The sequence below is a fragment of the Rhinopithecus roxellana genome, chromosome 19 (assembly GCF_007565055.1).
Source record: "Rhinopithecus roxellana isolate Shanxi Qingling chromosome 19, ASM756505v1, whole genome shotgun sequence".
Taxonomy (NCBI): Eukaryota; Metazoa; Chordata; class Mammalia; order Primates; family Cercopithecidae; genus Rhinopithecus; species Rhinopithecus roxellana.
The window spans coordinates 27,400,317-27,472,092 of record NC_044567.1 but is presented as its reverse complement, the minus strand read 5'-3'; the positions used below and the strand labels follow the sequence as shown (position 1 = coordinate 27,472,092).

General features: G+C 43.9%; 1 protein-coding gene across 1 annotated transcript; it reads left to right on the top strand.

Annotated features, from left to right (window-relative positions):
• Positions 1-17,540: 17,540 nt before the first annotated feature.
• SCPEP1 (serine carboxypeptidase 1) lies at positions 17,541-47,268 on the top strand. Its single transcript, XM_010380646.2, has 13 exons — positions 17,541-17,671; positions 20,527-20,675; positions 25,836-25,925; positions 27,821-27,976; positions 28,342-28,416; positions 31,494-31,566; positions 35,356-35,393; positions 35,878-36,006; positions 37,329-37,422; positions 38,759-38,872; positions 41,540-41,677; positions 42,701-42,864; positions 47,044-47,268. Exons 1-13 carry the CDS (start codon positions 17,596-17,598, stop codon positions 47,104-47,106), a joined length of 1,359 nt encoding a protein of 452 aa, XP_010378948.1. The 5' UTR covers positions 17,541-17,595; the 3' UTR covers positions 47,107-47,268.
• The last annotated feature ends 24,508 nt before the right edge of the window (positions 47,269-71,776 follow it).

Here is a 71,776-nt window from a genome sequence, read left to right as displayed (position 1 = left end):
GCAAACAAAAGAACAATCCTGGAAAAATTGATATAGACCACATTACTTTGAAGTTCATACATCAGTAGGCAGATATGAAAGTGGCTTACGTATGTAAATAGGTTACTGTTATTCTGAAGTTTAAGTTGTCTATCTTCAGTTCACAGGGCTTTAAGAAAGCGTAGCTTAGTTTTCAGTGACTCCAAATTAGGAAAAAAGGGAAAAAAAGAAGGAAAATATTTTAGAACATTATTTTGATGACTTCTGAACAAGAAAAATTAGAATTCGGTCCAAACTGTAGAAAATAATAAACATTGAAAAACATTACATAAGACTAGAATCTAACAACAGGTGTACTATAGTTTTGAAACATAATTTTTCTCTCCCCAGTTTCGTATTTTTGCTGAAGACAAATTATGGTAGGACTGGTTTGCTTTATTATACTTGGCCTAATTATTTATAAACAGTGTAGCAAGAATAATTATTTTTTACATAGGCTTTTAAATTGGCTTTGATGGAACTTTGTTCCATAGAAGGAATCTCAGATAAGCCTTTTTTTTTCCCCCCTGAGACAGAGTCTTGCTCTATGGTCCAGCAGGAGTGCAGTGGCATGAACTCAGCTCACTGCAACCTCCACCTCCTGAGTTCAAGCAATTCTCCTGTCTCAGCTTCCTGAGTAGCTGGGATTACAGGCACACGCCACCATGCCAGCTAATTTTTGTATTTTTAGTACAGATGGGGTTTCACCATGTTGGCCAGGCTGGTCTCGAACTCCTGACCTTGTGAACCACCCACCTTGGCCTTTCAAAGTGCTGAGATTGCAGGAATGAGCCACTGTGCCTGGCCCTAAATTGTTAAAAGCTATTAATAACTCAAAAGAAAAATTTTAAGATTCAGAAAAATAGCACAACGGATTAGCAATGTTTAAAGTAAAAGTTGAAAAGATAACTTTAGGCCAGGTGTGGTGTAACAATGTGGACTGACATTATCAGTCACCTGACTGATAATGTACACTAAATTGTATCAGAATTATAGGAGCTTCCCATAATTTTGGAACACATACCAATAACATATTTATACAAATACAATGCAAAGAAAACCAAACACCATTTCTTATTTGACAATGCTTCCTGTATAATTTTTATACCAAACAAGCCAAAATATGTCATTTTAGACTTATGGAATGGAACATCTTAAAGGATTAATTAGGTCAGAAACAGATATAATTTATAATTTGATTTTGGAAAGTTTGTCAAATATCAAAGGTTTAAAACACTTGATATCACAAAATAGGATCCCAGGTCATTGTAAAATAAGTCATTAATTTAACCAAGCTGATAACTGAAGGATTTTTTTTTTTAACAAGATGAAAATCTTCATTGTTTGAGAGAGGAGACTTAGTTTTCCAAACAGTAAGCCCTAGTAAAGACAGCATGAAGCCAATTAAATTTGTTTTTCAAAATCTTATAAACAATCTATAAAATTATTATCTTGACCATAAGATATAAGTTCCATAAGCTTTTATAACCTTTATAACCTTTATTGAGGATTCAATTAGTGCTTCAAGAAAACCTTGTTAATCTGACACAGAGGCTTGTACACTTGTTTGCATCAGTGTGTCTTTGATATTAATGATAACTTATAGAGAAACTGAACTTATTTTATCTCTCAAAATAGGCCCTTGCAATCTCACATACAATCTCACCTCTTTCACGATTGTCACTGGTACTTGAAAGAGTTAAATAGCTTTAATTTCTAGCCCTTTGTCTCAGGAATGCAATTTATTTTGATTGGCATCTTCTACCGGGCCTGAACATGAGGCATTAATTGCTGTCAGTGTTTAAGATTTAGCAGGACTTGGTGTCCTTTTTCAGACCAAGGAGTCAAAGTCCTGTAACTCAATGTCACAAAGTCTTTAAAAGCACATACAGGGAGATAAATGGATGTAATAATCTTAATTTTTTTTTTTTTTTTTGAGACGGAGTCTCGCTCTGTCGCCCAGGCTGGAGTGCAGTGGCCAGATCTCAGCTCACTGCAAGCTCCGCCTCCCGGGTTCATGCCATTCTCCTGCCTCAGCCTCCCGAGTAGCTGGGACTACAGGCGCCCGCCACCTCGCCCGGCTAGTTTTTTTGTATTTTTAGTAGAGACGGGGTTTCACCGTGTTAGCCAGGATGGTCTCGATCTCCTGACCTCGTGATCCGCCCGTCTCGGCCTCCCAAAGTGCTGGGATTACAGGCTTGAGCCACCGCGCCCGGCCATAATCTTAATTAAAATTTTTTATCCCAATTTTTTTCTAAGCAAACCAAAACTTAATAATAATATGACAACTTGATCATATAAAAGGTTTTATATATATATCTTCTTATTGTTTCTTACACCAACCGTTCATGACATGCTTGGACTTTCTGGTTTTTCCTGAACATTCCTCCTTTTTAAACAACCAGTTATTTTATTTTAGGGCTGAATTGACCATGCAAGATTCTTTCTTATATAAAATTATTTCTCTTTAAGCTTTCTTACAAAACAAAACAAAACAAAACAAAAAAAAAACTCTTTTTTTCTTATAACTTTTTTTTTTTTTTGAGACCTAGTCTCACTCTGTCACCCAGGCTGGAGCGAAGTGGCATGATCTCAGCTCACTGCAACCTTCTCCCAGGTTCAAGCAATTCTCCTACCTCAGACTCCGGAGTAGCTGCGATTACAGGCACTTGCCACCACCCCTGGCTAATTTTGTATTTTTAGTGGAGATGGGGTTTCACCATGTTGGCCAGGCTGGTCTTGAACTCCTGACCTCATGATCTGCCCACCTTGCCTCCCAAAGTGCTGGAATTACAGGCATGAGCCACCACGCCCGGCCCACAAAAGGACAATTTTTTTTAAGACAGAAAGCAAGCACAGAAACCAAATACATGTTTTTTTTTCTGTTTTTTCCCCATTTTTTTTTCTTTTTTTTTTTTGCAACTGCAAGGAATTTTAGCCAAATTAGAGAGGCCTTGTTACCCACAATTTGGAATTCTCACTTGGATTGGACCAAGTCAGGTGGAGTTGGTCAAATCCTGTGGGGGAAAGACTGGAACAAACAACAACAACAACAACAAAAAAAACCCAACAATATGATCACTGAGTGCTCTAATGGTAAGGAGAAACTAAGACCAGCTGGTTGTTAATCTTAACTTTAGCCAAAACAAACCCCAATTCAGTTACTTACCTAGGGATGGGTCTCAGGCTAAAGACTGCTCTCTACCATTCTAGAAGCAGGAAAAAAACCTCACCTTCCCTGTTGCAAGACAGCTCAAACTCCATAAAGGAGTTACCTGCCTTCCATTGTCATGGAAGCAGGAAAAAACTTACCTTCCTTGTGTTGGACGCAAGTAAAACTACAAAAAAAAAAAAAAAAAAAGAGTAGTTGTACAGCAAAATATACTTTAGATCTCAACCAAATTTTGGGAGATTAGGGATTCTCTGGAGGGGGTGCTCTTAGACCTCAGCAAATTGTCCTATTGGTTTGAGCCATAAAGGTAGCTCATGCTGGTACCAAGCACTGATAGGAGATTTGTCAAAGGTCAGGGCAACTCCACTCAGAATTTTTCCGTGGTTATCAAAATGTGAACCCTGAAAATTTCGAGACAGATCTCAGTTAATCTGGAAAGTTTATTTTGCCAAGGTTAATGATGGGTGCCTGTGACACAGCCTCAGGCAGTCCTGATGACATGAGTCCAAGGTGGTTGGGGCACAGCTTCATTTTACGCATTTAAGGAGACATGAGGCATTAATTAATATATGTAAGAAGTACATTGGTTCTGTACAGAAGGGTGGGGAAAACTTGAAGCAGGGAGGGGGCTTCCAGGTCACAGGTAGGCGAAAGACAAATGGTTGCATTCTTTTGAGTTTCTGATAAGCCTTTCCAAAGGAGACAATCAGAATATGCATCTATCTCGAGAGGGGTGACTTCAAATAGAATGGGAGGCAGATTTGCCCCGAGCAGTTCCCAACTTGAATTTTCCCTTTAACTTAGTGATTTTGGGGGTCCAAAGTATTTTCCTTTCACAATAGACATTTCTTGCCTTATTCCCAAGCTTAGGGGGAAAGCATTCAGTCTTTCACCATTAAGTATAATGTTAGCTGTAGGTTTTTGCAAATTCTCTTTTTTTGTTTGTTTGTTTGTTTGTTTGTTATTAGGGTTGGGGTTTCACTATGTTGCCCAGGCTGGTCTCAAACTCTTGGGCTCAAGCCATCCTCCTGCCTCAGCCTCCTAAAGTACTAGTGTGGCAGGCCACGTCTCACTAATGCAGGCCTCCCTAACAACTGTTTCAGTACTGATTGAGTGGTTAAGTATTAAAAGCCAGTGCCCTTACACAAAGGCTGGGATATAACAAAAACCCACTAAGAGTTTTGTGTAGGCATTTCCTGGGCCTTAAAGCATGACAAAATAATGAAGGAATTCTTAACAGGACCCATTTAGGATTAAACAAGTTTTATCGTGGGTTTGAAGAATCTCTCCAGGCCTTCACAAGCAAGTTTACTGGAGGTCTGAAGGAACTCCCCAAACCTCCATGATTTAGCAGGAGACAAGAGAAGGGTAATCACCCCAGCACCTAGACCCATTTAGATTAAGCAAATTTACTGAGGCTCCAGAGGAAGGTCCTCAGGACTCAGACCTTAATTATAGATTAAAAGTAGTTAATCACTTTTGTCTTTAGATGAATGCACACTTAACATGTAGACATATAGCTTAGAAGGTATATAAGCTCTGGAAAGCTTTGAAATTTGGAATTGGTCTGGTGATAATTTCCAGGCCTTCTCCCTGTAATCAGTTGCAGAAAAAAAAACTCTCTTTCTCCCCAGTTCCTCTGGATCTCGTTATTGGGCCATGAGAAATAGCAGCCTGACCCTCACTCTGGTCTGGGAACAAAATTTGGCAAGCCAGGCAGTAGAGACAGGGATGGTGCTGTGTTCAGCGGCTAGCAGCTTGCAACGAGACAATCTTCAGAAGGATCCCAGCAGCTTCCAGTGAGATTTCCCAGGGACCCTCTTGAAGGCTGTTTCATGCACAAAATTGCACGTCCCTTTCACTACTGGGGAAGAATGGAGATCAGGATTGGATGCACTCAAAGGGTGAGTTAATCGTGAGCCTATTGTTTTCCTATCTGGACTTGTTAAGCCATTTGTCTGGTACTACCAAGGGAAGCAATAGGGCTCATGCGTATACCCACTTTGAATTTTGGTTGACCAGGTTTTGAATTGGTTTTGAGCCTGTTTTCCTGAGTGCACTCCCCCTTGTGTTGCCCAAAATTTGTCTCCACTTATTGGTGTATCTGTCTTATTCCCTTTGATATCATGTAAACACGAAAATGGGAGGATTGGGTCCATTCCTGCATCCCCAGAGGCCTCTGGAAAGGAAAAAATTTTTTACGAGCTCAATGATTAAAAGTCAGCTTAATTAAAAGCTAGCATTCAAGATGTGTATATGTATATTTGCATATTGTATTTAAAAGGCCTTCATGGGCTAGGCATGGCGGCTCATGTCTATAATCCCAACACTTTGGGAGGCCAAGGCAGGCAAATCACAGGGTCAGGAGTTCGAGACCAGCCTGGTCAACATGGTGAAACCCCATCTCTACTAAAAATACAAAAAATTAGCTGGGCATGGTGTCGGGCGCCTGTAATCCCAGCTACTCAGGAGGCTGAGGCAGGAGAATCGCTTGAACCCAGGAGGCAGAAGATGCAGTGAGCCAAGATTGCGTGACTACACTCCAGCCCAGGTGACAGTGTGAGACTTTGTCTCAAAAAATAAATAAATACAAATAATAGGACTTCATGTTTTTGTTTTTATTTTTGTTTATTTCTCTCCTAGGACCTTGTCTTTTTTAGCAAAAGTTTTTCTTCTCAGTTGACTGAATTCTGTTTTCTTCATTAATAGCTATTGCAACAGAAGCTACTCTAGGGTTTTTAAGAAAGAATAATTTAGACACTTAGAAATGTCTTTGTTTCAACAGGTGCTGGAGAGGATGTGGAGAAATAGGAACACTTTTACACTGTTGGTGGGATTGTAAACTGGTTCAACCATTGTGGAAAACAGTATGGCGATTCCTCAAGGATCTAGAACTAGAAATACCATAAGACCCAGCCATCCCATTACTGGGTATATACCTAAAGGATTATAAATCATGCTGCTATAAAGACACATGTACATGTATGTTTATTGCGGCACTATTCACAATAGCAAAGACTTGGAATCAACTCAAATGTCCATCAGTGACAGACTGGATTAAGAAATGTGGCACATATACACCATGGAATATTATGCAGCCATAAAAAAGGATGAGTTCATGTCCTTTGTAGGGACATGGATGCAGCTGGAAACCATCATTCTCAGCAAACTATCGCAAGAACAGAAAACCAAACACCTCATGTTCTCACTCATAGGTGGGAATTGAACAATGAGATCACTTGGACTCTGGAAGGGGAGCATCACACACCAGGGCCTATTATGGGGAGGGGGGAGGGGGAGGAGGGAGGGATGGCATTGGGAGTTATACCTGATGTAAATGATGAGTTGATGGGTGCTGACAAGTTGATGGGTGCACCACACCAACATGGCACAAGTGTACATATGTAACAAAACTGCACATTGTGCACATGTACCCTAGAACATAAAGTATAATAAAAAAAAAATTGAAAAAAAAAGAAATGTCTTTGTTTGAAAAAATATTTTTTAAGTGCATGGTAAAAGCTGGTCACATGGTCTAGCCTCATCACAAGTCTCCCTTTTTGAAAACCCAAGATTCAGTGTGGGCTCTGCCCAGAGCTCAAAGATCCTATTAAAAGATAAGGAAAAACGAGGTCTTATGAATCTGTAAAAATGTGCTTCTGTTGGCACGCCTAATACATCTAGGTATTTGTGTCTTGTGTATACTATGTTTCACTACTGAAAATATATAAAGGAGTTCTAATTAATTGGCTCAAAGAAAAATAAAAGCACTTAAATGTTTTAATAGAACAAAGGAAAGACTAGTCAAATGCTTTTTCAAGTTTATGTGACTTAAGTAACATCTTTAATAAATAAGCTAGCTTTAAAAATTATTGGTAAAGTAATATTAGAAATGTCTTAGGAGTTACCAGTGTACATTTTTGTTTGCATTTATTGATCAAGCAATTTCATACTTATCTCTGCTAAAAACTAGAAAGTGTCAAAATTTGGCATAGAGGCTACAAAACTATGACTCAGCCCAATACAGAATGATCTTTGCTTGTATAATTTTTTTTTTTTTTTTTTTTTTTGAGACAGAGTCTCGCTCTGTCACCCAGGTTGGAGTGCAGTGGCTGGATCTCAGCTCATTGCAAGCTCCGCCTCCCAGGTTTACGCCATTCTCCTGCCTCAGCCTCCCAAGTAGCTGGGACTACAGGCGCCCGCCAACTCGCCCGGCTAGTTTTTTGTATTTTTTAGTAGAGACGGGGTTTCGCCGTGTTAGCTAGGTTGGTCTCCATCTCCTGACCTCGCGATCCACCCGTCTCGGCCTCCCAAAGTGCTGGGATTACAGGCTTGAGCCACCGCGCCCGGCCTGCTTGTATAATTTTTAATAAATGAAACATTAATATTGGTTTAATGAAGATAGCTACATCTCGAATTATTTAGTTAAATACCCAAACTTCTCATCTTGTGTTAGGCAGCCTAGTCCACAGACATGAAGAAAGTTTGTTCTGTGAAAGGACTGTTATCATCTTTGTTTCAAAACTAAACTATAAACTAAGTTAATGAACAAGAATAGCTTGGAGGTTAGAAGCAAGATGGAGGCAGTTAGGTCAGATCATTTTCACTGCCTCAGTTATAATTTTGCAATGGCAGTTTCGTAACTTTCAATGAAGACTATCACAGTTTTCATAAATAATCTAGGTAAATGATTAAAATAAATAATGAGATAAATGTAACGGGATAAATACTCATAAACAAACTTGTCATAATTTAGAATCTAAAGTTATATTAAATTAAACAACAGACATTTTATTATTTGGGTATTTTCCAATAAAAATATATTGTAGAAAAACATTCTAAAAATTATGTCCTTTGTAAAGAGTAACTCATTTTTGTCTAATTCAAAGCTTATTTAAAGGTTATATATAAAATAAGGTATTAAAGAAAAGATAATTTATATAAGAAAGGATCTTGTATGGTAAATTCTTGCTGTAAAGTAAAATAACTGGTTGTTTAAAGAAAGGGCTGTTCGGCCGGGCGCGGTGGCTCAAGCCTGTAATCCCAGCACTTTGGGAGGCCGAGACGGGCGGATCATGAGGTCAGGAGATCGAGACCATCCTGGCTAATACGGTGAAACCCCGTCTCTACTAAAAAATACAAAAAACTAGCCGGGCGACAAGGCGGGCGCCTGTAGTCCCAGCTACTCGGGAGGCTGAGACAGGAGAATGGCGTGAACCCGGGAGGCGGAGCTTGCAGTGAGCTGAGAGCCGGCCACTGCACTCCAGCCTGGGCAGCAGAGCAAGACTCCGTCTCAAAAAAAAAAAAAAAAAAAAAAGAAAGGGCTGTTCAGGACAAGTCAGAAAGTTGAGTCATGTCAGAGATTGCCTGTGTAAGTCATGAAAGAATTTATGGAAGGGAATTTACACAAGAAAGGTTGTACAATTTAAAGGTAATTAGGTCTCCTAAATGCTTTATTTAAAAAATTGCCTCTACGACTCTTAGCTGTAAAACTTGCCTGCTTTACAGCTAGGTAAGGCCTAGGACACATGGAGTTAGATGCTGGAATAAGTCAGACTTCCCTGCACTTCTGTCTAGGTTCTAGGCTCCACACTTAGTACATAATTAAAATCCCAAACTTAGCAAGGTTTCCACAAAAGTAAAGGTTGCCAAGAGTAAGAGTGTAACATGTATTTGAGACTATTGAAGAAACAGTTTACATGCAAAGTGTGTAAGGTAAGTAAAATATACCTTTGGTAAAAAGATTATAAGGAGGCATGAGAATGTGGATTTTTGCCTAAATTTGAAGGTTAAAGGATTGTTTTAAGTTGAACAAAGTAAAGATGAAGGTTTAAGCAAGTTGTGTAAGGTTGATTGTAAAGGAAATTCTTTGTGTAAACATATTGGCTAAAGTTAAAGAGGTATCATCCAGTGTTTTTTGTCAATTGAGCATTAAAATAAAAGCACAATGGGTTTCTCTTAGAGCACTAACCTGCTCTTTAACAAAAATTGTAAAGGGTTTTTTTTTTGTTTTTTTTTTTTTTGAGATGGAGTCTCACTCTGTTGACTAGACTGGAGTGCAATGGCGCGATCTTGGCTCACTGCAAGCTCCGCCTCCCAGGTTCATGCCATTCTCCTGCCTCAGCCTCCTGAGTAGCTGGGACTACAGGCGCTCACCACCATGCTCTGCTAATTTTTTCTATTTTTAGTAAAGGGTTATAGAAGGTCTATAAAAATATTACTTTATGGTCAAACATTAAAATTGGGTAAATATGTCTATAAGGTTTTACTAAGAATTGGGTTTAACATTAATAGTACACTAATGTAAAGGTGTAATTGGCTATTTGGTATAAAAATTATACAGGAAGAATTGTCAAATACGAAATGGCATTTGGCTTTCTTTGGGCTATATTTGTACAAATATGTTATTGGCATGTGTTCCAAAGTTATGGGAGACTCCTATAATCCTAATATATCTTAGCATACATTATCGATAATAATTACAATTGTTAAGTTATTGTGTACCACAGAGGTAACAGATTTCCTTGTCAATTGTATCTTTAACTATGGCTACCCTAAAACTTTTTGTCATCCATAAACAATTGTTCTCTTGTTTTGGTCCTCTTTAGAAGGTGGTTTTATAATCAGCTATAAAGCTCTAACAGGTGCTCTTGAATGCAGGTTTCTGATAACTTTGGAGATTTTGACATCAGAACTGAGGGAAAATGTTCAGGACTTTTTTTTCTTTTTTTTTTTTTTGAGACAGAGTCTTGCTCTGTCACCCAGACTGGAGTGCAGTGGTGTGATCTCATCTCACTGCAATCTCCACCTCCCAGGTTCAAGCAATTCTCCTGCATTGGCCTCCCGAGTAGCTGTGACTACAGGTGTGCACCACCACACCCAACTATTTTTTGTATTTTTAGTTGAGATGGAGTTTCACCATGGTAGCCAGGCTGGTCTCAAACTCCTGACCTCAGGCAATCTGCTCACCTCGGCCTCCCAAAGTGCTGGGATTACAGGCATGAGCCACCACGCCAGGCCTCAGGACTCTTGAAGAGCTAAAATGCTCATTAATATCAAGCAGGACAGGAATTAACTGCATTAACTGAACTAATAGAAGACTGAAATGATCTTTTGCCTTTTCGCTTAAAATATTGCTAATTCTTTGTTTTGTGTTTCAGAGTCAAGGAAACTTTTCTTTTGAGCTATCGACAGCTTTTGACAATTTAGTATATTCCTGTGAACACAATTTGGAGCATATTTGTTTCTCTCTACCTGTTTTTCTCCAAAATTTGAAAACTATTTGTAACTATTCTTAATCTATGGCAATATAGTTATTTGGATAAGCGCAATAAGAATCTGTTTTCTTTTGTAACAGGACACAATTGGATAAACTGGTCATTTTACCAAGGCTTTGACTGGAATGGTGTACTTTCCTTTAAGAAATCAAACTTGACTTATGGAGCCAATAAAGCCCTTGGAAAACTGGCCTCATATTTTGTGTACACAGTCCTTGTACAGGATTTCTGATCTGTGGTAAGTAAAGAATGTCGCTTTTTGACAGGCCAGGAACCCCAACTTGTCTTGGAACCTCAAGAGGAGAGAAATTCACCCAACACATAGGTATTTGATGGTACAAATCCATGACTGGGCTTGGCTTTAAAATCTTATCTGAGATTCCTGCTGTGGAACAAAGTTCCATCAAAGCCAGTTTAAAAGGTCTATGTGAGAAATAATTATTCTTGCTGCAGTTTACACAAATAATCTGGCTGGCTGGGCGCGGTGGCTCACACCAGTAATCCCAGCACTTTGGGAGGCCAAGGTGGGCAGATCACGAGGTCAGGAGATCAAGACCATCCTTCCCAACATGGTGAAACTCCATCTATACTAAAAATACAAAAATTAGCTGGGTGTGGTGGTGCGTGCCTGTAATCCCAGCTACTCAGGAGACTGAGGCACGAGAATTGCTTGAACCCGAGAGGTGGAAGTTGCAGTGAGCCAAGATCGTGCCACTGCACTACAGCATGGTGACAGAGTGAGGCTGTGTCTCAAACAAACAGACAAACAAATAATCTGGCCAAGTATAATAAAGCAAATTGGTCCTATCATGATTTGTCTTTAGTAAAAATGGGAAACTGGAGAGAGAAAAATTATGTTTCAAAAACTATAGTATACTTGTTGTTAAATTCTAGTCTTGCCTGATGTTTTTCAGTTTTTATTACTTTCTACAGTTTGGATTAAATTCTAATTTTTCTGGCTACAGGTCTCCAAAATAATGTTTTCAATTTTTTCCTCTTTCATTTCCTTTATCCCCATTCTTTCAATTGGAAATCACTGAAACTTAAACTGTGCTTTCTTAAAGCCCTGTGAACTGAAGACTAAATAACTTAAATTTCAGAAGAAAACAGCAGCAACCTATTTTTATGTTGCTATTGCATACTATTATGCTGTTGCAACCTATTTACATGTGTTGCTGTTGTATACTAGTATGTTTCAACAGGCGCTGCCTCTAAGCCCCGAAACAGAGAGTGCTACCAAGAACAAATCGACCTCTTCCACTCCAGTGCTGCATTCGGTGCCCCATAACGACAGCCGTCTCTCAGCAGGAAGTAGCCAGAAAGGTTATGATGCCCCCTCTTCCTACAATTCTTGTGATAAATAAACATACAAGCATGATAGAAATCACGTGCAAATTGCAAGTGGGGATTGTGGCAGGCAGATCTCACTAAAGCAGGCCTCCATAACAACTGTTTCAGTACTGACTGAGTGGTTAAGTTAAATATTAAAAGCCAGTGGCCCTTATACAAAGGCTGGGATATAACAAAAGCCCACCAAGAGTTTTGTGTAGGCCTTTCCTGGGCCTTAAAGCATGACAAAATAATGAAGGAATTCTTAACAGGATTCGTTTAGGATTAAACAAGTTTTATCATTGAGTCTGAAGAAGCTCTCCAGGCCTCCACGAACAAATTTACTGGAGGTCTGAAGGAACTCCCTAAACCTCCGTGATTTAGCAGGAGACAAGATAAGGGTAATTACCCCAGCACCTGGACCCATTTAGATTAAGTAAATTTACTGAGGCTCCAGAGGAAGGTCTTCAGGACTCAGACCTTAATTATAGATTAAAAGTAGTTAATCACTTATGTCTTTAGACGAATGCACACTTACACATAGACATATAGCTTAGAAGGTATATAAACTCTGGAAAATGTTGTAATTTGGAGTTGGTCTGGCAATGACTTCCAGGCTTTCCCCCTGTAACTGGTTGCAGAAATAAAAACTCTCTTTCTCCCCAGTTTATCTGCATCTCATTATTGGGACACAAGAAATAGCAGCCCAACCGTCAGTTTCATCCGGGAACATTAGGATTACCGGTGTGAGCCACTGTGGTTTGCCTGCAAATGCTCTTTATCAAGTTGGGGAAGGTCCCCTCAATTCCCATTTTCAGAATTTTTTAAGTAAGAAATTTAAAAACTGTGTGTTAAACTTGTGATGTTAAATTTTGTCAAGTATTTTTTCTGCATTGATTTATATGATTATATGATTTTTCTTCTTTTTCCTTTGAATGTGGTTGATCATTTTGATTGTTTTTCAAATATTGAACCATCTATGTTTCCTTACAATAAATTCTATTTAGTTATGGTAAATTAATTCTTTTTATGCAGTGCTGAATTCTATTTGCTAATATTTTATTAAGAATGTTTACACCTACATCAAGTAGAGTTTTATGGATGGAAATTAAAAGAAAAGAATTTTGGGGCTGAACATGGTGGGGCCCTGCTGTAACTGCCCAACAGGTTCACCTTGCCCACTGCCTAGACCAGAACCGATTTATCAAGGCAGGGGAATTGCAATACAGAAAGAGTAATTCATGCAGAGCTGGCTGGGCAGGAGACAGGAGTTTTATTATTAATCAAATCAGTCTCCCTGTGCATTCAAGGACCAGAGATTTTAAGGATGATTTGGTGGGTGGAGTGCCAGTGAGTCGGGAGTGCTGATTGGTCAAGTCAAAGATGAAATCATAGGGAATCTAAGCTATCCTCCTGTGCTGAGTCAGTTCCTGGGTGGGGCCACTAGAACCGATGAGCCAATTTATCGATCTGGGTGATGCCAGCTGACCCATCCAGCGCAGGGTCTGCAGAATATCTCAAGCACTGATCTTAGGTTTAACTATAGTGATGTTATCCCCAGGATCTATTTGGGAAGGCTCAGAATTTTGCAGCCTCCAGCTGCATTACTCCTAAACCATAATTTCTAACCTTGGGGCTAATTTGTTAGTCCTGCAAAGGCAGTCTAGTCTTCAGGTGAGAAGGGGGTTTGTTTTGGGAAAGTGCTGTTAGTTAGCATTATTAACTAGTTCCCTTAACCACAAACATCTTGTAACTAAGAGTGCCCGACCCCCTGGGAATATAACCCAGCAGATTTGGCTTTTTGCGGCCTTTATTCAAGACGGAGTCACTCTGGTTAGGTTGCCTGACACAAGTGCACAGAGACTGACACGCTCAAAGGCAAGATGATGTGAAGACACGTGAGAAGATAGTCACGTAACGCCAAGGTTTACCACAAGCATCTGCACCAAGAATTCGATGCATGGGCCTTTACGAGCTCCCAACCAATTTCCATTAGCCTCCCAAACCCTTCTCAGAATAAACATATAATTTTAAAAACAGTTTTGAGGTTCAGTACCCAGTATCTTTCTTCCAGTCCTACTGCCTCCCTTATAGCCCTATTTTATATATATATATATATATATATACTTTTTTTTTTTTTTTGAGGTGGAGTCTCACTCTGTCGCCCAGGCTGGAGTGCAGTGGCTTGATCTCTGCTCACTGCAACATCCACCTCCCGGGTTTAAGCAGTTCTCCTGCCTCAGCCTCCCGAATAGCTGGGAATACAGGCACACGCCACCACAACCGGCTAATTTTTTGTATTTTAGTAGAGACGGGGTTTCACCATGTTGCCCAGGCTAGTCTGGAACTCCTGAGCTGAGGCAATCCACTCTCATTGGCCTTCCAAAGTGCTGGGATTACAGGCGTGAGCCACTGCACCCAGCCAAGTCCTATTATAGTTCTTAGTTGCCCCAAGAGGACAGGTTTACATTGTAGAAATGCAATACATTTCAAATTGAACCACAAGCATAACTTTTAAAAAATGTTCTGTAGCTGACAGCCTTTGCATAAATTGTATCAGTGAGAACGTTATGTCAGTGGGAGAGATCTGATCTCGCCAACTCTCATCTTGCCTTTAGCCTTCAAGCTGCCTTTGATTATTCCTGGACCTCTGGGCCAAGCTAACTTTGGGAGGCATTTAGGTTATAGGTTAGATGATAATAGCCCTTCCCCAAACTTTACGCTAAATGACCACCAGGCTAAGAAAATAGAGGAGGCTGAATTCTGCTAAGGATTGTCAGCCACTATTCCTGAGGTCACAAAATATGCAACTTCTCCAATTACTCCTGCAGACACCATCACTATTGTAGAACCTAAGGTTGGCCTTTTGAGGTATCTTTTCAGGTTTTTTTGCATGTCTGACACCTGGCTCCACCTGGACCTACCAACTGCTCCTGCAGCCCTACCTGGAAGCAAATCAACACAAGAAGACAGCTTCAACTCCCTGTGATTTCATCTCCAACCCAACCAATCAGCAGCAAGCCCCCATTGCCTAGCCACGCCTGCCCCTACCCCTAAACTATCTTTGAAAAATCCTAGCCCCCAAATCCTCAGAGACTGATTTGAGTAATTATAAAACTCCAGTCTCCCTTTCAGCCAGCTCTGCATGAATTAAACTGTTTCCCCACTGCAATTCTCCTGCCTTCATAAATTGGCCGACTTTCTCTGGGCAGCAGGCAAAAAGAACCCACTGGGGGATTACATAGCCACTCCTCATCAGAGAAATTTCCACTGGCTCTTCTTCCAGCCTCAGCTCTGTTTGGCTAATCTTTCTCTATATATAGCCTTCACTTCTTTTCATCTTTCTCTCTTCTTTCCTCTCCTAGGAGCAAAACAACATTTCTCCTGGGCCGCAGTTTGGCAATTATCTTGTGTTGCCTTTGCTGCAGCTCCTATGCCACCAGTTCCCAACTCCAACTTCCATGAACCAAGGAGGTATTTTTCTTAAACAAAGACCACTCCAATCCTGAAGATTGGAATTTCGCCACTACCTGTAAGGATAACAAGCTTTAATCCGGTTTCTACATGTGGTTTTTGTTTGTTTTGTTCCTGTGATTATAAACCGTAATGAAAAAAGAAAATGTTACTGTAATACTTGCTTTATCATGTATTATCCATGTAGGCAACCTTCTTTCTATCCTATCCATCAATCCATCTTATATTCTGGATACCTTTTTTTTTTTTAAGAGACATGGTCCCGCTATTTTGTCCAGGCTGGTCTCAAACTTCTAGGCTCAATCAATCATCCCACCTTGGTCTTCCAAAGAGCTGGGATTACAGGCATGGGTCACTGCGCCAGCATCTGGATACATTTCAGAGAAAATTGTATACATTGGTAGGCCTCCCCCTAAACACTTCAATATGAATATCATCAACTAGAGGTGACATTTTATTTATATTTTTTCCTTTTGAAGTCATATTAGCATATTATAAGATGCACAATTTTTTTGTGCGTGCGTGAGATGGGGTCTTACTCTGTCACCCAGGCTGGAGTGCAGTGGCACCAACTCGGCTCACTGCAACCTCCACCTCCTGGGTTCAAGCGATTTTCATGCCTCAGCCTCCTGAGTAGCTGAAACCACAGGCAAGTGCCACCACGCCCAGCTAATTTTTGTATTTTTGTGGAAACGGGGTTTCGCTATGTTGCCCAGGCTGGTCTCAAACTTCCGACCTCAAGTAATCTGCCCGCCTCAGCCTCCCAAAGTGCTGGGATTATAGGTGTGAGCCACCGCGCCTTGGCTGTAGTGTTATTTTTGTGGCAAAAAATTGAAACCCTAAAATTCTAACTGCAGTGGGGCGGTAAGTGTATTTCAAGCCCTGTGATACAGACCAACTTGGAAGCTTCAGACAGGAAAAGCTTAGGATAGTGTTTGCTACATAGTTATTTATTTTTAACTAAGCATGTAACTTTTATGTATCTTCCAAATGGCATGGAACACCGCTCACTGCAGCCTGGAACTCTTAGGCTCAAGTGATCCTCCCACCTCACTCAGCCTTCTGAGTAGCTCGGATAGCAGGCGCGTGTCACCACACCAGCTAATTTTTGTTATTTTTTGTAGAGAGGGGGGTCTCAATATGTTGCCCAGCCATTATGGATTTTATGCATTCGGGAGCATCCCGTGCTTAAAGCATGACAGAACCCTGCGTCATATTTTTCTCTGCCGCAGCTTTCAGCGCAGGGGCACCTCACCGGCTGGGCGGGGTCAGGGCTCTGTCCAGACAACGGCTGCAGAGTAAAAAGCACTTCTATTTATGGCAGGGCAAGGGCGAGGGGAGGGAGAAAGGAGCAGGAAAAGAGAAGTGGCCACATTTTTGTTTTTTGCTTTGTTACATGTACTTTTGAAACAGTATTTAGAAGTAGCCTCTCCTACAGCCCCTGCTGTAGCTTGTCTCCTAGCTCTGTGAGGTGAGTTATTCAGTACCCTCTAACATAAAAATGACCTTCAGACGGACAGACAGACAGACACACACACACACACACACACACACACACACACACACACACACACACAGAGGAAAACATATCTATCATTCACTTTTTCTTCCTTTCCCGTCCCGAGACCCTCGATTCTCTCTTTAAAATGACTGTTGTGAAGATAATGTAACAATACAAAGTAATGCTAATGACAAATTATCAAAAAAGAAAAAACCGAAATAAAAATCTTTATTAGTGTTTTAAAAATGATGTAAAAGACTATGGGAAAACAAATGCCAACAATATTTATGTCTAACTTTTTTGTTCATATTTCCAAAATGTTTATAACATAATTTTAAAGGAAAAATAATTTTAAAAATACGTATCTGAAAATGAAACCCCGCTGTTTGCAACGACCAGCTGGCTTAATCTGACTTTTCGCAGATGTAGCAGTGTTGGAAAACATCAGTCCTTTTGCTGAGGGAAGGAAGAGATGGGAGGGGTAGAAAGGGCGGTGGTTATTGCCTTCAGTATTTCGATCCGGTCACACAACCTAAATCCAACATCTGCATCAAATGTCTCCTTTCCGAAATACTCTCCCTAAAATGACAGAGAACCTGGCCAGGTGGACAGAACGGCCCCTGCGCATTTACAGGTGTCCTGGTGGGCTTGCCGGGAAGAGGGCGTGCGGGTCTCAGGAAGCGGCAGCGTCCGCCCAGGCCCCTCCCCCGGCCCATTCAGGCCCCGCCCCCGACCCACGCGGCCCGGCCCCGCCCCGTCCGCCTCCGTCACGTGATGGGGCGCCGGGTCCAGCCTGTTGCTGATGCTGCCGTGCGGTACTCGTCATGGAGCTGGCACTGCGGCGCTCTCCAGTCCCAGGGTGGTTGCTGCTGCTTCCGCTGCTGCTGGGCCTGAGCGCAGGTAGGTTCAAGCAAGAGGCGAACCAGCTGCCGTGCTTCTTTTTTCCCCAGGCGTGAGAGTTTGTTAGTGGGGTTGTGCTTTTGAAAACACATCTCTTTTCCCCGGTTCTTACCTTGTGTAATTACATTGCTTTTAAATCTCACTCTTTTTTTTTTTTCCTTAACAAATTCAAAGTGCTTTTTCTATCCTTTTCTGGCTCTGGGTGGTCTGAGTGCTTCCGTTCTCTCCTACGCCTAGATAGAAGCTGTGTGCAGAAATGTATAATTTGAGGAAACTGCTCGTCAATGAGGTTTCCCTGATTCAAAGGCCGCGATTGGCTGCTAAATGAGGATATAAGGTCTTTCTAGTTTGAGCTGAAATCTGCGGTCAAAAGTACCCTTAAATCCTACCACGAATGGGACGTTTCATTGAGATAAGGCCCTTTCTTCTCTTGATCAAAACAAACAAGATAACATCTTCCCCCACAGCGATCTTTTTTGGCAAAAAACAGATTTGTGTTTAATAAAATAGGATGACTTGCAAATTGATTTTCACTCTTCATTCAGCAAAACCTCTCCTAGTCTGAAGCAAGAACTGAGAACTGGAACTGGCCACAAGTTTGCCTTGTGACCTTAGGCAAGTTGTTGAACAGTTTTGTTTTCCCTTTTGTAAAATGGGGATCATCTGGCCCTTTGGCCAGTGTGTCTGGGAGATTTTGTAAAATTAGTTGCTCTGCCAGTTTTACCAGTAGTCACTGCCAGGCAACGGAGAAGTGCCTGGGGTTAGGTCAAAAGGGACCTGTGCCTTATCTGTCATTCTCAAGGGAGCCCAGCCTTATCTGTTACTGTCAAGGACAAGATAATCGTGTGTTACTTGTATACAGAACCTTATAGCTAAGTCTGTAATGTTTTAGCCATCTGTTTCGCTCCTTAGGACACTTTCTGGTTTTCTTAATCTCCATTCTTGTTTTGTTTTGAGTCAGGGCCTCACTATGTTCCAGGCTGGTCTGGAACTGCCTGACTCAAGTGATCTTTCTACCTCAGCATCCCAAGTAGCCAGGACTACAGACACAGGCCACCACCCTGGCTCTTTCTTATTACAAGACGTGGTCTCATTGTCTTCCTCCCTACTCCTGTCTCTTGGCTGTTTGGACCAGTGCTTTTTTACTTACCAATGAGCTTTGAAATTTGAGAAGGGAGGAAGTAGAAGGCAGAAAACTCCAGTCACCCAGGGGATCCCTCCCGTCATCTTTTAACATCAGCCTCCCTACATTTTTTTTTTCCCCAGAGTGGTTTTTGAGAAACAAACAAAAAAAAAGATACTATAACTTGGAAATTGTTACGTTAGCAAAAAGTGACAAAATGTTTTTAGCCTACTTTTTTCTAATACATATTTTGTGGATGCTAGAAAAGTAAGGAAAATTGGAGTAGGGGGATTATAGGATACGTATATTTAAACACACATACACAGATATATATCGTTCTGTTTAAAAAAATCATCTACATGAGTTAGGAAAATTGCCCTTTTTCATATTTGTTGTAGCTCTTTCTTTGCTGTTTGCCTTTTTATTTTTGATGTACAGAAATTTTGTTGTGTAGAAATATAACAAGTTTCTGTTCTCACCTCCATCGATATTTCTTTTGTACAGTCTCCAGGGTTTGCTTAGATTCTTCATCCAGACATCAGAAATATATTTAACTATATTTTTGTATTATTTTTAGTGTTTAAATTTTAAAATTTAATTACTTGATCCACATGGAACTTACTTTGTTCATAGTATTGAGAGAACCTAAATTTCTCTTTTTTTCTCCAAAAAAGGTAATTGTTGCTCCATTACTGTATATTGAATATTCTCAGCTCCCCTATTTTGTGATGCTTCTTTACTCATGTTTTTGTTTGCTTGGTTGGTTGGTTTTTTGTTTTTTTGAGATAGGGTCTCCCTCTGTCGCCTAGGCTGGGGGGTGCACTGGTGTGATCACAGCTCACTGCAGCCTCAACCTACTGGGCTCAAGCGATTCTCCTACCTCTGTCTCCTGAGGAGCTGGGACCACAGGCGTGTACCACGACGCCCAGCTAATTTTTGTATTTTTTGTAGAGATGGGGTGTTGCTATGTTGCTTAGACTGGTTTCGAACTCCTGCGTGCAAGCTCTCAGCCTGTCTTGGCCTTCCAAAGTGTTGGGATTACAGGAGTGAGCCACCAAGACTGGCGTCTTACTCATGTATTAAATACGATATAAAAACCAGTATATTGCATTCTGAGATTTTTACTTTTTTATTCAAAATATAAATCTCTCTTGTTTTTATAGAATTATAAACGTATTTCCTGTAATCCCAGCACTTTGGGAGGCCTAGGCGGGCAGATCACCTGAGGTCGGGAGTGCGAGACCAGCCTGACCAATGTGGAGAAACCCCGTTCCTACTAAAAATATAAAATTAGCCAGGCATGGTGGCACATGCCTGTAATCCCAGCTACTCAGAAGGCTGAGGCAGGAGAATCGCTCGAACCCAGAAGGCAGAGGTTGCGGTGAGCTGAGATCGCGCCATTGCATTCCAGCCTGGGCAACAAGAGCGAGACTCTGTCTCAACAAAAAACAAAAGAAAAAAAAGTGTTTCATATTTATTGTTAAAAATCCAACCATTACAGAAAGGTGTAGAGGAAAAAGTGAAGCCCCTGGCCTCTTATGCCACTATTAAGTTTGGTTTCTCTTTTCATAGCTGAGATTTTTTTCATTATTCCTGCAATGTATTGGGGTGGATAAATTACCAAACTGTAAAACAAATCATCTCTAGCCTAGCATGGCTGTCTCTGCCAGGCTTGGAATTTACCTGTACATTAGGCACTTTTCTGGAAGGTGAAATTGAGCTTCTGTTTCAGGAGCTGTCGTTGACTGGCCCACAGAGGAGGGCAAGGAAGTATGGGATTACGTGACTGTCCGCAAGGATGCCTACATGTTCTGGTGGCTGTATTATGCCACCAACTCCTGCAAGAACTTCTCAGAACTGCCCCTGGTCATGTGGCTTCAGGTAAAGTAGTTTCCCAACCTGGCCTGAGGTCAAGGCCAAGTCTTCCCTATGTGGCTCTTTGCATGCTTTTCGGGCTCATGTCTCAGCAATGAAGGGCTAATTTGGTCCAGCAGTGTGTCCTGGGAGTTCGGCATGCTTCTGAGGCAGGCTGAGGCAATGGTATAGCCAAGGAGACTAAATCAGAGGGCGAGGGGGTTCTAGCCTTTTGTCAGAGTCTCTTTATATTTCCAGACAGTTGCAAGAAGGCTCACTGAAAACTCCTGATGATACATTTGATAACATAGTGGAAGAAAGTGTTTTGAGGCCGGGCACAGTGGCTCATGCCTGTAATCCTAGCACTTTGGGAGGCTGAGGCAGGTGGATCATATGAGGCCAGGAGTTCGAGACCAGGCTGGCTAACATAGTGAAACCCTGTCTCTACTAAAAATATTTAATACAAAAATTATCCAGGCATGGTAGCACATACCTATAATCCCAGCTACTCAGGTGGTTGAGGCATGAGAATTGCTTGGACCCGAGAGGCGGAGGTAGCAGTGAGCTGAGATTGTGCCACTGTGCTCCAGCCTGGGCAACAGAGAAAGACCCTATCTCAAAAGCAAAAAAAAAAAAAAAAAAAAGCAAGTTTTATGGAGTTTTATGGAAGGTTCCAAAGCAAAGACCTGAGGTAGCCTGACCCTGCCTTCCTCTCCCCACAATCCTTTCCTGGACCCTAACTTCTTACCCCAAGAAAAGCTGATCTTTTGAAGGGACTGCTACCAGCCTTCTGCACCTTCACGTGACTGTTGCACCCTCCCCCTTTCCCTCAGTGTGTTTGCATTTTAACCTTGAGCTCTGATTGTAGGATGGAAGGCAGGGAGCTGGTTGAAAGATTTTTAGGGACAGGCAGAGGCTCTTTTCTGGCATTTTTGAAATGCATCCAGAGATGGCCCACCCCCACCTGGAAGACCACTCACCAGGGAGAAATTAAGGAACATGGTCTTGCCTCTGGAAAGTGTGAGCATGGCACAGCTGGAGCTCTGGGCCCCTCATCAGTAAATAGGGACCTTGGTGCTCACCTCCATAGGATGCTACTGGGACATCTTCCAACAATGCTGGTATTTATAGGCAGCCTCCCACCGCCTGGGTTTTGCCTCCCAGGATGGTCATTGCAGACTTTCTGGTGAGATAGGGTGAAAATGAGCAGTTTTCAGGGAGGGGCCTTTCTCTTTTGGAGTTATCACTTGTGCCACCTCTGAGGGATAGAGCTGAGGCTCAGCCCCAGGTGCAGATATGATAATGCTGCAGAAGAAGAACCCTTGTGTGTCAGCCCAGGGAGCCCTGTTCACCTCCGGTGGCTGGACACAAAGGTGTGGCACAGTTGGCAGGGAGAGCCAGGCCGTGGACAAGCTCAGGCCTGCCATCAGAGGCCCTGGGTTTTCAGTGCCTACCTGCCACTTAGAGCCATGGCAAGATACTTCCTTCTCTGGGCCTTGGCTGTCTAATCTGGGGGATTTTGGTGGTTTTTCATACTTTTTGTTCATCAGCAGAACTTTTTTTTTTTACCCTCAAATGAAAGCTTACAAAGGGGAGACAAAGCAGACAACAGCACAAGTGCTGAGGCTGGGGCTTCTCCTTTGTCCCAGGGATACTTTCTGAGCTGTTAGGAAAACAGTTTGAAACAAACACTGAATTTCAGAAGTTGCAAGCTATCCTTTTGGTTGATGGCAGAGTGGGATTGTTAAATTAGTTAACATTTTAAAATTAGGACATTTGCTTCCTCTTTCCAAAAATCACAACATACAGTAATTTAGGGCCTGAACTCACTGTCCCCAAAGCTGTGTGTTGGTGGCCCCTTTTCCTAGAGGGTGGGAGCTGCTGGAGGAAGGTGCCCCTCTGCCACCCTCTGATTTGCTTTGCTCCACAGCTTCTGCTGGGCTCCTGGAGGCCATTGGGTTTGCAACATTTAGTTGACCTTTGAGCTGAGAGGCTATTTTTTCTTTTTTTTTTTTTTTTCTTTGAGACACAGTCTCCCTCTGTCAGCCAGACTGGAGTGCAGTGTCACGATCTCAGCTCACTGCAACCTCCACCTCCTGGGCTCAAGCAGTTCTCCTGCCTCAGCCTTCCAAGTAGCTGGGATTACAGGTGTGTGCCACCACACCCGGCTAATGTTTTTTTTTGTAGTTTTAGTAGAGAGGGTTTCACCATGTTGACCAGGCTTGTCTCGAACTCCTGACTTCAGGTAATCTGCCCACCTTGGCCTCCCAAAGTGCTGGGATTACAGGCGTGAGCCACTGCACCCGACGAGCTGAGATGCTATTTGAAGTTTATCAACCGAAGAGAATAAATTGCTCTTCTCCACTTACCCAGAGGCCCAAGAGAGAAGAAAAAAGATTAAGCTTACAGAAGAAATAACTAATTTAGATGAAAAGAAGATCTGTTTTAGCAGCCTGCTGAGGACATGTGTGCTGACTTCTCTGGGGGGAATCTTTGAGAATTGAAGTCATGTCTTCTGAGTGTGTTAGCAAACTATGTTAGGGATACTTTCAAGTCTTTGAAGCATTTCACTTGGTCCACTGACACATTGACTGTGTCTCAGAGTTTCTGGTTAGCCCTGGGCCATGCTAGCATCCTATCCCAAAGTTCTGGACAAAAAACGGGTTTTACAACAGGATATATTCATGTAGAACAGAGGCTTCCTCCAGCCAGCATCTCATTGCCTTTTGAGGAGAGGGGGATAAGGAGAGAGGAGAGGGAGAGGTCATCTGCTGTCTCCATGGCTTACCAGAAGCAGAGGAGAACTGAGATTTCTCCCACAGAGCCCCAACCCTTAGGATTTCCAGCTTTTCCCTTTTGCTTTGATCCTACCTCATCCTAATTAAGTTCATGAGGAAAAAGGAACCCAGCTTTCATTGGAGGGTAGATCTCTGGCTTTAGTTTATTGCATATTGCATTATGAATATTTTTCAATGTTGCCACATCGTTTTTCATAGTTCATGATTCTAAGTGGCAGTGTAGCATTCCATGCTGTAGATGTGCTGTGGTTGCCTAACCTGTTCCCCTACTGGGGGACATTGGAGTTGCACCCTTACTTCTGTTGTTATTTTGAATAGGACTGCGGTTAACATCGTTATCTGCTTTGTGAACTTTTTACTGCTGTGTTAGAAAATATTAAGGTACAAAGGGCATATGATCGGGGGATTTATAGCCTTCCAATTTTATCAGAGTTAGGTTGGTTCAGGTTCAAAACATTAATGTTGTAAAGTCTTTCCTTTTGGGGCCCTCTTGCTGTTGCTAGTTGCCCTTTAGCCCTGACTCTATCTTGTCTTTTTTTTTTTTTTTTTTAAGATTTCCCTACACAAATTGCCCTGGCTTCTGTTTTGCCCAAGCTATTCCCTTTCATCTTTTTTTTTTTTCCTTTTTTGAGATAAGGTCTCGCTGTGTCACCCAGGCTGGAGTGCAGTGGTGCAATCTCGGCTCACTGCAACCTCCACTTATTGGGCTCAAGTGATTCTCGTGCCTCAGCCCCCCGAGTAGCTGGGACTATAGGCGCCTGCCACCACACCTGGCTAATTTTCTATTTTTAGTAGAGACAAGGTTTCGTGTGTTGACCAGGCAGGACTCGAACTCCTCTCGAACTCCTGACTTCAAGTGATCTGCCTGCTTTGGCTTCCCAAAGTGCTGGGATTACAGGCATGAGCCACCGTGCCTGGCCCCTATTTCGTCTTTTCGTATCTCCCTTTCCTACTCATCCTGCTAGTGCACAGAGAGGCCACATCCTTTTATTCTAGGTCCTCAGCCCTTTCCCTTGCCTTAGCTGACAGGGCCCTCCTCATAGACTCCCCACCTCAATTGGCCCCTGGATTTGTCCAGAAAAAGCACTGACCATCTTTTCCCCTGACCACCTCCCAAAGGGCCTCCTCTTGTCTCAATTAGAAAGCCCACCCAGGCCGGGCGCGGTGGCTCATGCCTGTAATCCCAGCACTTTGGGAGGCCGAGGCGGGCGGATCACGAGGTCAGGAGATCAAGACCGTCCTGGCTAACATGGTGAAACCCCGTCTCTACTAAAAATACAAAAAATTAGTCAGGCATGGTGGCAGGCGTCTGTAGTCCCAGCTACTCGGGAGGCTGAGGCAGGAGAATGGCATGAACCTGGGAGGCGGAGCTTGCAGTGAGCCGAGATTGCACCACTGCACTCCAGCCTGGGCGACTGAGTGAGACTCCGTCTCAAAAGAAAAAAAAGAAAGCCCACCCAATCTGTCCTATTTGCCTCTTAGTTTCTTTTCTGTCTGAAGCCCTCAGAGCCCACAGAACTGCCCCCAGCACCGAGCTGTGGTTCAGAATCCTGCCTTTCCCACTCCCATGGACGCTCATAGTATCAAACTCTCCCTGCCCTGGGGCTTTAGAATCTGCTGCATTATATCCAGAGAATCTGCATGATCAAACTGCTTCTAAGTCTGGGTCCTTTATTAATCCACAGGGATTCTGAAGAGTCTCCCATCTCCTGGGGAGGGGGTGATGGAGGAAGAGTCAGAAGGCCCAGTGTCTAGTCCTGGTAGAGCTCCTTCAGGTCAGCAAGGCCTGCGGCAGGCCACGGCTCCAGCTCAGAAAATCAGGAGGCAGCTTGGTGTGATGGCTGACACCTGTAATCCCAGCACTTTGGGAGGCTGAGGTGGGAGGATTGCTTGAGCCCAGGAGTTCGAGACCCGCCTGGGTAACATGGTGAAACCTCACCTCTACAAAAAACACAAAAATTAGTCGGGCTGGGTGTGTTGGTGTGTGCCTATAGTTCCAGCGACTTGAGGGGACTGAGGCGGGAGGATCACTTGAACCCCAGAGGTAGAAGCTGCAGTGAACTGAGATTGCACCACTGCACTCCAGCCTGGGTAACAAAGTTAGACCATGTCTTAAAAGAAAAGAAAAGGAAAGAAAAAATCAGGAGTCAAGAACATTCCACTGAGGACCTCTTAGCTCAGCTCTGCTCCTTTCAAAGAGAAAAGCCTCAGCAGTTACTAGGGAAGCTTTGCTCATGTGGAAGTCCCTGGTTCACCAGAGAAATTGTGTCTTTTATGCAAATTGACCCAGCCATCACTAACTCATAAACCGTCTATAGCAAATGTGGTCATTCATTGTAAAGACTAAGATTTGACTAAAATTTTTGTTTGTTTCTTCTCTCTTCCACAGGGCGGTCCAGGCGGTTCCAGCACTGGATTTGGAAACTTTGAGGAAATTGGGCCCCTTGACGGTGATCTCAAACCCCGGAAAACCACCTGGGTACAGTGAGGACGGTCCTGAGCTAAACCTTGCCCCGAGGCCTCTCAGAGGCCCTGCCCAGCTCTTGGAGGGGCCACAGATGTAGCAATCCCTCGCTATTCCTTTCCTCGTCCTGTGAATACTGAGGCCATGGGCACTTGTCTGCAGGCCTCCTCTCTGGCCCAGCTTCTCCCATTTTTCAGGACAACTTATCTTGTCCCAGTCTGCCTCGCTTTCTCCAAGACAACCCCTCTCTCCAGCTGCCTTCAAAAACTTACTACAGCAGACACCTGGGACCCTGCGTTACCCATGCTGGCCATCTCTGCAGTCTCAGACACCAGGGTTGCACCCTCCAGCCACAGCCCCCAGTCCTTTTCTGTCTCCTCTCCTCCTACTTGTATCTTGACTTCCTCTTTGGATGTCTCTCTTGCTCTCCTGCTCACACCTCCCCCTCATTCTTAGCATCTCTTCCTTCCCTCAGCCCTCTGTGGTCAACTCCCGTATCCTTCTCCCTTTACAGCCTTAGGTCACTCCCACTGTCCACCTGCTTAGCCCTGACACCCAGGCTGCCCATGATCAGAACTCCACACCCGCCCTAGGACTGCTACACAGCATGGGCCCCACTCAGGGCTTGTGGCTATTCCTCTCTGTGTTCCAGCTCTCCTGGCTGTACCTATTGCTATGAATGTTCTCCACTTTCCTCAGTGCTCCTCCTCCAGCCTCCCTCTCACATTGTGAGCTGAGCTTTCTGGTCTTTCTTTCTTTTTTGAGATGGAGTCTCCCTCTGTCACCAAGGCTGGAGTGCAGTGACACAATCTCGGCTCACTGCAACCTCTGCCTCCTGGGTTCAAGCAATTCTGCTGCCTCAGCCTCCCAAGTAGCTAGGACTACAGGCGTGTGCCACCACACCCGGTTAATTTTTGTATTTTTAGTAGAGACGGGGTTTCACCATGTTGGTCAGCTGGTCTCGAACTCTTGACCTCGTGGTCTGCCCGCCTCAGCCTCCCAAAGTGCTGGGATTACAGGCTTGAGCCACCACGCCCGGCCACTTTCTTGCCTTTCTTAAGGGTTTCCCACTCTTGCCTCACGGTCTTTGTACATGCTGTCCTCCTGGCCTGGGCCTTTCCTGTACTTGGTTCCAACAGAAATCTCACTTCCAGGAGTGGTTGTAGAGTCATCCCCTACCTTCACCCCCCATCCCAACTTGTCTCCAAGCCTTCTGGAACTAAAAGGGCCATATGAGTGAGGACCATGGTCCCAGTCCTGATGCTGCCACTGCCTGTCCAATTTTGTGACCTTAGACACATTCTGGTCTCTTTCTGGGCTTTAATTTCCTCATCAGCAAGGCACATGGCTGGACTGTGTCATTTTTCAGGATCTTTTATATGTAAATTTTATAACTCTCGACCTTTTTGGAAAAGGTATTAGAATAAATTCTGTTCTTGCAGTGTACAGAGAAGCCAGGCCAATGTGGAAATTGGATGCATTTCCAAGAAAACTGATGTGTGTCCAGACTTTGAGTGTCCTCTGGCTCCTTCGAGTTAGTGCATAGACTGTCTCTGCATGCCTCTTTCTGCACTAGTTTGTTACATTTAGCACATTGTATTGTGTGAAAAGCAACAGTCCAGATTACTTGATTCCTGTTTATCTTTCCTTCTTGCCTCTCCCTTTTTTTGGGGGGGGAGTTGGGGGGGGCTTTCTTTGTTTTGTTTTTTTGTTTGTTTTGTTTTTTTCCCTTATTTATTCCCTATGCTCCTGTCCTTTATTTTTAAAAATCTCTTTTGGCAACAGGGATATCATCACCACACTGGTATCCTCACATATGTGGGTTTTGCTGAGCTAGTAGAAAATGATCCAAAGATAATTGGTGACCAAACAACTGATTGCAACATTTCGTTTTCCTCTGTGGCAAATAGCTCCAGGCCGCCAGTCTCCTATTTGTGGATAATCCCGTAGGCACTGGGTTTAGTTACGTGAATGGTAGTGGTACCTATGCCAAGGACCTAGCTATGGTGGCTTCAGACATGATGGTTCTCCTGAAGACCTTCTTTGATTGCCACAAAGAATTCCAGGTAAGCAAAGACTCAGGAACAGCTAAGTAAAGGGTTGGCAATAGCAACTCTACATCCATCAGCATAAACCTGAACTGCCTCCAGAGTTTAATGCCTAGCTGATTTCTGAGAAAACCTTTTTATTTCCAAGATTGGGTTGTGGATTTTTGTTTCTGTCATCTTTAAAGTTGACATTTAACTTGAAAGAATGACCCTGGAGTGGGCATTCTAGTCAGATACAATAATCAGATTGGAGTGATGGGGGAGGAAGACAAAGCAGATTTGTTTTGTCTGGCCATTACGTGCAATAGAAATTTGAAATTAATTTGCATGACTCAAAAAGCAATCAAGTTTGTTAATTCTGTGTAAATTCCTTTTCTTACTAGACAGTTCCATTCTACATTTTCTCAGAGTCCTATGGAGGAAAAATGGCAGCTGGCATTGGTCTAGAGCTTTATAAGGTAATGGAAAATAACTTTGTTGTTATGATTTTGGACAGAAAATTATGTTACTTTTATATACACACGTGATATTAAATACACTTTGAATAGGGCCATGTACATGCAGAGTAACATTAAATCTGTAGTAATAACCATGAAAAGTTTTTAAAAGAAGAGTGAAGATTGCCCTACTAGATCTGGAACAAGATATAAAGCTTGAGTGAGTAAAAGAATGTGGCCGGGCGCGGTGGCTCAAGCCTGTAATCCCAGCACTTTGGGAGGCCGAGATGGGCGGATCACGAGGTCAGGAGATCGAGATCATCCTGGCTAACACGGTGAAACCCCGTCTCTACTAAAAAAAAATACAAAAAACTAGCCGGGCGTGGTGACGGGCGCCTGTAGTCCCAGCTACTCGGGAGGCTGAGGCAGGAGAATAGCGGGAACCCGGGAGGTGGAGCTTGCAGTGAGCTGAGATCTGGCCACAGCACTCCAGCCTGGGCGACAGAGCGAGACTCTGTCTCAAAAAAAAAAAAAAAAAAAAAAAAGAATGTGGTACTGACATAGCAACAAGACAAATAGATTAATTGCAACAGGATACAGAATCCAGAAACACACACACATATATATGTATGTGTATCATATATTTGTATTATATGTATATGATCACATATAAATATAAGATAACATTTCAAATCATTGAGGCATGGATAGAATGTCAATAAATGTTATGGAGACAAATGTCTATCACTTTGGAAAATAGAAAACTTGTATTCTTGCCTTGTATAAAATATTAATTCTGGATAGATTAAAATCTGAACTTAAAAATAAAAATTAGGACAGAATGCAGTGGCGCATGCCTATAATCCCAGCACTTTGGGAAGCCCAGGCAGGAGAACCACTTGTGACCAGGAGTTCCAGACCAGCCTGGGCAACGTAGTGAGATCCTGTTTCTAAAAAAAAAAAAAAAAAAAAAAATCAACTGGGCACAGTGGCTCCTGGCTGTAATCCCAGCTACTTGGGAGGATGAGGTCAGAGGATCGCTTGAGTTCAAGAATTTGAAGCTAAAGTGACCTGTGATCATGGTACTGCGCTCCAGCCTGGGTGACAGAACAAGACCATGTCTCAGGAAAAAAAAAAACAACACAAAAAAAAACAACAATGTCCTAGTAGAAAAATGGGCAAAGACAAATGTGGACAAGCAATTTATAAAAGAAATATAACAGCCTTTAGACATATGAAAAATCTTCAACTTTTATTAGTAAGCCAAGTCCATGAGATTTGTAAATATTTAAAAGACTGATAACACCCAGTTCTGGTAAGAAGTCAGGGAAATAAGTGCTCTCGTGCACTTTTGACGGGAATACAAATTAATTTAAACTTAAAAGGACAGTTTGACAATGTCTGTCAGTTTTTTAAATGTATGTGTCATTTGATCCAATAATTTTATCCTATGGGAATACTTATAAATACGTGTATGTCAATGAATGTTTATTATGCCATTGTTTATAATGTTCATAAACTGAAAACAAGTGGTTGGCTGTCAGTAAAGGATTGCTTAAATAAAGTAGGTACATCTTTCCAAGATGAAATGCTTTGCAGCCAGTGTAAAGAATGGATCCAGGCAGGCGCGGTGGCTCATGCCTGTAATCCTGCTCATGCCTGTAATCCCAGCACTTTGGGAGGCCCAGGTGGGTGGATCGCTCGAGGTCAGGAGTTGGAGACCAGCCAAGCCAACATGATGAAACCCCATCTCTACTAAAAAATACAAAAATTACCCGGGCGTGGTAGTGCATGCCTGTAATCCCAGCTACTAGGGAGGCTGAGGCAGGAGAACTGCTTGAACCCAGGGGGCAGAGGTTGCAAGTGAGCTGAGACTGCACCACTGCACTCTAGTCTGGGTGACAGAGCGAGACTCTTTCTCAAAAAAAAAAAAAGGGTAGATCTCAGCACTTTGGGAGGCTGAGGTGGGAGGATTGCTTGAGATCAGGAGTTAGAGACCAACCTGGACAACAGAGTGAGACCCCTGTCTCTACAAGAAAGAAAAAAGAAAGAATACAGAGAGCTGTATGTACTGAGTATGGGAAGTTGTCCTTTGGGTGTTTAATTGTGGAACAATATGAGATAAACTTGTTTGTAAGTCAAAAACACTTCCATATGTGGAGATAGATTTGCACGCTGTGATGGCAAACAAAAGGGTAAAAGGATACATGACACACTTAACTGCAGTCAGTTGGTGAGTGTGAGGGCACAAATGAGGAAAAATAAAAGACTTTCACATTTTCTTCTGTCTCCTATGTTTGAGTATCAGTGAACTTAAATAAGGGATTTTTTAAAGATTTACTAATTAAAAAAAACTTACAGAAGCAGCATATGTACTTTACAGAATATTAGAAACTACAGCAAGCATAAATTAAAAATGAAAACTTCACCTTCCCACTTGATGGAGATCACTATAGTTAGCACCTGGGTATATAGCTTTCTAAATATTCTTGTGCACATTTATATAGAATTGTTTAGCTGAATGAAATCATATTATACATACTGGTTTCAGCCTGCTTTCCTCCATCAGTAGTTCTCAGCTTTCTATTTCTGTAAATTTTCATCTCAAATATTCAGACTTTTTTTTTTTTTTTTTTTTTTTTTTTGAGACAGGATCTTGCTCTATTACCCAGACTGGAGGCTGGAGTACAGTGGCATGATCATGGCTTACCACAGCCTCTGCCTCCTGGGCTCAAGCGATCCTCCTGCCTCAGCCTTCTGAGTAACCTGGGACTAAAGGCGAGCACCACCGTGCCTGGCTAATTTTTGTATTTTTTGTAGAGATGGGGTTTTGCCATGTTGCCCATGCTAGCCTCGACCTCCTGGGGTCAAGTGATCCTCTAACCTCAGCATCCTGAGTATCTGGGACTATAAAGGGCATACCACCATGCCCCGCTAATTTTTTAACTTTTTGTAGAGATGGGGTCTCACTATGTTGCCTAGGTTGGTCTTGAACTCCTAGGCTCAAGCGATCCTCCTGCCTCAGCTTCCCAAACTGTTGGGATTACTGCGTGAGCCACTGCACCTGGCCTGAGGGCATTTCTTGTTTCCTCTTTCAGGCCGTTCAGCAAGGGACCATCAAGTGCAACTTTGCCGGGGTTGCCTTGGGCGATTCCTGGATCTCCCCTGTTGGTAAGTCTGGCATTTTCAGGCATTTCTTCACTCCCCTTTGCCCATCCTTTCCTGGGACTTTGGACTGTGTTGTCCAGATCAAAGAGCTAAGCAGCAGAACGTTCTGGGCTCTTAGAGAAAGTGTTTGCTGCATCCAAGAAATATAGGGACAGAGTACCTACCAGGGACCACTAAGGGCTGAACTGAGTTTTCTTCATTTAATTATCACAACAAAAGGATCAAATTTTACAATTGGAGGCATTCTGAAGACTCAAAGAGGTCATGAAATATGCTCTCTGCAACATAGGATGAGTGGCCTAGTCAGGATTCAAATCCGGGTCTGTGCGGCTCAGTACAAAGGCAAATCTGTTTTGTCATCCTGCCCCCTCTACTTCCCTGATGCTGACATAAGCGTTTGGGGTTACGCATATTGATGGCAAGACAAGGTTATCGTCTGGTCTTGCAACTCAGAGGTGTGCAGTTTCGTAATTGAGCATCCGTGTTGCGAGCATAAATAAGAGTTGTTTATGTTGCAGACACCCAGGGTGTGGTTCCAGACATCTGAAACAATCATCCTGGTGGCGTTCACTCTAACACAGGATTTCTCAGCACTGTTGACATTGTGGGTCATATAGTTCTTTTTGTGGGAGGCTGTCCTGTGCATTGTAGGATATTACCAGCAGCATCCTTGGCCTCTACTCAAGAGATGCTAGTAGCACCACCCCAGTGTGACAACCAGAAATGTCTCCCCGGGGAACAAAACCATCCCTGATTGAGAACCATTGTTCTAACCTAAGAAAACGTGATTTTCCCCAGGCAAAACCAAACTACGGAGTTAGAAATCAGAAGAGAGGCTGCTTAGGGGCAAGGGTAGGAAATAAGCATGAAAGGGACATGAAGGAACTATATCTTGATTGCAGGGGGTGGTTACACGGGCATATGCATTCATCAAAACTCTTCTGAAGGTACACTTGTGATTTGTGATTATGGCTCGGTTTTTTAAAAATAATCATTTATAAAAGGTAATATTTCCCCCTAAAAGGTAGGGATTCGCTTGTTACAGAGCCATGTTCCCAATAACCATTACAGCTTGGAATGGTTATTTCTTGCCCTCATGTTTGCCATCTGCAGGGTAGGACTGAAGTAGCATAAAACTGAGTCAGCATGAAGACGAGGGCTGCTATTTGTTTATCTGTTTTTCCTTCCTGGATAGATCTCGTAGGACATCATAAAACTGCAAAAGCCTAGGTCAGAAGCATGAGAGTTTCTTGTCAGATACTGCTCTTTTGTTCAAGTTGATGGAGACAAAGTCTCCATCGGGTCTTGGCAACCCAGAGGTGTGCTGTTTCATAACTGAGCATCCTCATTGGGAATACAGATAAGAGTTGTTTATGACTCAAAATTACGATGCTGGCCTTCTCACTTCCTCATGGGGTCTTCTCAGTTTCACAGTAGCACTAAGTGCTTTGCATGTGCTAACTTCATGTAATCCTCACAACAATTCCATGGGATGGATGCTATTGTCATCCTAATTTTGTAAATGATGAAACCGAGACTCAAGAGAGGTTAAGCAACTTTCTTAGAGTCACCCAGCTAAATGGTAAAACTGGGATTCAAATCCAGGCAGCAGGTACTGGAATCCAAGCAACCTAACCACCTTGCTACACTGTCTCTCCAAGATCAGTAAACTTTGCTTCCTGGCTTTGCAAGTGTTTTTCCTCTGGTTTGGAATCTACCTTTTCCTCCTTGCCGTGACCCACTTTACCTTATGAATCTGTTTGTCTGGATTGTAATCCATCCCTCCAGATCCACTTTAAGTATTACCCCTCTATACCAGAAACATTGGTTTTTGAGGGAGAAGTATTGTTAATTTCCATGAACAACTGTTAATTCCTTGCTAAGTAGTAGATACTGTGCTAGGTGCTAGGCAAAGACACATAGATATGCTCCTGATCTTCAAGAAGGTCTTGATCTGCACTGTCACTATGCCCGTGTGACCATGTCAGTATGGTAACCACTTGCCACATGTGACTATATAAATTTAATTATAATTTTTAAATACAAGTTCAGTTTTTCAGTGGCACTGTCCACACCCAAGTGCTCCATAGACACATGTGGCTATTGGCTAGCATTTTGGACTGCACAGATATGGAACACTTCCATTACTGCAGAAAGTTCTATTGAACAATGCAGGCCTACTTCAAAGGTTGGTAAACAAGGGCCCATGAGTCAAGTCTGCCCTGCCGCCTGCTCTGGTAAATCAGTTTTTTGTTTGTTTGTTTGTTTGTTTTGAGACAGAGTTTTGCTCTTGTTGCCCAGGTTGGAGTGTAATGGTGCGATCTCAGCTCACTGCAACCTCCACCTCCCAGGTTTAAGCGATTCTCCTGTCTCAGACTCTTGAGTAGCTGGGATTACAGGTTCCCGCCACTACGCCTGGCTAATGTTTTCGGTATTTTTAGTAGAGATGGGGTTTCACCATGTTGGCCAGGCTGGTCTCCAACTCCTGACCTCAGGTGATCTGCCTGCCTCGGCCTCCCAAAGTGCTGGGATTACAGGCGTGAGCCACCGCACCCGGCCGGTAAAAGTTCATTTACTGTCTGTGGCTGTTTGGAGACTGTAAGAACACAGTTGAGTAGTTGCAACCAAGATAGGCTGGCCTACAGGGCCAAAATTATTTACTATCTGTCCTTTTACAGAGAGTTTACCAATCTCTGGCCCAGATCAAACAGGAAGTGGGATGCATTGGAGAACTGCAACCAAACCTGTTTCAAGAAACTAAGGCACAAGTTTGAAGGTTAAGCCCAGGAAGTGATTAACAGCTAGGCCATGGAAGTCCTGGTGTACCTGCATTTCTCACAGTGTACTCTAAAAGAATACCAGTCCAGGCCAGCCGTGGTGGTTCACACCTGTTATCCCAGCACTTTGGGAGACCAAAGCGGGCAGATTGCTTGAACCCAAAAGTTCGAGACCAGACTGGGCAACATGGATTTAGTTCCTGCTAAACTAAGACTACTTGAAACCTACTTTGAGACACTTTGCCTTAAGGAGCCATTGAATACTTTTAAGCTAAGGAGAGACATACTCAAATGTGCTTTGTAAGTTGAGGTCCTTGATTCTTTGTTGGCATGTCTTTCAATAGCACTTGTCTTACCTAGTGATACAGTATTTAATAGTTGTGAGCTTGTCTAAACCAAGGTCAACTACTGTTCTCTTTGAGGACAGGCATTATGTTACTCACAGTTTTATCTTAAACTTTTGCTGCCTCCAGACCCTTAGTAAATTCTCAATATGTTTGTGGGATGGGAATGAGCCAATTGGCAATATAGCCACTTGCGTTGTTGCAAACTCATTAGTCATCTTCCTTATTTAGCTCCTTGGCAGAAGCTAATATCTCCAAACTGGAGGAGCAAATAAGATGCAGAGCAGAAATGTGAGGGTGGAGAAATATTTTAAGCTATCAAAAGGCCTAGAGGTCCACAGATAAGAGCCTCCACCTGTATACCTACAGCCTGCCTGTGGGGATGCTGTCACCAGCAATGACTCACTTGCTGGGCCAGTATCAGGCCAAATTAATGTGCCATTAGTCTTAAGAGTCGACAGACAGGCCCCACACCCTCATCCCACCTTCTAGCCACTGTGTCATCAGCCCGCTTCCTGCATGGGTACAGGTGATTTGAGGAGCCTTCCAATCCAAAGCTACCGGGTTTCTTGCTTCTGTCTCTTTCTTCGTTGGAGAGAAGACAGTTAGGTTTGTCTTTGGAAAGACAGAGGTATGATATACTTGATTTGTACATATGTGGTTTCCTTTAGATTCGGTGCTCTCCTGGGGACCTTACCTGTACAGCATGGTAAGTAGATATACATCTGCGCCCTGTGGGTAAACAACCCAGCCGATCTCTTCCGGCTGTGATCCCAGGAAAAGAGATGCTGGATGAGTTTGCCTATGTAGATGACACTGCTCTTTAGGGACTACTCATCCATATAGAGTTGGAGACCCAAAGCAAGAGCTCGCCTCCGGGACAAATTGAAAGAAAATCGGCACACATCACTTTTTTCCAGATATAAGAAACACATTTTTCCAATTCCCTAAATTTTTATTACAAAAATTTTCAAATATGCAGAAACGTTGAAAGATGTGAATACCTTGTTAGGTTCAGTTGACAATTTGCTGTATTTCCTCCAATAGACATGTGGCTTGTAACAATACACTTTGATATGTGAGCTTCTGTTCTCCTTCCTTCCCCTCTTTCTCCTACCCCTCCCTAACTGCAGCAGCACCAGATTGATGTTCCCAGGTAAAGTGGGTCTTTTTGCTCTTGGTTTGCATTCCAGTCTCTTCTCGAAGACAAAGGTCTGGCAGAGGTGTCCGAGATTGCAGAGCAAGTCCTGAAGGCCGTAAATAAGGGGCTCTACAGAGAGGCTACAGAGCTGTGGGGGAAAGCAGAAATGATCATTGAACAGGTAAAAAGGGGACAAACTCAGAGGCCAGCCTGCTTGGCTTTTTCTGGTGGGTACAGGGTATGTTGTTGGTGTTGTCAAACTTGGGGTCTATCCTGAGCCTCCCCACATATCTGCAAATGATTGCTTGCTAGCTAATACATCTCTTGGGTCTGAGCAGTGATGTAGTGGCTCGTTACAGAGTCAGAAAGCCACCCAGGCCTGCAAGACTTACTTGTCCTTGACTAAATGTATGGATTCTATTAAAAAAAAAAAAAAAAAAGACTGTCTTGCAGAGGTAAGTGTGTGGAGACAACACATTCCCTTATTAGGACCCTTGCCAAGCAACATTCTGACTCCAGAGAACCAGAAGGAAAGAATGCGCTGGCTAAGGACTGGGAGTGTAGGTCCCTCTGCAGCTCTGTTCTCCTTATAAATTAACACCTAGGGCCTTGGTTTTTTTCCCTGCGGGGCCTGATCACTGCTCATATGAGATGCTTACCACTCCAGGGAGAGTGGGCTGACACAGCTGGTTTCTGAAACTTCAGAGCTGCATTTCTTTCTTTCTTTCTTTTCTTTTTTCTTTTTTCTTTTTTTTTTTTTTTGAGACAGAGTCTTGCTCTGTCACCCAGGCTGGAGTGCAATGGCACAGTCTCGCCTCACTGCAACCTCTGCCTCCTGGGCTCAAGCGATTCTCCTGCCTCAGCCTCCCAAGTTGCTGAGATAACAGGCATGCGCCACTGCACCCAGCTAATTTTTGTATTTTTAATAGAGACAGGGTTTCACCATGTTGCCCAGGCTGGTCTTGAACTCCTGACCTCAGGTGATCCACCCACCTCAACCTCCCAAAGTGCTGGGATTACAGGCAAGAGCCACTCCGCCCGGCCTCTTTCTTTCCTTCTTTTTTTTTTTTTTTTTGAGACCAAGTCTGGTTCTGTCATCTAATCTATACTGCAGTGCAGTGGCCCGATCTTGGCTCACTGCAACCTCTGCCTCCTGGGTTCAAGTGATTCTCATGCCTCAGCCTGCAGAGTAGTTGGGACTACAGCTGAGCCCCACCACGCCCGGCTGATTTTTGTGTTTTCAGTAGAGAGGGGTTTCACCATGTTGACCAGGCTGGTCTCGAACTCCTGGGCTCAAGTGATCCACCCACCTCAGCCTCCCAAAGTGCTGGGATTACAAGTGTGAGCCACCGGGCCCAGCCAAAGCTGTATTTCTTTCTGATCCAAGCAAATTTACAAAATTAAAGCTGTCCTTGGATAAGATAAAGAGCCATGTGCCTTTCTGTTTGGCAGCTTTGATGATAGGAAAGCAAAACAAACAGCCAAATAAACTTTATATTTCAGAACACAGACGGGGTGAACTTCTATAACATCTTAACTAAAAGCACTCCCACGTCTACAGTGGAGTCGAGTCTAGAATTCACACAGAGCCACCTAGGTGAGTGAACCTTGAAGTTATTAGTCCCTGCCTCAGCCTCCATGCAAAAAGAAACCTGTTTATAAAAAAAACTTTATTAACATATAATTTGCATGCCATAAAATTAACTCATTGTAAGTGGTTTTCAGTATATTCCCAGAGTTGTGCAGTCATTGCTACAATCCAGTTTTGGAGCATTTCCATCACCCCAAAGAGATCCCACGTGTCTGCTTGCAGACAGTTCTCAGTCCCACTCCCAGCCCCAGGCCACCACTCATCTGCCTTCTGTCTCTCTAGATTTGCCTCTTCTGAACATTTTATATAAATACAATCACACAATAGTCTTTTGCACTGGCTTCTGTCACATAACATGATGTTTTTAAAGTTTAGAAACTAGCTTCCATACACCAAATTACAACATAAATTCAAGGCTGAATCTAGTCGTCTTTCAGCCAACCAAGAAGTGTATAAAGGCTGCAGGATACCCTAGGTTCCACTTCCTAGGTGATTCTCTTTGGTCATTCTGGAGAATCCCAATGGCCCCCAAGTCTATAGAGTGTACAGTCAATACTATTGGGTTGGTGCAAAAGTAACCGTGGTTTTTGACAAGTTTCAAAAACTGTTAACTGTACAACCAATGAAGCATTATTTTCCTTCCCACCCAGCTCCCTACCAACCCCTTATTTTGAACCAATTTTGACAAATCTATTTTTTCCTTTTTTTTTTTTTTTTTTTTTTTTAAGAGATAGGGTTTCACTCTGTTGCCCAGGCTGGAGTGCCATTGAAATTTAGAAATGTTGCCATTACTTTTAATGGCAAAAACTGCAGTTACTTTTGCACCAACCTAATACTAAAGCCTCTCCACTTTCAATGTGTTTCTGACTTTCTTCCTCCCACTGGGGGTGAATCAAGGTGACGCTTTCCCTTTTCCAGCTGAATCTAAAACTCTCCCTCTCACTGTGCAGTATCCCCAGCGGCTTGGTAAAGATGTCCTCATGGCCAGGTGCAGTGGCTCACACCTGTAATCCCAGCACTTTGGGAGGCTGGGGCGGGCGGGGGGGCGGATCACGCGGTCAAGAGATCGAGACCATCCTGGCCAACATGGCAAAACCTTGTCTCTACTAAAAATACAAAAATTAGCTGGGCATGGTGGTGTGTGCCTGTAGTCCCAGCTACTCGGGAGGCTGAGGCAGGAGAATCGCTTGAACCCGGGAGGCGGAGGTTGCAGTGAGCCGAGATCGCACCACTGCACTCCAGCCTGCCGACAGAGCGAGACTCCGTCTCCAAAAAAAAAAAAAGATGTCCTTTTGGCCTTACTTCCAGTCCTTTGACTCACCGTCTACCAGTTTGGTTTTAGTTCGTCTTTGTCAGCGCCACGTGAGACATCTACAACAAGACGCCTTAAGCCAGCTCATGAATGGCCCCATCAGAAAGAAGCTCAAAATTATTCCTGAGGATCAATCCTGGGGAGGTACTTATGCGACCTAATTAAGTGCCGTTTGTAGAGTTATGGGGAGAAAAGAGGTGCAAATTCAGAGACCTGAATTTGTCGGATGGGTTTTGTTGTTGGTTATGATAGGTTACAGGTAAACCATATTCCTATCCACATTTTGTAGGTAAGCAAATAGATATAGAGACAGTAAATGACTTGTCAGGGCTGTGAGGGCTGGATGCAGTGGCTCACGCCTATAATCCCACCACTATGGAAGACTGAGTTGAGAGGATTGCTTGAGGCCACAGTTGAGCAACACAGTAAAACCCTCATCTCTACAAGAAAATAGAAAAATTAGCTGGGCATGGGCCGGGCGCGGTGGCTCATGCCTGTAAATCCAGCACTTTGGGAGGCTGAGGTGGGCGGATCATGAGGTCAGGAGATCAAGACCATCCTGACTAACATGGGGAAACCCCGTCTATACTAAAAATACAAAAAATTAGCCAAGCATGGTGGTGGGTGCCTGTAGTCCCAGTTACTTGGGAGGCTGAGGCAGGAGAATGGCATGAACCCGGGAGACAGAGCTTGCAGTGAGCTGAGATCACACCACTGCACTCCAGCCTGGGCGACATAGCGAGGCTCCGTCTCAAAAAAAAAAAAAAGAAAAAAGAAAAATTAGCTAGGCATGGTGGCATGTGGCATATAGTCCTAACTACTTGCTTGAACCCGGGAGTTTGAGGCTACAGTGAGCTATGATTATGCCAGTGCACTCCAGCCTGGGCAATAGAGAGAAACCCTTTTTGTTAAAAAAGGGGAAAAAAACATTTGTCAAAATTGGTTCAAAATAAGGGGTTGGCAGGGAGCTGAGTGGGGAGGGAAATAATGCATATTTGACTGTGAGTTAATAATTATTGAAGTCTGGTATGGGTACATTGGAGCGTTGTACACTACTCTTTTGTATCCATTTGAAATTTTTCATAATAAAAAATTAAGATAAAAAAGCTACATCCAAGGCCACAGTTGGTTGCAGATGAGATTTCGTGCCAAAGGTCCTTGCAGGATGTCAGACAGCCCAAGTGTTTGGGCAGATTTTGACCAGCTCTCTCTTGCTGACCTCCCCAGGCATCCTGATGCTAGATGTGGCCGGGCATTACTGCATTCTGGTCTCAAGACTGTGGTGAGGAAATAATGAAATCCTTAGAGACCAGGGCCAGGTAGAAATCTTGGATAAGTTCCTACTTTATTCCTGTAGGGAGGCCTTGAGCAAGCAGAGATCTCAGGTTTCTGAAGGGAAAACACTCTGAGCTAAAGAGGGTTTTGTTTCATGTGTGTTCAAGACACCCCAAGGATATGGGGTCAGTGGTCCTGTGGCTGCTGCTGGGAGCCTACGATTTGCTGCTGCTGGGAGCTTTCTCAGGGGACATGGGTCCTCCTCTCCCAACCTGCAGTCACCAGAGGGTGCATTCTATCCCTGGTTTTTTCATTACTCCTGACTGCTGAGAGAATTTTAGAAATGAAGAAAAATTAGCTCAAATAAAAAGAGCTGGGTGTGGCCGGGTGTGGCGGCTCACGCCTGTAATCCCAGCATTTTGGGAGGCCGGGCGGGTGGATCACCTGAGATCGGGAGTTCGAGACCAGCCTGACCAACATGAAGAAACCCCGGCTTTACTAAAAATACAAAAGTAGCTGGGTGGGGTGGCAGACCCCTGTAATCCCAGCTACTTGGGAGGCTGAGGCAGGAGAATCACTTGAATCCGAGAGGCAGTGATTGCGGTGAGCCAAGATTGTGACATTGCACTCCAGCCTGGGCAACAAGAGTGAAACTCTCTTCAAAAAAACAAAAAAAGAGTTGGGTGTGGTGGTGTGCACCTGTAGTCTCAGCTACTTGGGAGGCTGAGGTGGGAGGATCGCTTAAACCTGGGAGGTAGAGGCTGCAGTGAGCTGAGATTGTGCTCCTGCACTCCAGCCTGGGTGACAGGGTGAGACGCTGTCTCAAATAAATAAATAAATAAATAAAAATTAAATAAAAAAAAAAAGACTTCTTATCTCCTAGGATAATGAAGAAGAAAATGGTATGTTGCTTGTCAAATGTCTCCTTGGCAGTGAGTAGCAAATAATGGTGGCTGCCACTGTTATTGCTGTCATTCAGCGTTTTGATAATGCTGATGGGCAGGAGCCAGCGAGAGTGCCGTGCTCACTAGCTCCTGTCTTGCCTGGGGCTTGTTATTCATTTGGCTTTCCTGAGGGCCAGCTCTGAATTGGTTTAAGTTTGATCTGGTTTATTATAAGGTAGGCCCACTTGTTCAGGACTTGAAACTTGGCCCTGGTGTTACTCGAAAAAACAGGAAAACTGACATTGGCCCAAAGCACAGTTTATTCCCTGAGTGTACCAGCCTAATGAGTATTTCCTAGGTCTCTCCCTCCCTGTTTCCTTGGACAGTAGCCTATTCCAGGTATCAATTCCTCATTAAAAATGGCGCCTGCTATCATCTCAAGCTCTCAAGAGAATGGACCACATGAGCTATTTATGTGTGCCTTACACCTGACCAGTCGGCACAAATTTCTGGGCTGGTTCATCCCTGTTTGTGAAGCATCTGTGCGTTCAGTCGTTGTTCGATGCTGGAGCCCAAGATGCTCTGGGCTGAAAGGTATCTCCTGTTTTGGCAGATTCAAACCTACTCCCTCTTTCTCCTTCCCCATGTGCAGGCCAGGCTACCACCGTCTTTGTGAACATGGAGGAGGACTTCATGAAGCCAGTCATTAGCATTGTGGATGAGTTGCTGGAGGCAGGGATCAACGTGACCGTGTATAATGGACAGCTTGATCTCATCGTAGATACCATGGGTAGGAATTGACTCTGAGGGGCACATAGAGGCAGTTTTATGGGTTCAACTGGAAGGGAACTGGCCTTGGACATGTTAGTCTTGGGGTGGATGATGTTGACATGCCAGGAGGAAGGCCATTTCCCATTACATTCATCTGCTCCTGACCTTGATTATTCAAAGAGTGGGGAGCTGCATGTGGCTGTGACCCCTCAGAAGCCTGGGCCTGTCCGGGTTTGGGGGCCCTTAGGTATGATTAAAGAAAAGAACAGCACCTGTCTCTACCATAAAACTTAGACATTTTTCTGGTTATTGGGCAAGTGCACTGTTTAATTAAGGGAGAGCCTCATTTTTGTGCGACATCACAGTCAATGTTGACCACTACAGAGTAAATTAAAACTAAACCCTAATGACCGTAACCCTGAAGACCCAGGGGAAATGGTCTTTGTGGAATCCTGACTACTGCCCTATCACCTACCACCTATTTAATTTGCTCACTTCCAAATTAAATAGGGCCTGGTGGAGGCTCAGAGACAGGTTCTCTGACCTGGCAGGCTAATTGAGGCACAAGGTCTGACGGATGTGATGCGCCTCGTCAAACCAGAAGGATTGAATATTTTTGTGACTGGTAAGCAAGGGATACCAAGGACAATTTGGAAAGCTGCTGCATTGCTCCATGAACAGCCCAGGTGATCCTTGTCACTGTCTCATTCCTGACATCTCTCAGTCCTCCTCACGGGCCTGTCTCCAGAGGTCCCCAGTTCCCTTCCTAAAGAGCAGATGGCAGTGAGAGATACAGAGGCAAAAACAGTCAGGTTTTGCAGCTGTTAGGTTTCTCCCAGCAGCCTAGGTTTCACTGGGAGTCAGAAATGCAGATGCTCAGGCCCTACCCTGATCTTCTGAATCAGAATTTGCATTTTAACAAGATCCTGAGTGAGTTTCACGCATACTGCAGTTTGGGAAGCACCAACTTTTAGGACCTAGACTTTTTTCCTACTCTACCCAGCTATTAATGCCAGGCCTTTCTCTTTGTCCTTCTCACCAGGTCAGGAGGCCTGGCTGCGGAAACTGAAGTGGCCAGAACTGCCTAAATTCAGTCAGCTGAAGTGGAAGGCCCTGTACAGTGACCCTAAATCTTTGGAAACATCTGCTTTTGTTAAGTCCTACAAGAACCTGGCTTTCTACTGGATTCTGAAAGCTGGTCACATGGTAAGAGACAGCTTTTGTTCCAGACTTAAAAATCATCCTGAGAGGGAAGCCACAGGCAGTTCTCTGTCTCTGTCCGCTGCCCAGGTGGGTCTTGTAAGAAGTACGAGGGTCCGAGGGCCACATGTGGTGGCTCACGCCTGTAATCTCAGCACTTCGGGAGACCAAGGCGGGTGGATTGCTGGAGCCCAGGAGTTTGAGACCAGCCGGGGCCACATGGAGAAACCTTGTCTCTACAAAAAATATGAAAATTGGACCAGGCACAGAGGCTCATGCCTGTAATCCCAGCACTTTGGGAGGCTGAGACGGGTGATCGCTTGAGCTCAAGAGTTCAAGACCAGCCTTGGCAACATGGCGAAACCCTGTCTCTACAAAAATTGACCAGGTGTGGTAGCACATACCTGTAATCCCAGCTACTTGGGAGGCTGAAGCACGAGAATCGCTTGAACCCAGGAGGCGGAGGTTGTGGTGAGCCAAGATAGCACCACTGCACTCCAGCCTGGGCAACAGAGTGACACTCTGTCTCAAAAAAGAACAAAAATTAGCCGGGTGCGGTGGCGCATGCCCATGGTCTCAGCTGCTCAGGAGGCTGAGTGAGGTGGGAGGATTGATTGAGCCTGAAAACTAGAAGCTATAGTGAGCCAAGATCATGCCACTCCACTCCAGCCTGACAGAGCGAGACCCTGTCTCCAAAAAAAAAAAAAAAAAAAAGAAAAAGAAAAATTAAGAAAGAAATACTTAGGGCTTGGGAGTGTTTTGAGTTTCCTAACAAAATTCTGCTATTAGCACTAGGCACTGCGAGCACAAGGGTGAGTGGTGCCCAGTCCCTGTCCTCAAGGAGCTTGTGGTCTAGAGACAGACAGGCAAGGAGACTGTCAATAGCATGGGTTGAGCAATGCTAAGAGGGGGCTTGGCCCAGGGAAGGGTGCCCTGCCCAGGCTTGCAGATCTGGAAGATTGTGCCCCCACGTGATGTGTAGGAGTGATTTAAAGAAAGAGGAGGAGGTGGGGAGCATGGAGAGCAGTGAATACAAGGTCCAGAGGAGCCTCAGACGGCGAGGCCTTGGAATGGACACTGGAGGGAGGTGACTGCAGAGGGGGAGTTTTCATACCATGCTAAAGAGTTCAGACAGGGCACCAAGCAGGGGTTTTAAGCAAGGGAGTGAAATGAAGAGATTTGTCCAAGAAATACCATTCTAGCAGTAGAGGGCATGGGGCAAGCCTGGGGCCACGGACCAGTCAATGAGGCTGTTAGGTAAATCCAGAAAGGAGGAAAGTGGATGGATTTGGTAAAGTGTAAAGAAGGGAAAATTGGCAGGACTTGGTAATCATTTGGGGTGGAAAAATACTGAAGGGTGGCTTGCAGGTTTCTGCTCCAGCATCGTGGTTTGGGATGGAGGCAATTTGCACAAGCTGAGTTTGAATTGCCTATGGAACAGAAGGCAGAAGAAGAGCCTACAAATGAGACTGAGAAAGGAGCAGCCAGATAAGTGAGAAGGGAGACCAGGGATGCGTGGCATCCCCAAAGCAGGGAGGGGCCCATAGTGCCAAGTGAGAACTCAGGGGAAGGGTTGGAACGTGAGTGATGATGTGCTTACACCGATATCCTTGGCACCTGCGTTGGTGAGATATTTTGGTGAGGTGGCAAGCTCAGAAGCCAGAATGTAAAGACTGGAGAAAATGAATGAGTAGTGAGGAGAAGAGACCGCAGCTTCCTTTAAGAAGCCAGGGAAAGCAGCCCACTCTTTTTTTTTTCTTTTGAGACGGAGTCTCGCTCTGTTGCCTGGGCTGGAGTGCAGTGGCCAGATCTCAGCTCACTGCAAACTCCGCTTCCCGGGTTCACGCCATTCTCCTGCCTCAGCCTCCCGAGTAGCTGGGACTACAGATGCCAGCCACTTCGCCCGGCTAGCTTTTTGTATTTTTTAGTAGAGACGGGGTTTCACCGTGTTAGCCAGGATGGTCTCGAACTCCTGACTTCGTGATCCACCCGTCTCGGCCTCCCAAAGTGCTGGGATTACAGGCTTGAGCCACCGCGCCCGGCCAGCAGCCCACTCTTAAAAGACACTTAATCTAGGCTGGGTGTGGTGGCTCACACCTGTAATCCCAGCATTTTGGGAGGTGAAGACAGGTGGATCACCTGAGGTCAGGAGTTCGAGACCAGCCTGGCTAACATGGAGAAACCTTATCTTTACTAAAAATGTAAGAATTAGCTGGGCATGATGGTGGGCACCTGTAATCCCAGCTACTCAGGAGGCTGAGGCAGGAGAATCACTTGAACCTGGGAGGCGGAGGTTGCAGTGAGCCAAGATCGTGCCATTGCACTCCAGCTTGGGTGACAGAGCGAGACTCTGTCTCAAAAAGTAAATAAATAAATAAACAAATAAACAAACAAATAGACTTAATCTAAAGGGAGAACAAACAAGGCAGCAGGGCACAGAGGGAGAGGGCATTATTTATGCTCTCAGGATCTGAGTACCTTCAATATTGACTTAAAAAAATTAGGAAGTCTTAGAGCAAAGCAGTGTTACAGATTGAGTGCCCCTTATGTTTGGAAACAGAAATGTTTCAGATTTTTAATTTTTTTGGATTTTGGAATATTTGCATATCCATAATGAGATATCTTGGGGATCGGACCCCAGTCTAGGCAATGGAATTCATTTATATTTCATATACACCTTGTACACATAGACTGGAGGTACTTTTCTACAATGTTTTAAATATTTTTGTGCATGAAGCAACGTTTGTGTGCATTGAGTTATTAGAGAGCAAAGGGTGGCTGTTTCAGCCACCCATGGCTCTTCAACCAATCTGTGGCTATTGGGCATCATATCATTTCTGACTCCAAATTTATATGCTGCCAATAAGCAATCTTTTTCTTGCACATAGTCACACATAAGTACTTCACAGTGAGAAATACAACATACCATTAATACAGTGGAAAAATTGTGTGTTCAGAGTAACTGAGCAGCACAGTAGAGTAGCATCACCAGAATACCTGTGTCAGCTGCTAGACAACAGCAACAGCAAGCAACAGCAGCTTTCAGTCTCTACCTACAATGCTGTGTTTTGACTAAAAGGTTACTGTACTGTAACCCCCTTGGGGATGCAGAAATAAAGTGTGTGTTGTGTGCCTGCATTTTGAATGCAGCCCCCCATGGGGCAGGTGTGAAATATTCCACTTGTGGCCTCATGGTGGCACTCAAGAAGGCTGGAATTGTGGAGCATTTTGGATTTCCCAGTGAGGGATGCTCAACCTGCACTAGAGAGAAGTCCCTGCCGAGGCTGGTAGGAGGGCATGGAGCAAGCCAACCACACTCTTATGTATTAGAGTTCAGGCCCGTTTCCTCTTGGTTTGTCACATATAGAACAACAGATCAGTTGGGGACAGGCTTAAAATAGCCCTTGGAGACTGTTGTTAAGTTGTCCCCAAACCACTTCCCCTTTCATTAATTAAATGACATTTTAGGATGCCCTACTGTGCCTATGCTTCCTGGGGACTCTTGGCAGAAGAGTCAAGGATGGGTGTGCCATAGAGAATCATGGGGCCAGGGAATTGCAGAACAGGGAGACCATATACTCCAACCCCCTTTGTGTAGGGGAGAAACTGAGGCCTCTGCCCTTCCCCCTTTTGATGCTGTGTGGGAAGGAAAATTTAAGGGACTTATTCTAAAAATCTGGGGGAAAACGAAAGAAAGTTGAATAACAATGCGAAAGTCAGGTCCCATCCAAAGGGCCCTGTTTGTTTTTATTATTTGTGGTTCTCGCCTGTGAGCTTCCTTCTCAGCCATTTGTCTGTTCTCAATCCGGGATCCCTTCTAGACAGACTCCTTTAAAATGTTTAGAATCTTCCTTCTTCCTTGAACAGGCTAGGTCTCAGTATCATGAGCATGACCCTTACCAAGAAATCAACAGATCAGCCCCATATGGAGTAGAAGGTTCTTGCCTTAAATGCTGACTTCTCCAGGTCCTTGCCACCCAGCCCAGTCAGGGCCCAGAAGAGCTTTCATCCAGTGCACGAGTCATTTTCAGGAAGGACCCTCTCTCAGGGATGTGCCCAGGTGTCTGCACAGGTTGCTGTCACAGAGCTGGCTCCCTTTTGGGAGCAAGGTTTGAGGATGTTGCCTCTGACCCCAGTCCCAGGAATAGCACCAGGAGCACTAACTCAGGTGTTGTTTTTTTCTAGGTTCCTTCTGACCAAGGGGACATGGCTCTGAAGATGATGAGACTGGTGACTCAGCAAGAATAGGATGAAGGGGGCTGGAGATGAGCGGGTTTGTTTGGCCTTGGGGCACAGAGCTGAGCTGAGGCCACTGAAGCTTTAGGAAGCGCCATTCTTCCCTGTATCTAACTGAGTGATCAAGAAGGTTCTGACCAGCTACCGCCGAGGATAAAAATCATTGTCTCTGGAGGCCGTTTGGAAATTATTTCTGCTGCTTAAAAAACCTAAGATTTTTTTTTTTTTTTTTTTTTTTTTTTTTTTTTTTTTTGAGGCAGAGTCTGGCTCTGTCGCCCGTACTGGAGTGCAGTGGCCGGATCTCAGCTCACTGCAAGCTCTGCCTCCTGGGTTTACGCCATTCTCCTGCCTCAGCCTCCCTAGTAGCTGGGACTATAGGCGCCAGCCACCTCGCCCGGCTAGTTTTTGTATTTTTAGTAGAGATGGGGTTTCACCGTGTTAGCCAGGACGGTCTCGATCTCCTGACCTCGTGATCCGCCCGTCTCGGCCTCCCAAAGTGCTGGGATTACAGGCTTGAGCCACCGCGCCCGGCCTAAACCTAAGATTTTTTTAAAAAATGGATTTGTTTTAATCAAAATGAAGGATGATAATAGATTATGACTTTTTCTTATGACAGAAGCAAATGATGTGATTTATAGAAAAACTGGGAAATACAGGTACACAAAGAATGAATCAACACCTGTATACCCCCTTCCTGGGGTGAGCACTGTTACCAATTTAGCATATGTCCTTGCAGATTTTTTTTTTTTTTTTGCTATATATACATATATATTTTTTACCAAAATGAATCATTACTGTATGTTGTTTCACTGTTTGTTTGACATATCAGTATATCCAAAACACCTTTTCATGTCAATAAATGTTCTTCTCTAACATTTTTAATGGCTGTGGAGCATTCTACTTTATGGTTATATGCTAGTTTATTTACAAAATTCCCAATTGCTTCCGACAAGTATAATAATTTCTAGTTTGTTGCTATTATACACAGTGCTCTGTTGATGCACCCTGATAGTTAGATTTTTTGTACCTCCTTATTTTCTTAGAATAAATTCATAAAAGTGTAATTATTTAGTCCAAGGATTGCCACATTTCCTTAAAATCAAAATAATTAGCTCAGGACTTTTAACTTTTTATTCATAGCTCAAGATCTACATAAGGAGGTTTGACGCCATGGCTCACACCTATAAACCCAGCACTTTGGGAGGTCGAGGCAGGAGGATCCCTTGAGCCCAGGAGTTCACGAACAGCCTGGGCAACATAGGGAGACCCCATTTCTACAAAAAAATGAAAACATGAGCCGAGCATGGTGGCACACACCTGTAGTCTCAACTACTCGGGAGGCTGAGGCAGGAGGATCACTTGAGCCAGGGAGGTTAAGGTTGCAGTGAACCATGATCAAGCCACTCACTCCAGCCTGTGTGACAGAGAGACCCCCATCTCAAAAAAAAAAAAAAAAAAAAAAAATCTGCATAGGGGATCTAATAGCTTCTAGGACTGTCTGAAAGAAATACCACCTCTTGTAGTTGCAGGGCTGGTATTTTATGTATGTATGTATGTATGTATGTATGTATGTATGTATGTATTCATTTGAGACGGGGTCTCACTCTGTGCCCCAGGCTAGAGTGCAGTGGCACAATCATGGCTCAGGTGATCCTCCTGCCCCAGCCTCCTGAGTAGCTAGTACCATAGGTGTGCACCACCGTGCCCAGCTAATTTTAAAAATTTTTTTGAGGCTGGGCGCGGTGGCTCAAGCCTGTAATCCCAGCACTTTGGGAGGCCGAGACGGGCGGATCACGAGGTCAGGAGATCGAGACCATCCTGGCTAATACAGTGAAACCCCGTCTCTACTAAAAAATACAAAAAATGAGGCGGGCGCCTGTAGTCCCAGCTACTCAGGAGGCTGAGACAGGAGAATGGCGTGAACTCGGGAGGCGGAGCTTGCAGTGAGCTGAGAGCCGGCCACTGCACTCCAGCCTGGGTGGCAGAGCAAGACTCCGTCTCAAAAAAAAAAAAAAATTTTTTTTGTAGAGTTGGGGTCTCACTATGTTACCCAGGCTGGTCTCAAACTTCCAGGCTCTAGCAATCCACCTGTCTTGGGGTCCCAAAGTGCTGGGATTACAGGCTTGAGTCACCAAGCCTGGCCAAGGGCTGAAATTTAAAATAACATCTGGGGCTCACACCTGTAATCCCAGCACTTTGGGAGGCTGAGGTGGGCAGATCACAAGGTCAGGAGATCAAGACTATCCTGGCTAACGCAGTGAAACCCCGTCTCTACTAAAAATACAAAAAAAAATAAAAATTTAGCCGGGTGTGGTGGTGTGCACCGGTAGTCCCAGCTACTTGGGAAACTGAGGCAGGAGAATGGCGTGAACTTGGGAGGCGGAGCTTGCAATGAGCCAAGATCGCGCCACTGCACTCCAGCCTGGGCGACAGAGCAAGACTCTGTCTCAAAAGTAAATAAATAAATAAATAAATAAATAAAATTAGACAAATAAAAAACCCAAAACTTATTGCTGCAGACGGTGAGGAAAGAGTTAACAGCAGGTTATGTCTACATGACCAGCCCCTTCAGACCCTGAGACTAAAAACAGTCTCCTGGGGCAGAGACTACACATGTCCCTGTGGTTCACAGTTAGCAAGAACTCCAGTGTACCCGTGGAAAGGAAGAACTTTAGAAGCCTGTGCTGGATACCCCTGGATATCACCAATGTGTATCCTTTTTACCTGCTGCTTGTGATGTGCATCTTTTGTTCCAAAAAGTTAGCTATTAGTATAACCTGCTACTGAGCCCTGTGAGTCTTGGTGAACCATCTAACAAAGCAGTGAATTATAAAACAAGTTGAATTCCCAATCTCACAGAGTCTCTTCTGTTAAAAGTTAGTGCATTGGTTGGGAAGAAATGTAATTCTAAACATTGAGATGAGTCACCTGGGCAGATTTCAATGAAGCTAGGGGACCTCAAACCTTTTTGGCCATTAGAAGCAGCCCTTCCATGGCTGTCTGGGCAGGTTAATCGTGTCTTGCCCTAAGACCCTATAGTAAATTCCTAGACTTGCCCAGGGCTCTTATTCCTGCTGTATAACATTCTCCCTCAACCCACCCCCCTACCTTCCTAGGTAATCCCTGTGATCAGTTGACAAGGGAAGGCAACTCTCAGGCTTGATTTACAGACAGTGCTCCACAGAATGCATGCATCACCTGAACGTGCATAGCTACAGCACCGTGGCCGCACTCTAGGACAGCCCTGAAAGATGGTGTGAAGGGAAATCCTCCCAGTGTACAGATCTTAGAACAGTGCACTCAGCTCGTCATTGTCCCTGGAAGGGGAAATAAACAGAAGAATAAGTCTGCTGGTTTAGCTGGGTATTCAGGGACTTGGAAGAAACTTGATTAGTGGTTCATGCCTATAATACCAGCACTTTGGGAGGCTGAGGTGGGAGAATCCCTTGAGTCCAGCAGTTCAAGACCAGCTTAAGCAAGATGGTAAGACCCTGTATCTACAGAAAATAAAAACATTAACTCAGCATGTTGGTGCACCCCTGTAGTTTCAGCTACGTAGGAGGCCGAGGTAGGAGAATCACTTGAGCCCAGGAGGTTGGTTGAGACTACAGCGAGCCACATTTATACTCCAGCCTGAGTGACAGGGTGAGACCTTGTCTCAAAAAGAAAAAAAACTTGATTAGAAAATTGATGACAAGAAGCTCTGAGGAAGAGTTACAAGACTAGATCTCTGAATGGCCGGGTATGAAGATCATTGTTTTCCATCTGAATACTCAACTAGGGCAAAGGAAGATTTTAATAATCAGGTGGGTAGTTGACCCATTCTGTGGCTATTAGCCTCCTTCAGCCCCTCCTGTAGACTCATGAGCAACGTGGCCATGGTGGTGGGGATGGAGGCTAGGCATGGGGTTGGCAACATGGACTTCCACTCACTAAGGGTGACCTGGTCACAGCCACTGCTGAGTGCCCCATCTGCCAGCAGAAGAAACAACACTGAGCCCCTAATACGGCATCACTGCTGAAGAGATCAGCCAGCTACCTGGTGTTAGGCTGATTACATTGGACCACTTTTATTATGAGGCAGGCAGCACTGTGTTTTCAATGGAGTTAACACTTGCTCTGGACATAGCTGTGCCTTCCTTTCCCACAATGCTTCTGCCAAAACTAGCATCTGTGGACCTACGGAGTGCCTTATCCATGACCATGGTATTCACAGCAAATGAAAGGCAGCAGTGAATTTATACATGTGGAATTGACTGGTCTCACCATGTTTCCCATCCTCTTAAAGCAACTGCCTTGACAGATGGTTGAATGGCTGAAAATTCAGCTACAGTGCCAGCTAGGTGGGGATAGATTGCAGGGCTGGGGCACTGCCCTCCAGTATGTGGTATATGCTCTAAATCAACAGCCTTGTTTCTCCCATACCCAAGATTCATGAGTCCAGTAATCGAGGGATAAAAGTGAAAGCGACTCCTCTCACTGTTAACCCTAGTGATCCAATGGTAACATTTTTGCTTCCCATCCCTGCAACTTTAGGTTTTACTGGTCCAGATGTCTTAGTTACAACGGGAGAAATGTTTTCTCTAGGAGACACAGCAGATAATCCATGGAACTGGAGCTTGAAGCCACCATCTGGCCTCTTTGGGCACTGCATCAACAGGTAAAGTGCTGTCTGCAGTGATTGATCCTGACTATCAAGAGGAAATGGGGTTACTCCTACACAATGGACATAAGGAGGAAGAATGCAGGAGATCCTTTGGGGCACCCCCTAGTACTGCCATATTCTCTGATTAAGGTCAATGGAGAGCTACAACAACCCAATTAAGACCGCTAATGGCCCAGACCCTTCACAAAAGAAGATTTAAGTCATTCCATCAGGCAAAAAGCCATCACCAACTGAAGTGCTTGCCGAGGCCAAAAGATACATGGAATAAATCATAGATGAGGGCAGTCATAAGTACTCTGACCTTGTGACCCACTGTAGGAACGAGGACTGTAATAATTATTTTTCTTTCTTCTGTTGATGTGAATCTATTTTAATAAATATTAACAAAAAAAAATTTTTTTTTGAGACAGGGTTATGCTCTGTCACCCAGGCTGAAGTACAGCAGCACAACCACAGCTCACTGTAGCCTTGACCCCCCCACCTCCCAGGGCTCAAGTGATCCTCCTGTCTCAGCACCCCCAGTAGCTGGGACTGCAGGCATGCACCACCATGCCCAGCTAATTTCTGTATTTTTTGTAGAGATGAAGTTTTACCACGTTGTCCAGGCTAGTCTGAAACTCCTGGGCTCAAGTGATCTGTCTGCCTCTGCCTCCCAAAATGCTGGGATTACAAGCGTAAGCCACCACCACATCTGGTGAACCAAATATTTTTGGTTTTATCTCTCATTCCTTTTTCATCTCTGATGTGCTAATAGTATTTAGCCTTTTTTATTTTTCTTTTTTAAGACAGGGTCTTGCTCTGTCACCAAGGCTGCAGTGCAGTGGTGCAATCACGGCTCACCACAGCCTCCATCTCCTGGGCTCAAATGATCCTCCCAGGTAGCTGTGACCACAGGTGCACATCGTTGTGCCTGGGTTTTTTTTTTTTTTTTTTTTTTTTTTTTTTGTGAGACAGGGTGTTGCTGTGCCCGGCTTCAAGCAATTCTCCCGCCTTGGCCTCCCAAAATGCTTGTACCTAACTTTACATGTAAATATTTATATTACAAGATGTCAAGGGAGGAATGTGAAACAGCTAGTAAAAGAATGAACATCATCCAAAGATGAAAAATGGACTCTGCCGGGCGCGGTGGCTCAAGCCTGTAATCCCAGCACTTTGGGAGGCCGAGACGGGCGGATCACGAGGTCAGGAGATCGAGACCATCCTGGTGAATACGGTGAAACCCCGTCTCTACTAAAAAAATACAAAAAAAAAAAAAAAAAAAAAAAAAAAAGAAAAATGGACTCTGATGCTCTTCTGGGGAAAAAGATGTGTATTTCTGAGTGTAAGAAATGGGACAATTGTGTCATGGTAAGCAGAATATGACTTTGTTATTGACTTCATTTGGAGATTAAGTGTGGTTTAAGGCAGTGTTATGGGTGCCAGGTTGACAAGGGGTGGACTGTAGTGTTTTGTAATGTTTCAACTCACCTCGGCCGAGTTAAGTTTTTCAGAATTACCCTTCTTGTATGTTTCTGATTAGGGTGGCCTGCAAGAGAAATCTTGGGAAAATGTGGAGGGTGAAGGGAAGCAGCAACCATTTTTCACTCACGCATGTTGTCGTTTTTCTGCTGGCTCAGCTCAGCTGAGCTCAGCTGCTCCCGCTTCCCTCAGATCCTCCTAGAGCATGTCTGCTTCCTGGGCCAGGTGAGTGTGCTTAGCACTGTGGAGAGGGACCCAAGAACTGACATGTGTTTCTGTACCATGGACTCCATCTCTTGCTTGTGGGATTCACATTGTTCTTGTCCTTCTCTACTTTACATTCCTTGCTCCTTCCTGACTGTTGCCCTGTGTACTTCAATCTCCAGCATCAGAGTTGGAGACAAAAGCCTTATGAGACAAAAGCCTTATGAAGACTTCTTAACCAGCTCCACACTGCTCAAGTCAAATCCCTGGTACACCTTCCCCAATACACACAGCTGTGCACATGCAAACACACACACATTGTTCTGCTTCTCTAATTGAATTCTTTTTTATTTTTGAGATACAGTCTTGCTTCGTCACTCCAGTTCCATGGATTACCTGACTTTAGTGCGGTGGTGCGATCACAGCCGCCTTAAACTCCTGGGCTCAAGCCATCCTCCTGCCTCAGCCTCCCAAGTAGTTGGGACTATACGTGCGTGCTACCGCTCCCAGCTAATTTATTTATTTATTTATTTAGAGACAGAGTCTCACTCTGTCACCCAGGCTGGAGTGCAGTAGCATGATCTCGGTTCACTGCTACCTCTGCCTCCTAGATTCAGGTGATTCTCCTGCCTCGGCCTCCCAAGTAGCTGGGATTACAGACATGTGCTGTGATGCCCAGCTAATTTTCACATTTTTAGTAGAGACGGGGTTTCACCATGTTGGCCAGGCTGGTCTCCAACTCCCAGCCTGTGATCAGCCTGTCTCAGCCTCCCAAAGTGTTGGAATTACAGGTGTGAGCCACTGCACCCAGCCACCAGCTAATTCTTTTTTAAGTTTTATTTTTGTAGAGACAGGGTCTGGCTATGTTGGCCCAGCTAGTCTCAAACTCCTGGCCTCAAGCAATCCTTCCACCTCAGCCTCCCACAGTACTAGGATTACAGGCAGGAACTACTGTGCTCCGCTGCTGATTGAATCCTGATTGATACAAAACTTTATTATTTTAATGGCTTCAAAATTCTCCACAATTGGAATCTGCATATTTGATGTCTTTCTGTTGCCTATACTTGTGAGCATCAATTGATCAGATACAGAACTCTCAGTCACATCATTCTTAGAGTTACCATCTAATGTTGCTGAGAAATTTGAAACCAATTCGCCTCTTTTCACCTTTGTAAATAATGAGTTTATTTTGTTTATTTTTTTATTATTTATTTTGAGACAGGGTCTCACTCTGGTTGCCCAGGCCAGAGTGCAGTGGCATGATATTGGCTCACTGCCGCCCCAACCTCCCGGTCTCGGGTGATTCTCCGACCTCAGCCTCTCAAGTAGCTGAGACTGCAGAGGCCTGCTGCCAAGCCCAGCAAATTTTTTTTGTATTTTTTGTAGAGACTGGGTTTTACCATGTTACCCAGGCTGATCTCAAATTCCTGGACTCAAGCTATCCGCCCTCCTTGACCTCCCAAAGTGCGGCGATTACTGATGTGAGCCACCGCACTTGGCCAACCAGTTTGATAAGTGGATGCTGTAAATCTTTTTGTTAAATTGTGTAAATCAGGAACTTCTGATGGTTACACTGATGTTTAGTTTTTAATTAATTTTGCCTGATGTGTCGTGAGCTTTTGGATCCCCAGGCTCTGATCTTCAGTTCAGCAATGCTTTCCAGTATTTATTTGAATATTGTTTTAAGATCTTTTTCCCACTTTCTTGTCCTTTAGCTTTCATTCTAGATACTTTTTCTCCAGACTCCCATCAACATCATTACTTCCTTTTCGGTAATGTCACTCTAGACTTTGAATTTCTTTTTTTTTTTTTGAGATGGAGTCTCCCTCTGTCACCAAGGCTGGAGTGCAGTGGCACGATCCCAGCTCACTACAACCTCCGCCTCCCGGGTTTAAGCAATTCTCCTGCCTCAGCCTCCTGAGTAGCTAGGCTACAGGCGCCCGCCACCACACCCAGCTGATTTTTGTGTTTTTAGTAGAGACAGGGTTTCACCATGTTGGCCAGGATGGTCTTGATCTCTTGACCTCGTGATCTGCCCGTGGAGGCTGGGATTACAGGTGTGAGCCCCTGCGCCCAGCCAGACTTTGAGTTTCTAAAAGATTCTTAACTTCTATAATTATCTTTCTCCCTATTTTCCCTAGATATGCCAGCTGCTGTTTCACCTTATCTTTTCATCTCATTTCTTATTTCGTAGGCTCCTGGTTTGCTTTAATTTCCTTGAGAGGGAGAAAAGTATCTGTAGTTTCCTAGTGCAAAGCTTCCAAGGAATGTCCCTCATTTATCTTTTGTACTTTGTGTTAATTTCCTCCATTTTAGTTGCAGGTGTTTTTTTCCCCATGTTTATGTGTTTGCTTTTTTATGTGTATGTATGTTTGAATGAGGGCAGTTATAGAATCATCTAATTGATTATCTGGTTATTTTTCAGATTGTCCACTTAATTCTTATTCAGGAAGTCTGGATGTGGTGGAGCTATATGGTCCTCACAGCTCTTCAGAGGCCTAAGAGCGGTGAATGCCCAGCTCTTGGATAATAATTATTGGGAACTTATTTCCTGTGTCCCTTAAGACTTAGGGAGTGTTTCCTTCCTAATGACCTGAGTGCTCAGAATTTGTTGTGTTCCCAGCTTCAGGATGAACCCAAAACTTTGGTAAGATGCAAAGTCCGTGAGAAATCCAGGGACTCCTTATTTGATAAATATATTGGTTATCTATTACTGTGTAAAAAATTACACAGAAAGCCAGGCCTGCTGGCTTATACCTGTAATTCTAGCACTTTGGGAAGCCAAGGTGGAAGGGTTGCTTGAAGCCAGGAGTTCAAAACAAGCCTGGTTAATGTAGCGAGGCCCTGTCCCTATTAATTTTTTAAAAGTTAAAATAAATAAAATAACTACTCAGAAACTTGGTGACTTAAAGCAACATTTATTATCTGACAGCTTCTGTATGTCAGGAGTCCAGCTGTGGCTTAGCTGGGTCCTCTACTTTAGGATCTCCACAAGGCTGCAATCAAGGGTTGACCAGGGTTGCAGTCATCTCAAGGCCCAACTAGGGTAGAATATGCTTCCAAGTTCAGCCATGAGGTTATTGGCACAATTCAGTTCCTCATAGGCTGTTGGGCTGCAGGACTCCCTTAATTACTTGTCATGTGGACCCTTCCATGGGCAGTTCACAATATGGCAGCTGGCTTCATCAGACAGACACAGAGAGAGAAAGAGTGAGAGAGCCAGAGAGAGAGCATGGGCAAATGTGCAAGGTAAAGGTCACGATCTTTTATAATGAAATCTCAGAAGTGACATCTTACCACTTTTGCCTCTTCTTTAGAAGCAAGAAAAGGGGAAGAAATCTTTTCTCTCCCAGGTCCTCAACCCTCAACACTGAATGTTCCATGTGCCCAGCTTTCTGGAAACTTCCTGCCCCTTCCACCTAGCTACTTTCTGATTTCTCTTCAGCTCTCAGAATAAATACAAATCTCTCAAGAAGCCCTCCCTGATCCCCCAGACTAAGGTAGAACCCCCTTTTGCTCACTCTCTAAGCACTCTACCTGTACTTTGTAATCCTCAGTCTCCTTGAGATAGAGTAGAAATGGCGCTTGGCTTCAGCTCACCTGCTCTAGAGCATTCTTTCATGCATCCCTACTGATCCCAAAACCCACACCACTACCTCACTCCTCTTTCACTTAAAGAATTCCAGCATGGGGCCGGGCGCAGTGGCTCATGCCTGTAATCCCAGCACTTTGGGAGGCCAAGGCGGGTGGATCACGAGGTCAAGAGATCGAGACCATGCTGGCTAACACGGTGAAACTGTGTCTCTACTAAAAGTACAAAAAATGAGCCGGGCGTGGTGGCAGGCGCCTGTAGTCCCAGCTACTCAGGAGGCGAAGGCAGAAGAATGGCGTGAACCCAGGGGGCAGAGCTTGCAGTGAGCCGAGATCTAGCCACTGCACTCCAGGCTGGGCAACAGTGCAAGACTCTGTCTCAAAAAAAAAAAAAAAAAAAAGAGAATCCCAGCATGCGTCTTAGGAGATAATGAAGGTTGCAGAGTGTCCCACCTAGGAAAGGGATGCTAAACAACTGATTTGCAGCCTTGTTGCTGCAGGCCAGACCTCCAAGTGGCCCATTACTCAAGATAGTCATCGTGACTAGATATGCTGCCTTGCATACCCCGCCCCTCAAGGGCTTTGCTCAGCCCTGCCTGCATATCCTACCCTGCTGTCAATCCTCATGCTTTGCATAACAACAACAACAACAACAACAACAAAAGCCCTACTGGCTCTCTATGACTCCGTTACCTCAGGACAGAAGCTCCAAGGAGAGCTTGTCTGGGAAACCTTTTTCAGGCTCAGGTCAATTTCTATTGCTTTGAGAACCCAAGAACCCATGGTTGGTAAGTTGTTCTTTGAGGGCTCATCTGGGATCAGAGGACATGGGGAGATTTTTCTCCCGCTAGTGGGGAGACTTGAGGGCTGATGGGACTGCTGGATAATATCCCTTAGTGGCTGACAGCAGCTACCTGAACTTTTGATTCAATGTCACCACAGTAGCTCAGTCTCCACCCCCTTGGAACTCCTCGCCCACCCCACAAGGCAACACTTTTCTCCCTTTTCTCTGTCTTTCTCTCCTATCCCTTTTCTAGTTTTTCTGTCACTTGGGGTGCTTTGCCCCTCCTCTTCTAATCCCTACTGGTTTGGGTCGCCTTATTAGACATCCATAAGGGATGGGTTGACGTGATTTTCCTGATTTACTGGTCTGGGTCACTTGAATAAACATCCACACAGGACGAATTAAAAGGGTTGACCATCCGGGTCTGGTCGACCCAGCAGGCACTGGGATGAGTTACACCCATCCCCTGGCCTAAGTTGATTTGGATTCAAGTCCCAAGAAAATCTTTCTCTCTCTCTTTGGGAGTCTGTCCGAATGTGTAGTCCTGCTGGTTTGGGGAGACTGCCTGAGACAGGGTGCCAGAAACACCCAGATAGCTTTCAGGAAGGCACCAGGGAGGCCTGGGTGTGATGGTCCGTATTGGTTTTCTAAACTCTGAGGAAAGTTCAGAACACAAACCGTTAACTAACTATAAAATTAAGAAATTTAAGAGGCTTTGGCCTGTGATTCTTGAGATAGTGTTATGGGATCTTTGGGGTGTCACTTTTCTGGCTGGAAACCTCTGTGGCTGGTGGCCCCTTTGACTGAGTTCTTGTCCTGAGTCCAGGAAGAATGAGGTACAGAGACAAGTGGAAGGTGAACAAGATGAAGAGGAGCTTTACTGAGTGTTACAACAGCTCAGAGGAGACCTGCAGTGGGTAGCTCCTCTGTAGACCGGTCATCTCTTCAGGTGTTCAGCTCTCAGCACAGAGGAGGCCTTCAAGAGGGAAGCTCCGCTCTGCAACTGGTCATCCTGAAGTCTGTGCTCTCAGCAGAGAGGGTAGCTCCTCTCTGCAGCTGATCATCCTGTCATCTCCAGCTCTCAGCAGAGTGGGTAACTCCTCTCTGCAACTGGTCATCCCATCATCTCTCCATCCTCTGCCCTGCTCTGGCTGAGCCCGGGACTTTTATGGATCTCAGAGGGGAGGAAGTGTATCCCGATTGGTCCATGGGCCCACTCATAAGACGCACCACAAGTCCCCACTCCTGGGGGCTCAGGAAGGCCTCCCTGCCCTTTTAAGCTCAAAAGTGCCTGCCCCTCTGCCAGGCTTCTCCCTGCTGTTGGCTCCCGCTCCAATCCTGCCATGATGCCTGTTAGAGACAAACTGCCCTAAAAAGCTTCTTGGTGCTGCCCGCCACTCCCTACTCTGCAACTCCTCTCCATGCTGCCCCAAGCCTCTTTACATTTCTAAGCCCTTCTCGAGGCACTGCAGTGAACCCAGCAGACTTTACCTATCAGGACTTGCTGCTATAAAGCGAACCCCAATTACAAACCATCCGGACCCCACAGGGGGAGGTCGTGGGAAGCATAAACAAACTTTACCTACACCCTCCAGTACCATAAACATCACAAGGTGATATGTGGCAGAGTTAACCAACAAATGACCCCGGGCTCTCTCTCCCCAATATAAACCCCTCATTTTGTAAACTCAGGGCTGCCTCCTCTTTCTGTAATGGAGCAGCCAGCAGGTTCAATAAACTTACTTGCCTGAACTTGGGTCTCTCTCTCTTGTCCTTTCTGTCGGCTGAACTTACAATGCCCAGCTAATTTTTGCATTTTTTGGTAGAGATGGGGTTTCACCATGTGAGCTACGCTGGTTTCGAACTCCTGATCTCAAGAGATCCACCTGCCTTGGCCTCCCAAAGTGCTGAGATTACAGGCGTGAGCCACTGCGCCCTGCCAAAGCATAACAATCTTAAAAGCATGTATTGTTATGAATATTGGAACATCTGGACTTTCCATCATTGTAAGAATGTGTCTTTTGCAGGTATCTTCAAGCTATTTCCTGAACTGTAAATATCTCATGACTGTGGGTTGTGACAAGCATGAAATGCGCCTTGTTAGTCTCAAGATGAGCTGAACTCAAAATGGCATCACCCTAGCTCTGCTATGCTCCTATTTCCCTAACATAACCCCCAAAATTATAATTGGACAGATCCCTCTCAAAATCTGCTCATTTTGCTCATTTTGCATTGCATTACCTGGATCATCTTGACTCTTGGGGGCATCAAAAATTGCCTTGCATTCTGAAAAAAATTTTTAGCATTGGTGTGTAATATCCAGGTGGGAAATAGTCTCCTTTGACTCCATGGCTCACATCCAGGTCATGCTGATGCAAGCGGTGGGCTCCTAAGGCCTTGGGCAGCTCCGCTCCTGTGGCTCTGCTGGGTCCAGCCCCCACAGCTGCTTTCACGGGCAGGCGTTGAGTGCCTGGGGCTTTTCCAGGCACATGGTGCAAGCTCTTGGTGGATCTACGATTCTAGGGTCTGGAGGAGGGTGGTTCTCTTCTCACAGCTCCACTAGGCAGTGCCCCGGTGGGGACTGAGTGTGGGGGGTCCAAGTTATCTTGGGACCTCCAAAGGAGAATTCACCCAATTCATACAGGAATTTGCAGGCAGAGATAAATCCACGGCTGGGCTCCAGGCTTTAAACAATCTAATCTGAGATTCCTATGGAACAAAGTTTTAGCAAAGTCAATTTTTAAAAAAGCCTATATGACAAATAATTATTCTTGCTGCACTTTATGCAAATAATCAGGCCAAGTATAATATGACTAAAACTTATTTTGCAAACACATTGGTCCCACCATGACTTGTCTTTGATTAAAAATGAAAGACTGGAGAAAAAATATTATAATATACCTGCTATTAGGTTCTAGTCTTGTCTGTTATTTTTTAGTTTTTTTTTTTTTTTTTTTTTTTTTTGAGACGGAGTCTCGCTCTGTTGCCCAGGCTGGAGTGCAGTGGCCGGATCTCAGCTCACTGCAAGCTCCGCCTCCCGGGTTCACGCCATTCTCCTGCCTCAGCCTCCCGAGTAGCTGGGACTACAGGCGCCCACCACCTCGCCCGGCTAGTTTTTTGTATTTTTTAGTAGAGACGGGGTTTCACCGTGTTAGCCAGGATGGTCTTGATCTCCTGACCTCGTGATCCGCCCGTCTCGGCCTCCCAAAGTGCTGGGATTATAGGCTTGAGCCACCGCACCCGGCCTATTTTTGAGTTTTTTAAATATGATTTTTACAACATGGACTGGATCTTAAATATTTTCAGGGCTACAACTCTCCCAACTAATGTTTGGAAATTTTTCTTCCATTTTTCTAACTTAAACTTGTGAAAAGAAAATAAAAACTTGGGACCCCAATTTACTATACCAAAAGGACAGAGTTAAGCTGAAAGCTGAGTCATGCAAGAAACTGCCTTTCCTTTTGTTCCAAAGCAGAGAGCTACAGATAAAAGGTTAAGTATCTCCACAGGTCGCTACTCTATGTTCACCTTATCTTATGCGAAGTTCTGTCTTACTGAGTGCAAGACAAATACCTAACTGACTATTTCCCTACCTGCTCCTTTTCTCTTACAACATGGGATTCAGTAATGTGACCATACCCTCCCTCTTCCCTTCCAGTTCATTTTTCTCCTTTACATATCGAAGCCCTCAAAATCATCTTTGGAGAAAGGCACAGACCTCTCTTCCGGGCATATCCCTAACCTTGGCAAAATAAACTTCTAAATTGATTGAGACCTGTCTCAGACACTTTTTGGTTTACAGACTCAATAGAATTGCTACTACCTTTTTCCGAAGGCCCTGCAAGCTGAAGCTTATTCCTTGTGATATATGTGATAAGAACATGTCAGATTGCCACTGCCTTCCTCCTCTGTAACTAAGATACTTTGAATCTAACATCTAGATGGATTATGCCCACTATTAATGTTTGCTTTTCTCCTGTTTCTTCCATTTTTGGGAAGCGCGTCTTATTAAAAATCTGTTTGCTTTATATTTCAGGCAACAGGAGACTGGTTCTCTGGCCTATTCACTTAAATTAATGGCATCTGATCTCTTACAAGAATTATCAAACTGAGCTTAAGCATGTTATTATCACTGGGTATTATTTAATTTTTTAAAATAATTGTTTGTTATATTCAATAGGAGTATGGATGGTTAAAGTTTATGTCTTCCAGGTTTCAACAGTGCCTAGTCTCTACAGGTTTTCAGAGCAGTCAGGGAGAGATCTCCATGCCCTGCAAGGTTAGGTAGGAAATAACTTCAGCAGGAAGTAGCTTCAGAAGATGACATCTTTGGACCTTTCTCCTTAAGAATAAGGAGAGTGAAATCTCTCAGTGGGGAATGAGACAGAGTAGTAATGGGGCTGGGCTTCAGCTCACCCCCACTAGAGCATTATTTCATGCATCCTCACTGATCACAAAACCTATACTACTACTTTGATGCCATAATGTTTGAGCCATGCCTTTCACTTAAAGAATTCCAGGAACTGGCCTTAGGCAGTTTGGTTCCAAGAGCAGAATGTGTCTTACTCAGCTTTACATCTCTAGTACCTGGTTCAGTGACTGCCACATAGCACTGGGTAAATATTTGTCGAACTGAACTAAATTGGGAGTATCACACTGAGAACCTGGAGCTTGACTAAGAAATTGAGAAATGCATTTCCAGTTAATGGTTTCCATCTAGTTTCCTTTGGGACTTAAGTGATATGAGATATCCCTTTCACCATGCAATCTACCCCAGACATTGATGAGCCTGTCTTAATAAATTATGGTTCACCTGTCTCTTGCATCACTCTGAGACATTAGATGAGCTCTTGCCAGATGCAGCATATTCCTTGTATCATCTAAAGAGTTATGTCTATTAGACATTAGCATTGGTCTACTTGAAAATCTTGGGTTACATTTTTGTTTCCATTATCTTTTTTTTTTTTTTAGACAGAATCTTTTTCTGTCATCCAGGCTGGAGTGCAGTGGTGCAATCTTGGCTCACTGCAACCTCTGCCTTCCAGGTTCAAGGATTCTCCTGCCTCAGCCTCCCAAGCAGTGGGGATTACAGGTGCATGCCAACACGGTTGGCTAATTTTGTTTTTTTAGTAGAGACAGGGTTTCACCATGTTGGCCAGGCTGGTCTCGAACTCCTGACCTCAAGTGATCTAACCACCTCACCTCCCAAAGTGCTGTGATTACAGGCATGAGGCACTGTGTCTGGCCTCTTTAGAGTCTTGATAAATAGTTTTACTAAAGCAGGAAAAATAACTTCTCTTAGTCATGTTGTTTTAATAGCACCTAGTTTGTCTTGCTATAACAATACCTGAGACTTTCTATTTATAATATTTATTTAAAATCAAGAGAAATTTATTGGCTCATTGTTCTGGGGGTTGAGAAGTCCAAGACTAAGGGATGAGCATCGGGTGAGGGTTTTCTTGCTGTGTCAGCCTGTGACAGAAGAAGAGACATTGAGAGAGAGAGAATGCAATGAAGTGACTGAACTCATCCTGTTATGTGGAGCCCCCTCCTGCATTAATCCATTCATGAGGGCAGATTCCTTACGGCCTAGTTGCCTCTTATTAGGCCCCACTTCCCAACACTGTTGCATTGGGGGATTACATTGCTAACACATGCTTTTTGGGGCTACATTCAAATCATAGCACAATGCAAATCCTGAAGCTATTGACAAAGCAAGCAGGGGAAAGTCAGCAATGCCCTTATTAGAATTTATTCTGGATCACCTTGTGTGATACTGTGATTTGTAATAAGAAGTGTATACTTGAACTTCAATCCCATTTCTGATACAGAGCTCCTACAACCCTGGGAATTTTCTAAGTGGTAAGAGTGAAAAAAGCATCTTGTTTTTCCTAACAAGCCCCTTTCAACCACACTAAAGGTTATGCTAATTAGGAGACTTTTGGAAACCCCCTCTGGGTGGGAGACTGATTGCCAGAGAAGCCAACCAAGTGATTAGAGGGTTACAACTTTTAGCCCCACACCCCACCCCCATCTCTAGGGGAGGGGAGATGAAGCTGGAGATTGGGTTAATCTCAATCAGTCATGTCTACATAATGAAGCCTCCATAAACATCCAAAAGGGCCACATCCAGACTGGTGAGGATGTGGAGGTGCCCAGAGAGTAGTATGCTTGGAGAGGGCATGGAAGCCCCACACCCTTTCTCACATACCTTGCCCCATACATCTCTTTCATTTGGGTGTTTCTGAGTCGTATCCTTTTATAACAATCTGGTAATCTAGCAAATGAAGAGTGATATAGTTTGGATATGTGTCCCTGCCCAAATCTCATGTTGAATTGTAATCTCTGGTATTAGAGATGGGGTCTGGTGGGAGGTGATGGGATCATGGGGGCTGATTTCTCATAAATGGTTTAGCACGAACCCCTTGTTGCTGTCCTCACCATAATGAGTGACTTTTCATAAGATTTGGCTATTTAAAACTGGGTGGCACTGTTACTGGAAAGGGGTCCCCATCTATACCCCAAGAGAGGGCTCTTGAATCTCCTGCAAGAAATAATTTGGGATGAGGCCAGGTACAGTGGCTCATGCCTATAATCCCAGCACTTTGGGAGGCTGTAGTGGGCAGATTGCTTGAGCCTAGGAGTTTGACACCAGCCTGGCCAACATGGCAAAACCCCATCTCTACCAAAATAATAATAAAAAAATTTAGCCAGGCATGGTGGCACATGCCTATAATCCCAGCTACTTGGGATGCTGAGGTGGGAGGATTGCTTAAGCCCTGGGAGGTGGAGGTTGCAATGAGATGACATGGCACTCACTCTGTCTCCAAAAAAAAAAAAAAAGAAAAGAAAAGAAAAAAAATTGGGGGCACAGAGCAGCCCCCAAAGGCTACTGGTTGCCATTTTTAATGGTTATTTCTTGATTATATGTTAGCAAGGGGGTGATTTATTCCTGAGATTTCTGGGAAAGGTGTGGGCAACTCCCAGAACATAGGGTTTCTCCCCTTTTCAGACCATACAGTGTAACTTCCTGACATTGTCATAGCATTTGTAAACTGTCATGGCGCTGGTCAGAGTGTAGCACTGAGGACAACCAGAGGTCACTCTCATCACCATGTTATTTTTGGCAGGTTTGGGCTGGCTTCTTTACTGCAACCTGTTTTATCAGCAAGATCTTTGTGACCTGTATCTCATGCTGACCTCCTATCTCATCCTGTGATTTAGAATGCCTTAAGTCATGGGAATGCAGCCCAGTAGGTCTCAGCCTTATTTTACCCAGCCCCTATTCAAGATGGAGTCGCTCTGGTTCAACTGCCTCTGACATATTTCTCCTCTTCCTTTTATAAGAGAACACTTAATCCTAAGGGTTGTGAGGGATAAAGATGTATCTTCTGGCCGGGCGCGGTGGCTCAAGCCTGTAATCCCAGCGCTTTGGGAGGCCGAGACGGGCGGATCACGAGGTCAGAAGATCGAGACCATCCTGGCTAACATGGTGAAACCCCGTCTCTACTAAAAAATACAAAAAACTAGCCGGGTGAGGTGGCGGGCGCCTGTAGTCCCAGCTACTCGGGAGGCTGAGGCAGGAGAATGGCGTAAACCCGGGAGGCGGAGCTTGCAGTGAGCTGAGATCCGGCCACTGCACTCCAGCCCGGGTGACAGAGCGAGACTCCGTCTCAAAAAAAAAAAAAAAAAAAAAAAAAAAAGATGTATCTTCTGTAACTTCTTAAGGCTGGATAGAGGCAATGATATTGCTGACTATTAGGGTCTTTTGCATCCAGGGTAGAGAGAAGCTCAGTCAGAAGGCATAGGCTAGGCGAGGGCCACTCATAACTCTGAGAAAAAGTGATATCTGGAAAATTAATAAGTGTTCAATTTAAGAAAACTTTAAGTAAGCTTATCCTGCATCTCTACACAAAGAGTACAACCACAATATGTTCCACAACAGCAAAGCAAAATAAGTAAAATTATCCCAAGTAAACTAAATAAGAAGACTTTCCATGAACTGGGCAACTGTTGAAACCAAGCTGATATGAGGGCATTAGCTGATTCCAATATGTGACCAGAATTAGAATATTCATCCAGATTTTTACATTACCCATCCCTCTTGTTTCTTCTGAACTGCAGCCAGAGATCACTGGTTGGTTCACAGAAATAAGCAGGGTTAGTCTAAATCGCAGGAAAAATCTAAAAAATAATTGATGAGGCCGGGCGCGGTGGCTCAAGCCTGTAATCCCAGCACTTTGGGAGGCCGAGACGGGCGGATCACGAGGTCAGGAGATCGAGACCATCCTGGCTAACACGGTGAAACCCCGTCTCTACTAAAAATACAAAAACTAGCCGGGCGAAGTGGCGGGCGCCTGTAGTCCCAGCTACTCGGGAGGCTGAGGCAGGAGAATGGCGTAAACTCGGAAGGCGGAGCTTGCAGTGAGCTGAGATCTGGCCACTGCACTCCAGTCCGGGCGACAGAGCGAGACTCCGCCTCAAAAAAAAAAAATAAATAAATAAATAAATAAAAAATAATTGATGAGACTAGAATCTAAGAATAAGTTTTTGAAATGTAATTTTTCTCTCCTAGTCTCCCATTTTTATTAAAAATAAATCATAGCAAGACCAATTTGCTTTATTATACTTGGCCTGATTATTTCTATAAAGAGCAGCAAGAATAATTATTGTTCACATAGGCTTTAAAACTGGCTTTTTTTTTTTTTTTTGAGACAAGGTCTCTCTCCATTGCCCAGGCTGGAGTGCAGTGGCATGATCTCGGCTCACTGCAACTTCTGCTTCTAAGGTTCAAATGATTGTCCTGCCTCAGCCTCCTGAGTAGCTGAGATTATAGGCACCTGCCACCACACCCGGCTAATTTTTGTATTTTTAATAGAAGCAGAGTTTCACCATGTTGGCCAGGCTGGTCACGAATTCCTGACCTCAGGTGATTCACCTGCCTTGGCCTCCCAAAGTGTGGAATTACAGGTGTGAGCCATGGAGTCTGAACTAAAATGGGCTTTAATGGACTTTGTTCTATCAGGAATCTCAGATAAGACTTTTTTAAAAGTCAAGCCCAGCCATGCGTTTATACCCTCAAATACCTATGAGTTGGGTGAATTCCTCTCCTCTTGAGGTCCCAAGACAACTTGGGGCCCCTGGGCCTGTAAGAAAGTGACATTCTTTACTTACCACAGGTCAGGAACCCTGTACAGGGACTATGTAGGCAAAGTATGAGGCCAGTTTTCCCAAGGGGCTTTATTGGCTTTGTAAGTCGATTTTGATTACTTAAAGGAAAGTACACCATTCCAGTCAAAGCCTTGGTAAAATAACCAGTATCTCCAATTGTGTCCTGTTATAAAAGAAAACAAATCCTTATTGCACTTATGCAGATAACTATAGTGCCACAAATTAAGAATACTCAACAAATAGTTTCTAAATTCTGGATAAATCAGGTAGAGAGAAACAAATATGCTTCAAATTTTGTTCACAGGTATTCTTTACTCAATTGTTAAAAGCTATAAACAGCTCCAAAGAAAATTCTCCTTAACTCTGAAAAACAAAACAAAGGATCAGCAACATTTTAAGCAAAAAGTCAAAGGAGGTTAATTCATTCTTCTGTTAGTTCAGTCCATGCAGTTAACTTCTGTTCTACTTGATATTCATGAACATTTCAGTTCTCCATAAACACTGAAAGTTTTTTTCCTCTATTCTAATGTCACAATCTCCAAAGATATCAGAAACTTGCATTCGAGAACACCTGTTAGGGCCCTATAGCTGATTACAAAACACCTTTTAAAGAGGATCAAAACAAGACCACAATTGTTTGTGGATGACGAAACATCTTAGGACAGCCACTGTGAAAGCCACAACTGACTAGGAAATTTGGTTACTTCTGTGGCATAAACAATTTTACGTAACAATTATAACTATTAATAACATGCACTGTTATATTAGAATTGCATAGTTTTTGAACACATACCGATAACATATTTATACATACACAGCCCAAAGAAAGCCAAACACCATTTCATAGTTGACATTGTTTCCTGCATGGTTTTATACCAAATGAGCCACACTTTACCATTGCATTAGTGCATTATTGATGTCAAACCCAATTCTTAATAAAACCTTATAGACAAATCTATCCAATTTTAATGTCTGACCATAAGGTAAGATTCTCATAGATCTTTTCTATAACCTTTACAATTTTTGCTAAAGAGCAGATCAATCCTCTGAGAGAAAATCTCATTGTGATTTTATTTTAATGTTCAATTTATGGAAAAACTGAATAATATCCCTTTAACTTTAGCCAATATTTTCACACATAGAATTTCTTTTACAAGAATAATTTTTCACAAACCTTCGTTAACTTGTCCAAACCTTTAGATTTATCTTAACTTAATACAATCCTTTAACGCTTTAATCTTGGCAGAAAAATCCACATTCTCATGCCTTATAATCTTTTACCAAAAGTACATTTTACTTTCCTTATACACCTTACATGCAAAATTGTTTCTTCAATAGTCTCAGTTACATGTTGCAATGTTAACTTTTAACAACTTTTACTTTTGGTGAAAAACCTGGTTAATAAGTGATTTATTTATTTATTTATTTTCTGAGTCAGAGTGTCGCTCTGTTGCTCAGGCTGGAGTGCTGTGGCACAATCTGAGCTCACTGCAGCCTCCACCTCCCAGGTTCAAGTGAATCTCCTGCCACAGCCTCCCGAGTAGCTGGGATTACAGGCACCCACCACCATGCCTAGCAAAAAAATTTTTTTTTTTTTAGTAGAGACAGAGTTTCACTATGTTGGCCAGGCTGGTCTCAAACTCCTGACCTCAAGTGATCCACCCACCTCAGCCTCCCAAAGTTCTGGGATTATAGGTGTGAGCCAGCGTGCCTGGCCAATAAGTGATTTTAATTATGTACCAGGTGTGTGTGGAGCCTAGGACCCAGAGAGAAGTACAAATAAGATCTGATTTTTTTCAGCATAGCCAGGGAGTATGGCTAGCTCCACATGTCCCCAGGTTTTATCTAGAACTTAATGCTCCAAAGTAGGCAAATTGAACAATTTTTGAAAGTCAAAGAAGCAGTTTATGACCTTAAAGCATTTAGCAAACCTAATATCTAACCTGCATAATTTAGACCAAATGCCTAAATTTTGAAAACATTTTGGTTTTACCAATAATTTTTAAAACTGTGTTTCCCAATACTTACTAAAGTCATGTGAACTAAAAGGCATTACAGTTTTCATTTTTCTGACAAAATATTTGATTTAAGCACTTATTATTTTAAGCCAATTAATCAAAGCTCTTTCATATAGAAACATTATAACATAACACATACAAATACAAAGAAGATGATGCAGTAGTTGAAAGATTTTTCATTTGCCAATTTCTTAATTGGATTACTGGCTTCAGGGTGGAGCCCTTGGAGGAACACAGCCAGGAAAGCATGCAGTTTCTACAGCCTAATAAGCAGGCACAGATGGAAGCAAAACAGATTCCCAAAAATTAAGGGTCCCATATTTATACCAGATTCTGGATCCCCAAAAGAGAGAATCAGTCTATCTCCCATGGGAGTCTTCTCTCTCAGTGAGGGTGGGGTCATTTCCATACCTTCTAGGTAGCCAAGAGCATGCTTCTCTAATCCAAACATGCAAACAGACACGTATTCCCCCAAAACTGCCATTAGCTATCCCCAAAAGTACATTCCTACCTAGTTGTTATACGTCAAATCTTTCTCATAATGCAAAGTAATTTATGATACCCCAAAAAGTTAAAAACATCAGATAAGGCAATGCAAAACAGGATAAAGCCTTAGATTTTGAGAGGAATCTATCCACTTTTATTTCCTGGGGTTCCATGAAGACAACAGACATTTTTCCCAAAATGGGGTCTGTGGTGCCTCCTATTTTTCCTAAGGAATCCCAGGCTGTTAGAGCTTGAATATCCACTTTTAATTAAGCTGACTTTTAACCATAGTTCTCTTTTTAAAAAAAGGTTTTTTTGGGGGCCAGGCATGGTGACTTTTGCCTGTAATCTTAGCACTTTGGGAGGCCAAGGCAAGCAGATCACCTGAGGTCGGAGTTCAAGACCAGCCTAGCCAACATGGTGAAACCCTGTCTCTACTAAAAATACAAAAATTAGCCAGGTGTCTTGGCGGGCACCTGTAATCCCAGCTACTCAAGAGGCTGAGGCAGGAGAATCGCTTGAACCTGACAGGCAGAGGTTGCAGTGAGCCGAGATTGTGCCATTGCACTCCAGCCTGGGTGACAGAGCAAGACTCTGTCTTAAAAAAATAAATAAATAAAAAATACAAATAAAAAAAGGTTGTTTTGGCCGGGTGTGGTGGCTCACGCCTGTAATCCCAGCACTTCGGAAAGCCAAGGCAGGAAGATCACCTGAGGTCGGGAGTTCGAGACCAGCCTGGCCAACATGGAGAAACCCTGTCTCTACTAAAAATACAAAATCAACCGGGTGTGGTGGTGCATGCCTGTAATCTCAGCTACTCAGGAGGCTGAGGCAGGAGAACTGCTTGAACCCAGGAGGCAGAGGTTGCAGTGAGCCGAGATCACACCATTGCACTCCAGTCTGGGCAACAAGAGTGAAACGCCATCTCAAAAAATTAAAATATAAAATTAAAAGTAAAATAAAAGGTTGTTATAAATCTTTTATTACCAGACTCTAGCCAGGCAAAACAACCAATATTTCTGATTTTTGCACTTTACCAAAGGTAACCTCCTGGGTGCTTAGAGAAAGGAAAATTCAAGACTATTCATGGAGGGGAAGAGAATTAACAAATGGTGAAAGTTATGCAGATATCAAACCAGAAAGGACTCATTCCTTAAGCCGGGAATTGAACCCAGACTGCCACTGTAAAACGGCAAAGCTTTAGCTGGTGAGCTACAGGATTGGGTGGTTTCTATTACACTTCCCAGAAGGGCTCAGAGCAGCCAATTTTGAGCCTGCAAAAGCTTTTAACTGCTCAAGACAATTTCTAGGGCTAACTATAACATGAACCTCAAAATTCTTGTTCCCTGGATGGCAGAAACTAAGAGAAAGTACTGTCATGTGGTTACAAGGTCAAGCTCCCAAGGACATAACTGAACAATCTGCTGAGTCATCTTGAACAGTGGGCTTATGGGTTCCTAGGCCTGTGTTCCATGCTAAGGTGCCCCTCTTTCTGACAGAACAATACATAAAAACACACAAAGCATACCAGATTTGCTACAGCTTAAGACTAGCCTCATGAATTCTTTTTCTCATTAATTAAAACTGTGGAGGCAATAAACAGTGATTTTTGGGCTGGGCGCGGTGGCTCATACTTGTAATCCCAGCACTTTGGGAGGCCGAGATGGGTGGATCACCTGAGGCTGGGAGTTCGAGACCAGCCTGACCAACATGGAGAAACCCCATCCCTACTAAAAATACAAAATTAGCTGGGCGTGGTGGCGCATGCCTGTAATTCCAACTACACGGGAGGCTGAGGCAGGAGAATTGCTTGAACCTGGGAGGCAGAGGTTGCGGTGAGCCGAGATCACGTCATTGCACTCCAGCCTGGGCAACAAGAGTGAAATACCGTCTCAAAAAAAAAGAAACTGATTTTTACCATTTATTCAACCAGTTTGCATACACACCCACAGAGAGGCCAGAAGGTTGGTAAGAAATCCTTACCCTTTTGCTGACATGTAAGTGAAGTGGCGATGTTGTCTGTGGTAAATACCTGGGGCTCACCATCTCGGGCCAAGAAAATTTAGGACATGGACACACACAAGGAGTTTAAGAGCAAAGGTTTAATAGGCAAAAGAAAGAGGGAAAAAAGAGAAAGGAAAACAGCTCTCTCTCTAGTGAGAGACTGGCTGGTGGCGGATGCGCCAGATATTATAATCAGGCTTGAGGAGGTGATGTCTGATTTACACAGGACTCACAAATTGGTTCCATCAGGTATGATGTTTACATAGTGCACTGGGAAGGCTGACTGCCCCACCCTAATCT

Bases quoted from the DNA above. Each gene is read 5' to 3' on its own strand.
- SCPEP1 (XM_010380646.2), top strand. From the start codon at position 17,596: ATGGAGCTGGCACTGCGGCGCTCTCCAGTCCCAGGGTGGTTGCTGCTG. The intron at 35,394-35,877 runs GTAAGTAGATAT...TTTGCATTCCAG, and splicing joins GACCTTACCTGTACAGCATG to TCTCTTCTCGAAGACAAAGG. The intron at 37,423-38,758 runs GTGAGTGAACCT...GTTTGGTTTTAG, and splicing joins ATTCACACAGAGCCACCTAG to TTCGTCTTTGTCAGCGCCAC.